This window comes from Azolla caroliniana, unplaced genomic scaffold, assembly GCF_043228905.1.
Source record: "Azolla caroliniana isolate FFs.n. ecotype wild unplaced genomic scaffold, voAzoCaro1.0.p SCAF_10, whole genome shotgun sequence".
Lineage (NCBI taxonomy): Eukaryota > Viridiplantae > Streptophyta > Polypodiopsida > Salviniales > Salviniaceae > Azolla > Azolla caroliniana.
In genome coordinates this window covers 2,553,593-2,623,872 of record NW_028230445.1, presented here as the reverse complement: position 1 = coordinate 2,623,872, position 70,280 = coordinate 2,553,593, and the positions used below count along the sequence as shown (strand labels likewise).

General features: G+C 39.2%; 6 protein-coding genes across 10 annotated transcripts; 4 read left to right on the top strand and 2 right to left on the bottom strand.

Annotated features, from left to right (window-relative positions):
• The first annotated feature begins 14,857 nt into the window (after nucleotides 1–14,857).
• On the top strand, nucleotides 14,858–23,298 carry LOC147858688 (uncharacterized). Its single transcript, XM_087325220.1, has 9 exons — nucleotides 14,858–17,341; nucleotides 17,599–17,721; nucleotides 18,318–18,366; nucleotides 18,452–18,666; nucleotides 18,793–18,861; nucleotides 19,709–19,815; nucleotides 19,981–20,074; nucleotides 20,163–20,232; nucleotides 21,220–23,298. The coding sequence occupies exons 1-9, from the start codon at nucleotides 16,127–16,129 to the stop codon at nucleotides 22,233–22,235; spliced, it is 2,958 nt and encodes a 985-aa protein (XP_087181346.1). The 5' UTR covers nucleotides 14,858–16,126; the 3' UTR covers nucleotides 22,236–23,298.
• A 12,596-nt stretch (nucleotides 23,299–35,894) lies between these two features.
• LOC147858687 (uncharacterized) lies at nucleotides 35,895–38,255 on the top strand. Its single transcript, XM_087325264.1, has 5 exons — nucleotides 35,895–35,974; nucleotides 36,601–36,722; nucleotides 37,308–37,425; nucleotides 37,503–37,704; nucleotides 37,907–38,255. The coding sequence occupies exons 2-5, from the start codon at nucleotides 36,603–36,605 to the stop codon at nucleotides 38,088–38,090; spliced, it is 624 nt and encodes a 207-aa protein (XP_087181390.1). The 5' UTR covers nucleotides 35,895–35,974; nucleotides 36,601–36,602; the 3' UTR covers nucleotides 38,091–38,255.
• A 789-nt stretch (nucleotides 38,256–39,044) lies between these two features.
• LOC147858686 (putative inactive purple acid phosphatase 29) lies at nucleotides 39,045–42,638 on the bottom strand. Of its 4 annotated transcripts, none has more exons than XM_087325311.1 (5): nucleotides 42,471–42,635; nucleotides 41,864–42,439; nucleotides 40,692–40,839; nucleotides 40,126–40,532; nucleotides 39,045–39,887 (listed from the first exon to the last, which is right to left on the bottom strand). In XM_087325311.1, exons 2-5 carry the CDS (start codon nucleotides 42,008–42,010, stop codon nucleotides 39,243–39,245), a joined length of 1,347 nt encoding a protein of 448 aa, XP_087181437.1. In that variant the 5' UTR covers nucleotides 42,011–42,439; nucleotides 42,471–42,635; the 3' UTR covers nucleotides 39,045–39,242. The 4 variants fall into 4 exon arrangements, with proteins under 4 accessions (XP_087181437.1, XP_087181436.1, XP_087181438.1 ...); XM_087325313.1 differs by having other exon boundaries at nucleotides 39,744–39,887; nucleotides 40,126–40,219; nucleotides 40,351–40,532; nucleotides 41,864–42,638; XM_087325310.1 differs by having other exon boundaries at nucleotides 41,864–42,635.
• A 2,715-nt stretch (nucleotides 42,639–45,353) lies between these two features.
• LOC147858685 (uncharacterized) lies at nucleotides 45,354–51,318 on the top strand. Its single transcript, XM_087325513.1, has 5 exons — nucleotides 45,354–45,555; nucleotides 45,744–45,917; nucleotides 46,785–46,871; nucleotides 46,962–47,095; nucleotides 50,826–51,318. The coding sequence occupies exons 1-5, from the start codon at nucleotides 45,514–45,516 to the stop codon at nucleotides 50,935–50,937; spliced, it is 549 nt and encodes a 182-aa protein (XP_087181639.1). The 5' UTR covers nucleotides 45,354–45,513; the 3' UTR covers nucleotides 50,938–51,318.
• Nucleotides 51,319–54,756: 3,438 nt separating this feature from the next.
• On the top strand, nucleotides 54,757–60,040 carry LOC147858684 (uncharacterized). 2 transcript variants are annotated; one of them, XM_087325512.1, is made up of 9 exons: nucleotides 54,757–54,922; nucleotides 56,609–56,788; nucleotides 57,923–57,998; nucleotides 58,423–58,549; nucleotides 58,632–58,749; nucleotides 58,813–58,904; nucleotides 58,996–59,065; nucleotides 59,172–59,254; nucleotides 59,421–60,040. In XM_087325512.1, exons 1-9 carry the CDS (start codon nucleotides 54,854–54,856, stop codon nucleotides 59,530–59,532), a joined length of 927 nt encoding a protein of 308 aa, XP_087181638.1. In that variant the 5' UTR covers nucleotides 54,757–54,853; the 3' UTR covers nucleotides 59,533–60,040. The 2 variants fall into 2 exon arrangements, with proteins under 2 accessions (XP_087181638.1, XP_087181636.1); XM_087325510.1 differs by having other exon boundaries at nucleotides 54,758–54,922; nucleotides 58,414–58,549.
• Nucleotides 60,041–61,866: 1,826 nt separating this feature from the next.
• Nucleotides 61,867–66,414, bottom strand: LOC147858683 (nucleolar-like protein). The gene is made up of 15 exons (XM_087325670.1): nucleotides 66,262–66,414; nucleotides 65,993–66,014; nucleotides 65,692–65,859; nucleotides 65,526–65,599; nucleotides 65,389–65,445; nucleotides 65,102–65,266; nucleotides 64,874–64,996; nucleotides 64,157–64,777; nucleotides 63,885–64,077; nucleotides 63,620–63,816; nucleotides 63,371–63,481; nucleotides 63,108–63,259; nucleotides 62,750–63,028; nucleotides 62,070–62,384; nucleotides 61,867–61,985 (listed from the first exon to the last, which is right to left on the bottom strand). Exons 1-14 carry the CDS (start codon nucleotides 66,412–66,414, stop codon nucleotides 62,120–62,122), a joined length of 2,580 nt encoding a protein of 859 aa, XP_087181796.1. The 3' UTR covers nucleotides 61,867–61,985; nucleotides 62,070–62,119.
• Between the last annotated feature and the right edge of the window lie 3,866 nt (nucleotides 66,415–70,280).

Genomic DNA, 70,280 nt, shown 5'->3' with positions numbered 1-70,280 from the left:
GCATATCACGTCCTCAATCAGGAACCGACATACGGCCGCGGTCGTTTTGTTCTGAAGGGCCCGGCCTTCTACCTGGTTCGTCAGATCTTCCCAAGCCAGGACCATATACCGCATCTGTCCTACTCCCATCGGCATCGTCACCAGGTCTACCATCCATTTGAAGTGGATGGTCGGAGGGTACCTAGGGTGAAGCTCGTCCCGGTGTCGGACCACGGAGTGCATCTGACAGCTCTCGCAAGTTGTCACGAACCGATGCACGTCCCGGTACAGTCCCGGCCACCAGTATTTCCCCTTTATCTTCTCGAACGTGGCCCACGTTCCACGGTGTCCAGCCCAAGGGTTGTCGTGGTAGGCCGTCAGCAGCTCCTCCTGTTCTTCCTTCATCGCCACCACCCGGAGCGGGACGTCGTTCCTCTTCTTCGGGTGCTTCCATAAGTATCTGTCCCGGAGAAAGAATCGGTAAGCTTTCTTCCGGATCCGGTTGGCCTCGTCCTTCGTCCATGACGCATCCGGCGTCATTGTCCTCAGAAACCTACCGATCTGGAGCCACTCGCCGTCGTACTTGCTCTCGTCGAACCCGTTAAGTGCCGGAGTGCTCGTCCCATCGGTCGTCATGTACACCGCTTCGAAGAAGTCCATGCCGACTTCTTCGTCCTCCGAAACCATGCCGCCCTCGTCATCAAACCTCGCCCTTGAAAGCATGTCGGCCATGGCGTTGTCCTTTCCAGAAATGTGCCGTATTTCCGGATCCAGGGACTTGATGTATGCTATCCACCTGAGCATCGCCAGGTCCGGTGTCGCGCATCCGGAAACCATGCCGAGAATTGGCAGGCAATCCGTCTCGACGATCACTTCCGTCCCGATCAGGTAGTCTTTGTCGGCCTTTACTGCTGAAACGATACCCCAGAGTTCGCGTTTAACCTGGGCGTACCCTCGCTGTCGCTCACTGAGGACCTTCGCGCCGAATCGGATCGGGAACCGAATGTCGTCCCCGTCTTCTTGGTTGACGACCCATCCGATCCCGGTCGGACTCGTATCCACCGTTATGTATACCGAGGTACCCTTCTCGTAGACAGCCTTCTGGAGCGTCGGTGCTGCCGCAAGAGCTTCCTTCAGCTTCCGGACCGACTGCGTGTGCTCGTCTCGCCACTCGAACTTTCGCCCTTTCTTCAGCAACCCGTATAGCGGCTCCGCAACGTGGGCGTAATGCGGGATCCATATGTGGTAGAATGCGCATGCCCCGAGGAACCTCCGAACTTCCGTAACCGAGCTACAGTCTGTCTTCATCACGGAGATGGCTTCTACCTTTGCCGGAGACGGCTTCTGGCCATACGGTCCACATAGGTGCCCGACCACCAGGATTTCTGATTGCCCGAAGGCCGATTTCTCCCCGAAGAAAGTGAGCCTCGCATCCTCTAGCCTTTGTAGCACCTTCTCGCAGTCGCCGATGTGAGTTGCCACGAATCGCCGGCATCCGTCCGGCCCGACTGTCTCGTCCTTCTCTTCCACCGAGCACCCTTTGATAGGGATGTCGTCTAGAAACGGCATGGTGATGTCCGGGATGCAATCCCTCAGTACCTTGTTCATTGCATTCACCATGTGGGCCACCGAGTTGGTCCCTCCTTGCGGCAGGGTACACATTCGCACTAGGCCGAGGGGGGTTCGCATCGTCGTAATGTCTCTGCTCTCCACGGCTAGCTAGAACTGGTCGTACCCCGAGTACAGATCACCGACCGAGTAAATCGACCTTCCGGCGAAGGCCTCCGCGAACTCGTCTATGGTCGGTCCGATTCCTGCGTTCCGAATGGTCACTCTGTTGACCGGCTGTAGGTCCTGAATGAAGCGCAATGTTCCGTTTTTCTTTGGTACGGTAAACCATCGATTCGAGTATGGCGCACTCGACGGTTCGAGAATACCCATATCGACTTTTTGCCTCAGCAGCCCCATCAACTCCGGGATGTGAGCTCTTGGTACCGGAATCGGCTTGAGATTCCACGGCACATGCGGTACTGTGAATATCACCATCGGCTCCACGATCGTCGAGTCTACGCACCCGATTTCTTCCGGCGAGAATGCGAAGGCTTTCCCGTGCCTTCCGAGCATTTTCCGAAACCGGTCTTCCTCCGCAGGCAGTAGGAACCCGCCCCCACCGATCCTGAGCTCCCGGAGCGTCCCGTCGGTGAAGGTGTGTCCTATGCAGGCCGGGTCTTGTAAACTGGGGTCCGACGCCACCCCTCTGATTCGAGACTCGCTGCCCTCCGGCAAGGGTGCCGCGACTGGCCTTACCTTCCGGTCCACAGTCTTGTACTTCGTGCTAACTCGGGCCGTCCGATCCGACCCGAGCCCTTGACTGAAGTTCGCGATGACTTCGTACATCTCTTCGGAACATACCGGTATCGTCCGGTCTTCGTTAAGGTCTTCTCCGGCTACCTTCCTCAGCATTCCCAAGGTGTCGTCGAAGGAGACCGCCTCCACGGCTCCGCTGATTTCCTCGTCCGGGCCGAGAACTCTGCACGCTCGAAGTTGCACTTCCGCCCTTGTCTTTTCTCGGCCGACGATGCCGACTATCATACACCCTCCATTGTTGGAGAAGCAAAATTTCCTACCTATCGTACAGTCGTGGGGTCTTTCCCGAGTGTCCGGACTGTCTCGGCCCCACGCCTTGGCAGCCCTCTCTAAAAATCCTCCCGGTTCTCGCCACCGAGGGATTCGCGGTTCCTCTCGTGGTTCGGTCTCACGGTCAGAAATTGGACCAAATGGCGCCCGTCCTGGCTTTTGACCCTTGCGTAGGCCGAACCGTTGTCTAGCACCTTGGTCTCCATTCGAGCCGCCGTGATGTATGGTTCCCGTAATATGACCGGGTGCGAGGACGTCTCCTGTACGAAGAAGTGTTGGTCAATCTCGACGTCGCCGATCTTGACTCGCACGTTCGGGCAGGTCCCATGCAGTTCCTCGGTGGCGCGCGTCGCCGCCCGTATCTTCCACCCGTGCTTGGTGTTGATCGGCCACTTCCCCTTCTTATAGAAGTCCATGGACATCAGGTTTATTTTCGAATCGTGGTCCACCAGTGCCACCACCGGTTCCTGAACCTCTCCGATCTTTACCGGGGTCTCCGTGGTCCCTCGGGCCCAGTGTGGCCTCGAATAGTGGCTCTCCACCCACTCATCTGCCAGCGCCGAGTCGTCGATGTGCGTCGTCCGCACCTCTACCGGTCTTTCCGGATCCGTCTCCGTCGACAGCCTCTTCCGTTTCACCAAGTCTACAATGGAGTCGTGGAACTCCTTCTTGGCGATCCCTAACACCTCTCGCAATGTCAGCTCCACTTTGCTGTCGAGGATCCGTTCTTCTAGGACCTTTCGTAGGTCCGTAGTCCTTTCTATCTCCGTCCCCAATCGGTATCCGCCCTTCCTGGGGTTATCTTGCGAGCTGGACCCGCCGGCATCGTTCCGTCGTTGCCCGAATCGGGTCTCGTATCGTTGTGAGGGCCCGGCTGCTTCGGCTTTCCCCACTCGCTTGTCTTCTACCAGAGCCTCGTAGTTCTGGCAGGCGGCTTCTACGAAGCCCATCTTCTCCTCGACCGGATCGCTCCACCCCGTTATTTCCCGGACCCGTCTCTCAGCGCGGTCCGATTCATCCTTCTTCAACCGTGCGCCGACAAGAGCTTCCAGCATTGCCGACCAGAATCCGTCTTTGCCCTCCTTTCGGGCCTCGCTGCCCCCGACCCGAATGCCGGCCGACGCCGAGTAGTGGATGGCCTCCACGTGTCGGGTCGCTGCCTCTTCCATCAGTCTCTTCATACCTCCTCGTTCGTCGTTTCGGTTTAGGGTCCTTCTGGTGTCGCCGACGTGCACCCGGCCTTCCCACAGGTACACCACCCGGTTCCTCAATGCTTCTACGAAATCGCCGCAGTCCTTCCGGATGTGGCCGACCTCGTCGCACCACATGCACCTGTTCCCTACTGTCGGCCGTCGGTCACGAGCCGGTTCGCCGCCTTCCCTTCGAGTCTGGGCGATTTGGAGATCCTTTATCGCCCGCGTCAACTCCTCCAGCGCTGCTCCTCCGGACGAGCCATTGACCATGCCAGTCGAAGCCGGACCGGTTTCGAGCCATTCCCGGGTCTCTTCCCTTCGCACTTGCGGTGCCGGTTCAAGCCTCCTTGTTGTGACAGAGCCCGCACCTGTCGCCCCGTTGTCAGCCCATTCTAGTTGTTTATCGAAACGGCCACAGACTCTCTTAACCGCAGCCCAGTCGGCTGTCAGCCCGTCCTCGGTCTCCAGCAGGGAGCCGACTTGGTCCCGGTCCCGCTCGTCCACCGACTTGACGAACAGTAGGACCCGGCTCGTATCCAGAACGGTTCGGTCAAGCGCCGAAAGGCGCGCAAAGCGTTCTTCGAACTCCCGGAGGAGTGCCGTTGCGTTTCTTCCCTTGCCGGGGAACTCCACCCATTCCATGAAGTCCCTTTTCGAAAGCCGGAGCGCGTCGTCCAGCCCGTATTTTTCTAGGAGTCGGCCTTCGAACTCCTCCCAGGTACGGCTCTCCGCCCGCACCTCGAGCACCTCCGCATGGATGCTCGGCATCGCCACTCGAGGAAACCCAGCAAGACGCCTCTCTTCCGGAATGTCCCACATCAGCATTTCTGCCCCGTAGGACGCCAAATACTTTGTGGCATCCTTTCCGCTGAATCGGCCGATCGTACCGACGACCGCCTCAATGGCTCTGTCGAGGGCGCCGGAGCCCTCGTGTGCGCTCAATATCCGATCCACGGCCGAAGCCATGGCCTCTACAAGATCCGACCCTTTCATCTTCTGCTCTTCTGCCGCCTCCTTCACGTCGGGTTCACCAAGATGTCGAGGTTTTCCTCGCGGATACGTGGAATGAGGCGGGACCTCGGGGGTCCTGTACCAAAGAGCAAGAAAGAAAGGAGAAGATGCCCACTACGTGCGAGAGTAGATTCACAGGGACACGGCCCTTCGACGCAAGGACGCGAGTGGGACAGCGACACAGGAAGACACAAACGTATGTATGTATTAACAAACAACAAACAACACAACACAGAGTCGGTTACAACCGAACAGGCCAGCGAACAGATGCCGATACCTGTTCGTAAACGCACAGAAAAGCAGGAGCAGGCTGGAGGTGCTGCCGGAAGCACTCGGGCATTCCTCAGAGCAGCGCGAGCCTCCCGAAACCTGCACAGAAGGAAGCTATGGAGTTTGCGAACCAGAGAGAGAGAAGCCTTCGCACGCAACCGACAGCACTTCGTCCTCGACTCTCCGCGATCCCCTCCTCTTTCGCGTCTCCCTCCTTTTATAGGCAGGGAAGGAGCCGTTTCCCCCCCCCCCCCTAACTTCCTACCCACCGAATCTACCTAGGATCTCCTATGTACAACTTAAGGCGCACGTGCATGAAGAGTCGGTTTCTACGCTCCGGTGCACGGATTCCGCTCGTGGACGGTTTTCTTCACGACAACGTGCCGACGGATCGGCAGACTGCCGACATCTTCACTAAGCCTCTTGGTCTAGACAAGTTGCGGCAATTCTCCGGTGTGCTCGGATTGCGTCACCTCGATGTGCCAAACTTGAGGGGGAGAACAGTCCTGAACGTCCAAGCAAGGCAGCAGGAAAGGAGCGGAGATCGCGACACCGAGTCGGTTGTCGAGTTCTACTTCGGATCGGCTGAAGAAGCCGAGGGCGAACCCGCGGAAAAGTCCGGAAGCGGACAAAAGGGGAGCAGCCGAAGGAGAGAGCCGAAGCCAACCACGCATGGGGAAGATGACGCCACCGAGGGCGAGAAGACCGAAGACGAGTTGGAGACAGCCAACTCGGACGAGAGCGAAAACCGATCGGAGGTAGCCGAGTCGGTTCGGATGTTTGATTCAGATACGCTGAATCAACCGAGGCCCAAGCGGAAGAAAAGGCAGCAGGAGAAGCGTCAACACCGCAACAGCAGAAGAGCTGATAAGGGCCACATGAGCAGACAAGCCGACCGAAAGGGTCGAAGCGCGCGGAGTCGAACAGGTCGAGGAGCGCAAGCGAGGTGTGAAGCCAAGAGGAATCGGAGCTGTGAGCCCGAAGATCCCGAAGAGCCTCAAGTTGAGCTTGAGGGGGAGTGTTGAGAGACAAGCTCAACATCGGCCGGATCGGCTGAAGAAGCCGAGGACCGGATCGGTTGGGACCGATCGGTTAGGCCGAGTGCGTAAACCGGGAGGCCGTTAGGAAAGATATTCCGTGAGGAATATATTTGGGAGTTAGTGTAGGAGCTCTTAAAGAGCATTGAAGTACGGTCAGTACTTCGGCCAGTCCTTCGAGGACTTGTATAAAAGTGTTCATGGAACACACACATGTATAGAGCGTTTGTATCGAGATTGAGTGTTGTTATTGAATATAGTTCTTGTGTTTCTCTCTCTCACTCTCTCTCTCTCTCTCGCGTATACTGCGTAAGCTCAAGCTCTCCATTAAACCTGAGTTTTCTTCCTTCTCTTCTGTCTTCGTACTTGCTTCCGCACGTTACTTTTTACAAACCTTATGTACCAAACCCAAAGGATACACCACTTAGCTAAGTTAGTTATTTTAGAATGCATTTTCATCATTATACTTATGCCATATCTATTTTCATACATGGGAGCTCAATTGAGCATGATGGCTATCATGCATCACCATATGCATGGCAACACTTATATAAAGAGGGGCAAGGAAAACAACAGGAAAATCAAGGGAAATTTAGAGAATAATAATTAAACAAATCAATTAGCTCATTTGGAGAAAAGGCTCGTGTTTCGAAGTAGGAGTCAAGAGTTCAAATCTACATTTCAACAAAAGAAAAGTCGCATCTTGTGATCAACATTGTAACTTTGGTAAAATTTTGGGTTTTCAATATAATACATATTCTTATCTTATTTGCTTACCTCTTCAATCATACATTGTCTCTATCTCTCATCCTTGCTCGTCTCTCTCTCGTACATTACTTTCAACTTTTATTCCTATTATCCTTAATCTTTGTGGTAAAATTTTATCTTCTTAATATAAATCATGTTAATATCATATACTATTACTTCTTAAGTCATACATTATCTTTGTCTCTAATCTATGCTCGTCTCTTTGTCACACAATACTTTTAACTCTTATTCTTCTTATCCTTAATCTTCCTAACATCAATGCACAAAGCCTTATAAAATATATAGCCAACTCCCTTTAACCTTGGTCTCTGCGACTTCGCCGCACGAACCAAAACTACTCCTACAACGCTAGAAGAAAGTCGGCTACAATCAATGTGGCATCTGGAGTAGAAATAGATGAAAATGAAGGCCTTTGTTGATCGACACTGACAGAGTAATGAAAAGTTGTTCGACATAGGAAAACCATTAGACTTAGTCTTTCAGACAAAAATGGGTGTCATGCCACATGAAGAGCCCGGAATCCTAAGTGAAATACATCCATTCGGTAATTGCCACCATCAAGCCTTAATCGTTGTCCTCCCATGTGTTAAATTGTTGCTCTCAATGAAATATTGAACAATATATATGCATGGTTGTGAGTTTGAACACATGTCTTGTAATAATGAAAATCCAAGAGTCATATGCATAGATAAGTTCAATATTCCAACTCCCCCCAAGCGCTTAAGGGTTGCTAGATGATTCCACACAACCAATGTGATTCCCATCTTATCCTTCTTCTTCCACAACAAATATCGAAGAGGTTGCAAAACAGAATCCAAAGCCTTCTTTGTCCATGGCAACAATGGCAAGTAATATAATATCATGGGTTTCGTAATACATTGTACAACCTTCAAGCGTACATGAAATGGCCAAGATTGTGACTTCCAGTACATGAACTTATTTCTCAACTTACTAGACATCCATTCAATCAATTGACAATTTGTAACATTTATTCCTAATGGATAGCCCAAGTGTCGAAAAATAGAGTCTTTCTTCACCACTGATCCTTGCCATCCTAAACATTCCAAATCCCTTTCAATACATGATATGAGACTAGACTTCCTCCAATTAATATGTAATCCAGAAGCCAATGCAAATTGGTTCCATACAAGCATTCCCTTCTCAAGATTCTCTCGTGAGGCTTGTAAAAACATGAAAGAATTATCAGCCAAAGCTTGTGCTATCGTTGCCCTCTAGATGGAAGTTATAGACCCACGATGTCACCATTTGTTCCAAGCCTTGATAACATCACTAAAAAGGGATGAGTAACAATAGCAAATAACAATGGGCTAAGTGGGCATCCTTGATGTATGGATCATATGAGGGTGATATCTTATGTAACTCCCCTATTAAGCATTACTCAAGACACTTCATCTTGTCCTAATAAAAATATGAGGTGAGACACACGAGGTCTAAAGCCCATTGTATGCATTAACCCAGGAACAAAGGACCAATTAACATTATCATAAGCTTTCTCCAAATCTAATTGCACTGTAATCATCTCTTGATGAGTGTTTCAAGCATAATCCATGGTCATTTGAACATTCAACACATTATACAATATATTCCTACCTGCAAAAATACCAGATTGGGCGAGATGTATCAACATTGGAAAATACTTTTGTAATCTATTTGCCAATACCTTTGTAAATATCTTATACACGCCCCCCTATTAAAGAAATAGGTCTCCATTGATGAAATGACTTGGGAGATGTCGCCTTTGGAACTAATTTAATTAGACCAACCCTCCAAGCTTGAGGCATACAACCAGAATCCCAAGAATGTTGAAACATCAAAGTTAAGGGCCCATTTAAAATGTTTGAATATCGCTTAAAAACTTTATTTGTCAAGCCATCCCAACCAAGGCTCTTACCACTAGGAAGATGCCTTAAAACCGTGTCCACCTCATCCTCAATGAAATCCGCATCCAATTCATGCCTAATGAGGTCATGCACAATACATCCAACCACATCATAAAAGTCATGACGTGCTCCACTCATCTCATTTGTCATGCACAATTGTGGACCAATCAACTCCTTAAAGTAATGAATACATATGTCAATTATTGTAGTAGGATCCAATATCAATTCATCCCCTTGCTTCACATGTACCACATTAGATCGAGCATAAGTAGGATGTAACGCTTGGAAAAACAAATGAGATTGACATTAATTATCTATGAGCCCATCCCTGAGTTGTTGCATCTTAGCATAACAATAACTTTGGCATTGCAACTAAGAAATAATAACATGCAATTGACTCTGGATATCCAAAAGTTCCTCGTCTAATGGTGCATATATCAATAATGCATTACACCTGGAGAGAACTTGTGAGAATTGTCGAAGAAGACCTCTTCTTCATTGAGCATTAGTTACTCCATACATACGATGAATGATCTTAATGTTTCGTAACGTGATATCCCATGCTTTAACTCCTTTAAGATTCACTTGTTGTGAAAAAATTACCAAAATTTGCTCCATGAGAGAATCAAGGTGAGGTTGAAGAAAAAGAGAAGATTTAAAGCGTAATGGAGGCTTTCCAAGTAAGGATTTATACATGTCAATTGCATGACTACAAACCTCCAAACAAATAGGAAAGTGATCTGAAGTTCCAACATCTTGTAGAACTGTCATACGAAGTGATGTCAGTAAAAAAGAATCATCATGCATCACATACATTCTATCTAATCGACTCCATGTTTGTCTATGTTGAGCAGATTGGAAGGTAAAACCTGGATCATTCCCATGCAACCATCCAACTTCAAAACCTCCATAGCCAATGAATCCCATGCAAGTTGCTCTGGATCATCCATGCTTGAATGTTCAGATGTAGATTGAGATGCATCAACACACATGTTAAAATCACCCAAAAGACTTAATCATGGACGGCCTACACATAGGGTTTGAAGGAGTGAGCCCCATAATGCAATACGTTGAGTGGCTTGGTTATGGGCATAAATCCCAACCACCCACACAACCTCGCCAAAAAACGTGATTTCTAGAACCAAAAACCGACCATAAGGATCATTATGCACCACTTGAGGATAATATTTATCCTGCACGATTAATACCACACCTGAATAATGATTATTAAGATGTGTTGCAAACTTATGAATATCCACACAAATGAACTGTGGATTCAACTAACTCATGACACTTATGCTCAACTACACATAATACATCCCATTCTTTACTTAACAAAGTTTCCCATAATATATACTTCATATGAGGAGAACATGGCCCTCTCACATTCCATGCTACCACTTTCATTCAATCAACAATGTTATGGGTGCACTTGCTCTTTTAGAGTAACCGATGTCATGAAACTAGTCAAAGCATGTTCCAATGCTGCATATGGATTTTCATGCACCACACCCTTAGTATTATCTATCGAAATATTTTGTTTAGGTCCTCCCGCTTGAAGAAAACCTTGAGAATTCGATGAATTTACAGCTCGTCCCAATGAATCAAATTGAATGTGAAGGGGTAATACCTTATCCCTTATCCCTAAATTGTCGTTGCTAAGGAACTTTTCGACGACCCTCCCTAGTTCCTGAATTACCTTTAGTGGGAAAACTATTACGTGCCCTTAACCTTATGCCAATCTTCATCAACAACAACATCAATACCAGTCATATCCAGTTGTTTTTTCCCCTTACCTTTAAGCATACCCATAGATTGAGTTCTCTTATTCTTATGGCCCAAACCTCGAAGTGAGGTCTCTTTATCACCAACTCTAAGAGATGTTCCTTTATCCATAATTGTAACCACAATATCTGGCACTCCAACATCTCTCTCAACTCCTTCTTTACCATTCCCTTCATTAGGAACCTCCAAAGTTGAAGGACAATGACGATGACATTCCGCCATAAAGTGACCCCATCCACCACATCCAAAACAATGACCTACAAATGTTTCCCACTTCAATTTAAAACAAAGTCTTTTCATACCAGGTGTGTTCATATGCACCCATCCTGGTCTCTTACGATTTGTATCCCATAACACACAAAATCTGCACTTATTTGTAGTATTTGCATGTGAAAATGCTCTACTTTATGTTATTGCTTGTGAGCCCTCTACACATTGCTTAGAGTCCTTTTGCCAAGTGTTGTTATAGTCTATGATCATCATATTGTGCTTTGTCATTGGGTTGATGCATAATTACTTCATCCTTAACCCTCGCTTATTGTTGTTGTCACACCTTGGATGCCATGCATTTGAGAATATGGTGTTCAACATATTAAGTTTTATTTATGAGAATATAGACGAACACATACATGTCCTAAGTTTGGCTCCGCTAGTACCCTCTTACTTATACAATGAAAATGAAAATCCATGTTGGATTGTCATTTAATTTAATGAAAGCATACTCACACTTCTTCTTTTTTCCTCAAAGATTTTCTTTAGTAGTATTAAGAAAAAACATCTGAATGCTACAACTTGAGCTTGTTTGCTCAAAAGCTTACAATTTTTCATGTACAATGATGTACAGTAATCCTAAGGCAAAAGATAGGACTTTGTAAAAGGTGTTGGAATTTGTTGCTGCACTGCCATGATTCACTGGTATTCAAGAAAGGGTCCATGGAAGTTGATAGTTCCATTGAGGCCCTTGAGTTGACTCTGTAAACAGGGGGAACTTTTTCCATAAGTGAAGAAGCTTCTTCTTTCTCTTGTTCACAATCTTTGGTGAACCTTGCATATTGTCATATTGGTCGCAGACTACTCACACTTGTCAACATTTAGGTGCATGTATTATTATGGACATTCTTTGCTATGAAAGAAAACATTACTCATTCTCAAGGCTCACTATACATGTCAGTCATGACATCGTGTACTTGTCACCACGAAGAATTATTATAGAAATGTTGTTGCCATAGGGAATATAACTTCATGTATCATTGCGCTATGAAAAGATAGTCCTTCTTGAAGTTAACAATAAGCACACAACATAATAATAGAAATCTCTTCAAAGATTAAGGTAGAGTCAATATGGGACGAAATTGATAGGTTTGTGAATGCAATGCTAGGTATTTATGTTTGTGAGGTTTCATTGACTACATTCATGGTAAAAGGTTTGCCTCATGACACCTAGACCCTTGATGTGTGTAAATTACATACAATACCCTTTGGACAATTGGTTAAAATTTAGAAAAGGTAGACTTAAAGTTGAAACTTGGGGTGATGAATACTTGTCAACCAGTTAATGGACACATTGGAGTTTTTTCAAAGTGCACAATGATAAGAATTAAAATATCGTAAGAATTAAAAGAACACAACATAAACATACATGTACACATGTGCATGTGTAGCTAGCCAATATTGGTAAGGCGAAACTACAAATCAATTTCGAGCATATATGATATTTTGCTTAGGCCAACAATTCACAATAATATCGCAAGCTTAATGTGATAGTCATACACCTCTTTACAATGATGTTATTAAGCTAATATAGCAAACAAAAAAGAATGTGTGTGGTACTTGACCAAAAATACGAATATTAAAATGTCAACGTCTTATTTGTGATCCATTGATCCTCCCTATGGCAACCACTCAATTGCGTTATCCTAGACATATTAAAGGAGTAGCATGTCATTCTAGCAACCTGGAAGATACACAATCACACAAAAATTGAAAGAGATATAATTAACAACATAAAAAGGTGTAAATTGCTTATTTAGAGCTTCTTAGCATGCCTCCTTAAATTAGTTTTCATACACAGAATGTGCCAACCTTGAAACATTCTTCTCAAACACTGCATTCATTCAACATGTGGCATTTCTTCATGTCCCCACCGAATACAATGCATCGTTTATTGGCATTGTTGGTAGATACTTCATAAGCATGTGCCAAGTAGCAAAACGGGAGCAAGTATATGTAGTTGGAACTTCGTCTTTTCCCTAAGTCATTAATGCGTGTCAATATGGTTTTTAGGTAAATACTTTAGTAGGTAGAAGGGATGTTTAACATATGATAAGTTCTTCCTTTTCTTGGAAAAGCAAGTTGGACTAAGGTTTCCATGTATTGACACTTTTTAATGATTTGGATCAATTTGCAAGTGTTCATATTACGAGTTCATCCCACAATTGCACACATCTTCTCATATCGATGTTCAACTCATAAAAGGATTATATAATATTCTATCGTGTTGAACTACTTTTCCCATGTACGAAATAGGTTTCCCTACACAATATTGGAGGTTTGTAAGAGCTTTTAGGAATACGATACGACACTAGAGATCAGTGAAGGTTTTTAGGAAGATGGAAGTGCGTTTGCATCGTCTATATTTCCCGATGATGTTCGATGTCATGAGTTTTCCCGGTTGACACACGAGGTGTATGTAGTGTGCAACAAGGGGGACCACAAATGTGTGTGTGTGTAGTAGTAAACTAACAATTTCGTCTAGAAAAAGGATAGATAGTTGGGAAATGTCATATGGCAGAGATTGTTATTGATCGGATAAGTTCATGCTTCCACTTGGGTTTTAAGCAATCCCATGCCCACAAAGTGCTGATGATTCGTTTATTGATAGTTGGGAAATGTCATTGGCAAGGAAAAGGCTAGATAGTCGGGAAATGCCATTTGGCAGAGGCACATATCGATAAGAGAAGTTGAGGTTTCCCGCGAGAGTGTGGGTGATTGATTCATTTATCAACAAACGAGAAATGTCATTGGCGAGAATTAGGCTAGACAATCGGGAAACTGCCATTTGGTAGAGACTCTTATCGATCAAATAAGAGAAAAAGGCTCGACAGCCAGCAAATGGCATTTGGCCGAGAAGGTTAACTTGATCGGATAAGTTGAGGCGTCTGGTCTGGTTCTAAGGAGTCTCTCGTGGCCCTGAGAGTGCCCATGATTTCCTTCATCGATGTATCCTGAGGATGAGACAACAAAATTATTTGCAAGAAAAATGAAGGGATTAATTTCTAGAATTATTTGCTCTCTTAGAATTAGTGGGCGGGAAAGTTGGAAATTCAAAAATTGCAGCAGCAGCAACAAAAGAAGAATGAAGAAGAATTCAGAGCCTCTTTTGCGAAGTGTTCATCAATAAAAGCTCATAAAGGAGGAGAGAGAGAGAGAGAGATTTTAATAATAGCGTTTATTAAACAAATAAAATTAAATCAATTATGAGACGAGAAAAATAAAAAACAAAGTGACGAAATAAAGCAAATCGAAGAAATGAAATGAGGAAAATGAAAAGAAACCCCCAAAAAAAAAAAACACAAAGAAAAAACGGAAAAAACAAAAAACAAAAAACAAAAAACAAATGGACGTAAAACAAAAATGCAATAAAAATAAAATAAAGAAATAAAAAATGAGAAAACAATTAAAAAAATAAAACACGGAAAAAGAAGAAGAAGAAGAAGAAGAAGAAGAAGAAGGGAGAAGACGACGATGACGTCACGCGGGGAGCAATCGGAGAAGGAATCCGAAGAGGGGTGACCGGAGACAGCCGGTGAGGGAGGGGCCGGTGATCGAGCAGCGGGCGGCGATCCGACGGCCCAGGGCGATCCGGCGGACGGCAGATCGGACGGCCCGGATGTGCTGGCGACGTCACAGGTCAAAAGGGGCCGCTTTAGGAACGCGGTAACCGGCTGCTTCTCATTACAGCCGGTCACCACCATCATCACCATCTCTCTCTCTCTCTCTCTCTCTCTCTCTTTCTGTCTGTCTGTGTCTTCTGCTCTCTCTTTCTTCCGCCATAGCCATGTTTATGCAGTAAAGCAGAAAAGAAGAGCACGCTTTTGCCTTTTGCTTAGCTTCTTTTCTCTTGCTCTGCTTCCCCACCTCTGTAACCCGCCCTCCCTTTAACATTTCATCTATCTCGCCATCGCCATCGCCATCGCCATCGCCATCGCCTTCTCAATCCTTCCGTCTCAGAAAATTCGTGATCTCCCGATTCATCACGAAATCAGTACTCCCTCTCCTTCTGTGTCTGCTTCCCTCTTCCAAAGCTTCATTTAAAGGAATCAGCGGCTCCCCGCATTCGTCATTTGTTGCCGTACTGCCATAATTTCAGCTAAGGCCGAATTCAATGGAGCTGCAGAATGCTTCCGATCTTCATTCGCTTGATAGAATATAAGCAAAATTCGTACAGAACTACTGGTCTAATTCTCCTGATTTTCATGACAAAAGCTTCTTTGTGCAGCATCTGCAGCGATATGATGCTTTTAGGATTTCAAGAACGCCATATCTGTACGACTCTTATTTCTCTCTCGCTCGCTCTGTCTGCGAATGATCGATCTAAGTACGCCAAATCTGCACTTCTGTCTGGTGTAAATTAATTGCGTGCGGAAGTCATAGCTGCACGGCTGTCGTTTTCGTGTATGTCTTTGCAATGAACGGATCGATCTTTCCAACCTGCAAAGGCCATAGCTGTATACAGTACACCTGTCGAAAACAAATTTCTCCTGTGTGGGAAAATATCGATCTAAAGGCACCATAGCCACTGTACAGATACGACTGTTGTAATTCTTTCAGTCTCCCTCCCTCTCTCTACGAGAGATCGCGTATTATATGCAGGAACGTACTTGGTACGGTAAATTCTTCTCAGTTTCCATAGATTCACACGGAGGTCCTGTTCCCTTCTTCCAACATTTCTTAGCATTCTTTTCAAACGAAGGAGACGATGTGGAGCTTCTGCAGCAGAGATGCATAGCCACAGTATATCTACATAGGCAAAACGCAGAAAAGAAGACCGCGAACAAGAAGAAAAGGAAGCGCAGGTTTTTTATTATGAAAACGCAGCCTAATTCTTCCCTCATTTTCATCTCCTCCTTCCATCAGTAGCTTTTGGTCAGAGAAGAAGAAACATTCGTCTGCGCTGGATCAGTCCTTGGATTCATCAAGTAGCCACAGGAATGAGACGCCTTCTCTGTCGTCTGTTTCTGCGGTTCATGAACTAATCCAAGCTAATAACAACATTGTTTTCCCGTCTTCGTCTTCGTCTAATTCATCAAGTCTCGGCTATAGCGGTAGTGCACAAACCAGCATTAATCCTTCGGTATCATCTATAATCAGTACACCTTCAGTTAGTATATCTGGTATTTCTCCAGGTTTTCCTCCTCATTCTCTCACCTCCTCTTCTTCACCCTCTCCTCGTTCTTTCTCCTTCAACAGCACAACAGGTATTCTCAATGTCCATGGAGGTTTAAACCTTAGCACAGGAAATGTGGCGAAGCTCACCTCCAACATAATGAATCAGGGTGCTGCAACAGGAAACTCTGCTGCAGCAAGTTTCCATGGAGGGATACAGGTTTCTCCCGCTAGTATAAATGCCAATATGCAACAGCAACCTGTTTCTCTTAACACATCTCAATCTCCCTCACCGCAACTGCAGAGAAGCTTAAGCGATTCTCTGGCCTTCTCAGGAGGAGGAATAGGATCAGGAATAGGAGCTACAACTTCCATGGCTGGTTCCCCACGATCCTTCTCTTCTGCAAACAGTATGCCTGGCTTATCTAGTGGCAACTCACGTTTCTCTGTAAACCCTCAGAATGGATCTTCATCGATAATGCTTGCTGAAAGACAAGAGCTTCAGCATCAACAACAGCAACAAACCCTAGGAAACACGGTACCATCAAACGGTCAGCAGCAATTTCCTCTGGAATCGCAGCAGTTCAGTCAGACACAGAAGGACTTCCAACATCATCATCATCTTCTTCTTAAACAACAGCAGCAACAGCAACAGCAACAACTAGTGCAGAGGATCGGTTCTATATCTCATTTGCAGAACCAGCAGCAAGCTTTTGCTCAGAGCTTAGCTCCTGTGAAGATGGAGCAAGGTCAGACTTTTGGTTCATTACAACAGACTGCGAAGATGGATCAGGAGCAAATGATTCAACAAGCACAGACTATGGCTTCTTCAGCTTCACTACAACAGAATGTGAAGATGGAACAAGAGAAAATGAATCAACAAGCACAGGCTATGGTTTCCTCTGTGAAGATGGAAGCCTCACTAGATCCATCATTATTGCAACAACAGCAGTCTATTACTAATGTGAAACGAGAACTAATTCACCCTCAATCTGGATCTGGATCAATGAACCCGACTTCAATTCCTCACCACCTTCCGTTTCCAAATATGGATTCAAAACCAGATCTAGATCACATGCAGAGTAATCCTAATGTTCAGCAGTCTTTTCTTACCTCTCATTTGCAGAGGCAAGAAGCTCTGCAGTTGCATAGACAACAAACACAGCAGTTTCAAGCTCAGATGAATATGGTTCAGCAACAAAGATATTTGCATCAGCAAAGATCACAACTTCAGCAGCAGCAACATCATCATCAACATATTCAGCCTCAAATTCCTCAGCAAAGTCCAAGACCCTCTAAGTCTCTTGTCTTTGAGCCGGGGATATGTGCTCGCAGACTCATGCAATACTTGTTCAACCAACGACAGCGTCCTCAGGTAAGAATGTTTTATTTTGATACTGATGGATGCTAGATAGGTCACTCTTGATAAAATGATTCGTCTCTGGTGCTCTCAAGAGATTTAATTAGGATCATATTTTGATAGTCGATGCTTGCGAATGATCAGTCTGATGTGGCTTTTGGTGCTTCCAAAAGCTTTAATTAAGATGACATTTTGATACCTGATGATATAAGGCTAAACTTACTGTCTGAAATGATTTATCTGAGGTTTGACATGTATTCATTTGTTTTCAGGACAATAATATATACTTCTGGAGGAAATTTGTGGGCGAGTTTTTTGCACCTCAGGCAAAGAAACGTTGGTGTGTTTCTCAATACGGGCATAGCGGGAGGCAACCAACCGGTGTCTTCCAACAGGTTCTAATGATGCCAAATTTGTCTGATTTAGAACCTCTCATGGTTTTTGATCTTCCATTACTTATATAAGTACACGTTTCCACATTCAATGGCTCTCTTGCTGTGCACTAGTTATACAACAAAGATTTCTGTATTGTCAGTTTGCTCAGAATGTCTTTATGGGTTTGAGGCGGAAGGGATATATGCATCTTGTCTTAAACATGCTTGGGATATAGTGGCGTGCTGGTAGTTTCCTTGTAATAACTTATAATGAATGGGGTAGTTCAGAAATGAAGAAGTTGCACAAAGAGGAATAGAAAAAAAAGAACCAAAATATGCATGATAATAATGCAGGGTCCTTTGCATTGGGTCAGTTTGGCTTCCTGAAGTCTATACGCTTGGTCCAATTTTAGGAGCCCATCTGCATTCTTACAGAAACTTGGGAAGCTTGTTATCTGAAATCTCAATCTCTCTCTCTCTCTCTCTCATCCAATAGATTGCAATTGGTCTCCCACTAACGTGAAAAGGATCTCTCTCTCTCTCTCTCTCTCTCTCTCTCTCTCTCTTTTCGCTCTCTCGTTGATACATAATAACTTATCAAAATTGGATGCTTTCAGGACGTTTGGCATTGTGAGATCTGTGGTGCAAGGCCAGGTAGAGGTTTCGGTAAGTTTCATAGGCATTGATTAATGAATACTTTTGTGTGTCCATTTGTGTTCTCATATCAGTATATGATATTTATATGGGACAGAAACTACCGTGGAAGTGCTTCCGCGGTTATGCAAGATAAAGTATGACAGTGGGATCGTGGATGAGCTTCTGTTCGTTGATATTTCAAATGAATATCAGCTGAGCTCAGGTGTTATGGTGCTGGAGTATGGCAAAGCTATCCAAGAAAGCATCTTTGAACATCTTCGAGTTGTTAGGGAAGGTCAGCTCCGAATTATCTTCTCTCCAGAACTCAAGGTTTGTATTATGTACACACCCACATACACGTGTGTGCGTATCCACAATGTTCAGCTATTACTACTTTTTTTGAGCTCTCATTTTGTTGAGACATTTTTCCTTGACTTTCTCATTTTTCAATTGCAGGTTCTTTTATGGGAGTTTTGTGCACGGGGTCATGAGGAGCTTTTACCTCGGAGACTGCTTGTTCCACAGGTTCCTCCTTTTCTCGCCTCATGACATTTTTGAATCTTACATTTAGTCATGTTGCTTTCTGTTTTATTCTTGTCTGTTGAACAACGATGTCTTCAGCATTTCAATTGTTAGTGTATTGGCCACCACGTTGAATATTTTATTGTTGTCTAATGGCTGTTGCGTCAGCTGTTGGAAATTTGGATTCTGCATCTCCATTAAACAGGGTTGTGTGTATATGTATACAAATACGATATATCGTCAGCATTTCTATTGTTAGTGTATTGGTTAACACGTTGATTTTTTATTGTTGTCCAATGGCTGTTGTGTCAGATGTTAGAAAATTGGATTTTGCATCTCCATTAAACAGGATCGTGTGTATATGTATATATGTATATACAACGTATACATAATACATATATATATGGGCGGTCGTATGTATATATACGTACATATGATGTGTGCGTTCATGTTGTTAGTTGTGAGATCAGGTCACATCGCAGGTTCGTTTGCTTCCGAGTACAGGGGATTTTTACCAAGATGGGTGTATTTTCCTTTGTATGTATTTGCCCTTGTGCGTGCGTGCCTGTGTTTTTATGTTGATTAACGTCTCTGAAGAGGCCAAAATGCTGTATGACACCATATGATAGATTGTATCTGAAACTATTGTCTCATTTTTGAGAAAAAAAACCAAAATAAATATAAGTACATTGCTAATACTCCTTAAGGAGTGTCTCTCTCTTGAAAAAACAAATCATGTAGTTACTAAAACATTTTCATCTTTGAAAAAATAAACCACAATAAATATACGTACGCCACTAAAAATACCGGAGGTTTTTGTATGTTTCTAATGAGTAATTTGGTATTACAGGTCACACAGCTAGCTGCGATTACTCAAAAGTACCAAAATGCAGTCAATCAAAATCAAAACGGAGCATCTGGACTTTCCATGCAGGATCTTCAAACAACTTGCCAATTGTAAGTTATTAGGACCATAGACATTCTATTTACAATGTCAGAGATGTATTTGCACACATAAATCCTGTTATGAATGGACTATAATTTGGTTCAATATGGATGATTTATAGAGGAACAAAGGAGAAAGAATGACAATCCTTTTATTTTCTCTTTCTTCCTTTCCAGGTTTGTTGGAACAACTAGAAATCTTACAAGAACCTTAGAGGCACCCACAGTAAATGATCTTGGCTACACAAAACGTTATGTACGCTGTCTCCAGGTATTATGTCCACTCCAGTGATACGAGCAGTGAGCTCACTATTTAGCTTCCCTTGATTCTACTTGATGGGACCCATGTATGCAAACAGATCTCCGAAGTTGTAAATAGCATGAAAGACTTGATCGATTTCAGCAGGGAAAATAGAACTGGACCAATAGGTATGCTCACTTTATCCACGTAATTGATTTTTGCATCAGTCTTTATGATGGTTATATAGATCTAGGCTGTGTGGAATATGTTAATATATTCTGGAGTGATTTGGGCCAGAACTAGACAAAACAGAGTCACTCTTGAGGATTTCTGATTGCTTGTGTGCAATGTGATCATGATGGTGATTAGATCTAGAAATGTGAAGAAAACTCTGTGAATATGTTAATATATTCTGCCATGCTCATATGTAGGCTTAGGATACTATTGTGATTGCTTGCAAATGCAATGGCTAACGTGCTTTAAGGATGATGTTGATGCTACGGTTAGCATTTCATGTTCAAATTAAGATAAACTATATATGAATCTTGCAGTAGCAGAAGTTCCATATTGATGATGAATCATGAATAGTTTGGGCTGCATTTAAGTTACTCTCCGTTTTCAACACTTGGAGCTCAGTCTATAATTAGAATTAGACAAAATGAACTCATTCATATCGTGGTCAGTGGATATTTGATTGTTTGCAAATTCAGTGACCTAACCAGCTTGAAAACGATTGTGGTCCTACTATGATTTACTATGATTTGTGCCTTATTTTCGATTTGTGAGAATCTGGATTTTGCTGAAGGTCCCCATTTGTCATGATTCACGACAGATGGAGAGTTTGACCTGCTTTCATTCCCCCTTTTCTGTTTTCCAATCTGCCCGGAAGTGGAGTTCAGAATAAAGCCATAATTAGACGATCTAACCTCATTCATGTTGTAGATTTCTGAAAGCTTGCCAATTTAATGGTTAACCAGCTTGAATGACGATATTAATACCATGGTCTGCATTTTACTTTTTAAAATGAGATAATCCAACTAGGTATAGAAGTTACAGAAGTTCCTTATTTGCTATGCATCATGAAACTAAAGAAGATTTTGAGCTGCTTTTAAATCCACCAATTATGTTTTACCATAATACTTGGAGCTCATACTAAAGTTTTCTAATGCTTGCAGAAAGTCTACAAAAATTCCCTAGACGAACTTTAAATGTTGGTGGCCATGGCAGTCAAGTGGGCCTCCATAGTACCCCAACTGAGCTGACCACAAATGATGTGGGGGTCAACATCACTAGCCCTACCAATAGCCGGAACAACATTGTCTTGACATCTCCACATGCCTCGACCCCTCCCACCTTGAGTGGATCAATAAATGCTATGCCTCAACTGCCAACCTCACTGGATGCCCTACCAATACTTCATCAAAAGTCATTGCCCTCTCTACAAGTTACACTTCCAAATAGTTTGATCAGTGATGAGGTGAACACTTCCAACTCTCTTGTTCCCAACTCTCTTCTCTCTTTGCAGCAGCCCTCCTTCAGTTCTTTGCGACATCGACGCTCATCGATGATTGTTGGAGGCCAATCCTCACCTACTAGTAAATTCTCTCCAATGGCTCAGCAGAACACTTTGAGTTCTCCTGTGACTTTGCCACATCAATCCTCAGGTCAGTTCCCACTACAGATTAACAATACGAATGAGGGTTCCGATGTTGGACATGTCCGGATACAGGAAATGGCACTTCCACCTCAGTTGAAGAGTGGTGGGTCTACTCATCAAGTTCTTGGTGGAACATCAGTTGTCAAAACGAATTCAGTATTGAATGGAACAATGGCTCTTGGGCCAGGACACGCTACAGCTAAAGCAGATGGGATAGTAAATTCAACTTTAAATGATGTTTTGGCAAGTGATAATGATAGTGGTGGAAATATAGGAGGAGCCAGTAGCAGCTTCAGTGATGGTTTTGTGAGTCAGAGCTTTATGACAAATACTGAGAATGGGATGATGATGAATCTGGGTGCAAACCTGTCAATGAACCAAGATAGTTTGATTGATGATGGAATGTTGCAAAGCCGCACATCGATGGGTGATGAGCATGGCTTATCGATTCATGACTCGAGTTTTCTGCAAGATTTTGGGGCTAGTGATATATTGAGTTCAGGCTTGCCTTTTTGGCTACCACCATCTCCTTAGTTAAGATATTTCAGAAGGAGTAAAGAGAATGTTGGGGATGAAAGTCCTCCTACTAAGGACAGTAATGACAGAAGTCCGGCCACACAGGATGATTCTACACTGAGTGCTTGATAGAGAGGGGTCCCCATTTGGGCAAAATTATAGCGTCATCAAGTTGGGGGAACCCATGGTTGGGAAAACGTTCCATTAATTTGGGGATGAAAGGAGTTAAATGTTCTTCCTTACATGCAACAGGTGTGTATTCATATGTATATATGGATTCAGACACATCATTGAGCTGTGGTGAATGAAGTTCCTAGTACACTCCCACATCAGAACTTTCAGAAATGGAGCTACTTATCACTCTCTATCTTCTCCATTCATAGTGTCCAACCTGGATTCTTGATTATTTCCCAAGAATCTCCTATAACGGACAAGTTTGTTACACCAAGCTTACCCTCAAGATGCTTATTTGTTGTAAAAGAGAAATTCGAAGAGAAATGCTTATTTGTTGTTATAACAAGCATTCTAATATTCAAAGAGAAATTTCTCCTTTCACGAGGCAAAATTGAATTATGAAGGCCTTGACTGGGAACAAACATGGGAAATCCTTAGCATGGAGGATCTCAAAAGTTTCTAAATCTCTAGCTTGTTGACAAGTTTCTATCTAGTATAATGGTATGTGAGCTAATTTTGGAATCTTGCTGCAATCTTATGGAATGATGATGTCATTTCTAGGCACTAGAAAGTTGCATCATTGGTGTTCTAAAATGCTCAATGGTTGGACAGCAAGCTCTGCAAACTTCTTGTCACCATGTTTAATGTTAAGGTATCATAGTGATGCTTGCAAGCAAGGTCACCCTCAATAGGTTCTGTTCTTGTAATCCAATCATGTAATCTAAACTTGTATTCAAGTCTTTCTTGCATGGAGATTCCTTGTTCTTTATCGAGGCCTACATTGAGATACTTGTAATCTAGCACTTTTATCATTATTGTTAGCATTGCCTCTTAAATGCTATGCCATTGTTGGCTGCAAAGCAGAGGTTGCAAGATTTTGTTTATATATTTGATTTTGATGCAGAAATTCATGAATCTATAAGCCATCACTGGCTGGATTGTATAAAGTCTCTTAAATTATATATATATAAAGGTGATTCTCCCATTTTCTCCTTTAGTTTGTAGCTTGAAGAAGTGGGACAGTAGCGTTGTTGGTTAGGATGTAATACTGCAGCAAAGTGACAAAGAGAAACGTGTCAATGAGATGTGTTCAAATGTATGGGCTAGATAGATGTTAATAAAGTGTTCCACAACAAATAGTATTGAATGATATGGCCTCGTATATCCAGTTGCCTAATGTCATTTTTGTCAATATTTGTATGTTTGGGTTCAGTCGCAATGAGATTGGATTCAAACATGTATAGTGAGAATTGTTAGGCTTATAGGTAATGAGTTGGTTGCTCATACTTTGCTCCAAATAAGCATGTCTGAGTTCCATTGAGTATTGTGAATGTGAATATTTGGGTTTCAAAATTACCCTTCACATTGTGTTTATGAAAAGTGGACTTGTAGGTTTCTGAAATATGACCTGTGATCTCTAGTGGGGTGGGCCAAGGTAGTTTGGTAGGGTGAAAAGTATACCAAACAATAAGGCATGTGATAAATTTCTTAATATCTTTTTCTTCTTTCCTTCCAACACACCAAACACTTATTGTTGTGCATCATATGCCCCAAATTTCAAATTGTTTTTCTTTCTATTCTTCTAAAGGTGATGAAAACATACATTATGACAAAAAAAGTACCCTCATTCGCCAAAACATTGATTAGTGGAGCATTGAGCATGCCTTTGATATTGGGAACAAAATTAGGATAAAAAATTTTGATGCAAAAATACAGAAATGATGTGATTTTCTAGTAATTTTCCAATTAATTTCATATATGAGTTCTAGCTCAAAGACATAATTTAGTTGGTTCAAACTTAATTCCAAAAGAAACCTTTTTATTCAAAGCATTTGTTTGTTAGTTTCAATTGCGACAATATACTCTACTTCAATGGTACACAAAAGGACACACTTTTGCAACTTGGACTACCATGAATCATGATATGACTCCCTTTGCAAAAGTAAAAAGGAACGTTGAAGTAGATTTTCTACCATCAAGATCCAACGCTAGGTTTGTGTTTGTAAAAACTTCAAGAATTGGTTTAGAACCTTCAAAAAACAAGCACAATCTAGAAGTACCTCTCAAATATCGCTGAAAATCCTTTTCACAATATCCCAATAAAGCTTACAAACATTAGAAAGATATCTTCGCGCAACACTAACAACATGAACATGTATGGGCATGTACTAACCATTACATACATAGGAAAGCAACCACCAAGAAATAATTGGACAAAGTCTCTTGCATAATTTAAAGTAATAGCAAGATATTACTTATCAAATTTTCACATTGCATGTTAAAGCTCCACATTTCGTGTTACAAATGATTAGCATGTCTTAAGTCTTTCAATCAAAAGATAGAGATAAGTCCAATTTCAACTTGTGGATCACATTCACATTTGGCCAACAATTATCATAATGTCAACATATGATTAAAGAATATTAAACTTACATCTAGGAAAATGTATAACATATATACAATGATATGATGCAATAATCATTTGATAGTTTTGAGCACCATAAATGAGTAAAACATTTTAGACCATTGTCGTTGTGATTCTAGCAAAAGAGACTCTTGTAGCTTAAAAATAAAGTACCCTTTCTCTTTCTCCTCAAAACCCTCTAGGTGTTGCATGCAAACCTCTTCCTTTAACACTACATGCGAAAATGGTATTTACATCAAACAACTACATGTGAAAAGTGTTCCATGTAAATCTCTTCCTTTAACACTACATGCGAAAGTTTAAGTTTCAACCTAGTTGTAAAACCTCAATTTCACAAACCCGTGATAAATTTTCGTCAAAGTCATTAGTGTCTTTCTTTTGAATGAAACCTTTTTTCAATCAATCAAGCTTTATGTTTTGTTTGTCATCATCACTTCTCAACTTGAATACCCACTTATTCTTCCCTTATAAAGTTCAACTAACTTAAAGCAATAATTCTTTCTCAAGGAACTCGTTTCATCATGCATAACTTTTATCCAATCATCTTTATAGTTTTGGATTTGCATATCATAAAACCTCTCTAGCTCCCTCTCTTCAACAAGTAATATGTAATCAGAAATAGGTCACTTCACAAATGGTTGTTGTCCTCTAATAACCCTCCTAGGTTGTTGATCAATGGTCTCTTTATCCCTTGCTCAAGACACTGATTAGCATCTTGATTAGCATAAACGTTATCATCTAAATTAAAATTGGCACACTAACATCCTCAAGTTCTTCCTCTTGTTGAGAAGTATCTCTGTATATAACATCATCAACCATAATAATTATTTCAAAATCAATTAAATCACGATATATTAAGGGGTTTGGCATTTTTATGTTATCAATATCTTCAATGATTTGATCATCAATAAATACTACATCACAACTCCTAATAAGATTCTTTGTTATTTGGTCATAACATCTAAAACCAAACTCATCTTAGACAAACACATTGTTTAGACTTAGCATGTAACTTAGACCTTTCGTCTTTAGGTATGTGCGCAAGACACATGTAAATGATCATAAGAAACGTCACTTTGCAAGGCAAAAGTAGGGGATAGGTTATTAACATGTGTAATGTTATTCAAAGCCTCAACCCAAAAGGACATGAGAGACTCCAATTGCATTTGAGATCTAGAATTTTGGAGGTGTCTTCAGCATAAACATGAAATTATTTAAACACATCAAATGCCTAATCGTTTATTTAGCTACAAACATAGGCAAATGTAGTTTTTTCACAATAAGTAAATATTTCATTTGACCTTTCCATTTGTGATACTTTGTCATTCAAATGTACCATTGTTGAAATAGAAGTTTGCCTTCATTTAGTAGTCGAAATATTCCTTCTGTACCTAATCAAGCAACATAGTGCTCCTAACGTTTCCAATTAGTAGTGCCAAGTGCTTCCCCCTCCTCGCCATTTTTCAATCTTCCTTTGTAACGTGGATAAAAAACAAAAGGACCTATTTGATGGTTGGATAGATTTGCTAATGAATTTCACACATTCGTGTGAGTCACAAAATAGAACACATAGAGGGGAGATCGAGGAGTTGGTATAGGATTCCTTTTTAACATAGAAAACCCACTAAGAGGGATACAAACCACGACATGACACCAAGTCTAGAAAACTATCCACTTTTATCAGATAATATGTAGAACAATAACGTCTTACTCGAAGTAAACTAGTGTTGCATGAAACTAGAGCAAAACTAACTCTAATCATTAAACTCGGAAAAGCAAGAATACCATTGAAAAACTCACTACACACACATGGACTAGAGGCAAAAGTGGGGATATGTGCACACAAGGCGTAGGCGTTTGGATGTTGCATGAGGAAAGGGTTGATGGACGAAGTGAAGGCAGATGAATTGTGTCTCTCAGGGTTGAGCTCCATAGGCCCTCTCATTCTTCCAATTGTTTCACCTCTCCTAACTTTTTCAAAAAGGTGAGTACATACATGTGTGTGTGTGTGTGTGTACGATGTGTCTATTTGCACCAAAATAATAAAGAGGCCTGGCGAGGGAATCCCAACCACAGACGGTGCATGCCGCTTAGCTAAGGGCGTGTGCGATCTGCACTGTCTAATTGTTCAAATATCAGTTGCCCAACTCACAAGCAGTCCCATGGCCTCACAACATGGATCAGTTCCACTCCACTCCAAATGAACTCCAAGGCGCCATCGAATCAAAATTCGTTCTAAGATTGATGGCTCATGAGACGGCAATATACAACTCTACAAAGGAAGAATAGATGGAGAAGTTGAAGATAAAGATTCAAGCTGGATACGAATCTTATGTAAGTATAACACTTCAAGATTGATTAGTATATAAGGAAGTCAACAAGTCGTATGCATCCAAATGGGAGGACGAGGTGGTGGATCCCTTCATGGATTGTTCCCCTAGGTATTTTGCATTCACAAGAGGTACATATGATTTGATGGTTCTAGAATTATCGGGACAAGTTAAGGTCACAATTGAAACATTGGGTGATATCGCAAGGGGCGCACCTCTCAATATTAATGCATGGAAGCACATGAAGAATCGGCTCATGTTGGGAAATGAGAGAGCAATAGGTGTACAATCTACCTTAAGGCATCACCTAATTTTTCTTGTAACTTAAATAGAGAAATGGAGGGAGGTAGTATTGGCTTCACATTGTGGGGCATCCTATCACTCTTTGTTGTCGACTCCTCAAGAGTTAAAGAAACATTGGCTGAGTAATCTTCGTGATCATGGCATTGCCAGTGCATGCGTAAAAGCACTAGTTGGTGTCAAATGAAACACCAAATGACATGGGGGGGAACAAGTGTCATCAATTATAACAAAACTTGGCCCTTAGAAGTGATTGAGGTAGAATCCCTTAAGTTAGACAGCATGCTCATGGATGTTCAAACCAAGTATCATACACGCTTTCGGAAAGGGATCCAAAAAGGTGCGTGTGTGACTAGGTATGATTATCATCGCATAGGTGTGCCTCAACGTGTTCTGAATCCTTGCAGTCGATGACAAAAGGGTTGATCGTGATGTGGGTGTCGCTTCCATGTCAACATTAGAAGGAATGACAAGGTTGACCATGGGACCATGACCATTTCAATATATGGACCTCACAATGGTCATGTTTCAAGAAGTTGACCGAATGTGTACCATTTGCCAGCACACCCACATGTCATAGGTTGTTGCAATGATATGGATGAGCACACGTAAAGCAACACATCACAAGTCTAAGGCTAGTCCATTAGAATTTTTTAGTTAGAGATTCTTTATGATACCAAAGGAGGTCAATAACATAGCAAATACGTTAAAGATTGGGAGTGCATTGTCAAAGGTTCATTGGTCTTTGATGATGCAAGATGCCTATGCACTTTGAGATATTGGGAAAGTGACTCACGTCCAACCCTACTTGCCTGGTGTAAATGGATCTCCATCCAGGAAACTATTTAATATCTTGATACTTCAAGATCAACGGACGTTTGAAATCTATGAGTGGTTGTCACAAAATGACCCTTGGGGAATCAACTCCATGTATAAAACAAACCAATTCGGGTTGCCATTGTATGCAATTGTTGCCCCAAACGCAATGGAAATTGGGATCCCATTATGGTACATGATTTGTAGTTCTGATAAGGGGTCAAACCATGAGCATCATATTTGAGAATCATATTTGCAAGGAATGTCCAAGGTGAGGCCAAATGCAATACTGTGATTGATAAATGTTGGACATCATATAATACCATATCTAATGTGGTTGCTCAATTCCATCAATCTTGGATTGTTGCAAATTGGCAACAATTGAAAACACATTGTAGCCTTTTGTTGTGCCCGTTCCATGCAAAAAAATCATGGGTGGACAACTTGTTGCCCAAACTTAAGTGTTGCCGAGAGGAACCATCCCTATTAACAAATATGCCAATTCATGCATTGCATTACAGAATCGTAGTTCAATGGTATGTGTGAGGAGTTAATGGTAGAATATGTGGACAAACCCGGTGTTTGGAAATATATAGAAAGAGGATGGTGTGGCTTGACTTGTGTGTGGAGGAAACTATGGCCCAAATTTGGTAGCTTATTGAACTATGAACATATTGAGACTACGAATATTGTGGAGAGGCATGGGTAGTTTATCAAGTATACCGTCTTGGGAGGAAGAATAAACCATTCTATTATCGATCTTGTCTATGTCTTAATCAGGGATAGTAAAACCGGGACTTGCATAAGAGAGACCATCATAGAATGGTACATACAATGGCAAGAATTATGTGAGAGGTAGATTTGTAGCCCATGCAAATTGTAGGGATCAAAGGTCAAGAGTTAAAGAGGCTGAGAGGATACTCGAAAGGTATGTGACGAATACCAACAGAATGCATATTGTGGACGAGGCTTGATATTGGTTTAGAACATTGAGCATGATAACACCCACTCTATGGTATAATGTCTCGCTCCAATGCTCATATTGTGATTACCAAGACCTTGCAAGTAAATGTAAGCATTTACTCGGAATTCAGGTGATCTTTGAGAGACATATGCCCTCCTTATGTGGTTCATTACCATTTATTGATCATGCACCCCAAATGCAAATGGATGATATCACAAAAACAGAAGTGGAGACAGAGGGAGAACCAGTCGTGGAGACAAACCCTAGAAGATCTAACAGGGAATCATGGAAGTCTAAAATACAAACTACCGAGGAAGCTATTCAATGTCTCAAGAAAGGGTTAAGATTCTTTGACCGGGATGCTATTGAGGATTGTATACAGACATTCAAAGATCTATCGCAAAAGGTGTATGGTTTAGGTGCACTAAAATCAACCGACGATGAAGGTGCATGATTCATAATTCAAAGGCAACAAATTAGTGCAAAATGTGGAGTGCCAATCAACAACTCACAAGAACTTATTGGTAACCACCTAAACACTTCCAAATCCCACACAAGAAAATTACAGAGAGGTGCAAGTCGGGCTAGGAGGCGGTGTCGTGAAGATTTTCGGCAATGGTGTGAAAATTGCAAGGAACATACAAAATCGAGTGTGGTTCTTCACACACGATATGAAACAATAATAGTAAAGATACTATTTTAATTTAGTTTAATATCTTGGTAGGGAAAGATGGATGTCTTCAAGAGCTTCCGAATGTACTTTACTACATTTGAAACGGACAACTAAATGTGAAGTTTGAGAAGAAGAAAAGAAAAACAAAACTACATTTCAAATGTAGTAAAGTACATTCGGAAGCTCTTGAAGACATCCATCTTTTCGTACCAAGATATTAAAATAATCTAAAATAGTATCTTTACTATTATTGTTTCATATCGTATGTGAAGAACCACACTCGATTTTGTATGTTCCTCGCAATTTTCACACCATTACTGAAAATCTTCACGACATCCACCCCTACCAAACCACACGTCCTTCGGTACGTGCCAAGAAGAGAGAGTGTGAGATTTCGGCTATGGTGATTTGTACGATTCCTCCATTTTGAGCATGTCCATTTCTTTCACTCGAATCATTGTCGCCACCCAATCCACCATATCATTCGCTTTTTCTTTGATTTACCATGACCAGTTGTCATGGCCCCTTGTTCTCCTTGCGAACATAATTGTTTAGGCTTTATGCATGTTCCACCTTTGTCCCGATCGTCTCCTTGCTCAATGCAGTTTGACCCATCGCACATTTTTGTTTTGTGTATTTCTCCCCAAGCCTTTATCTGAATAATGACATTGACTACCCCATGTAGTATCTTCAAGTGCATGCCCACTTTAACATCCTTACACGACCATGCTCTATGTTTCTCACGTTGTCCAGTTTCATGATACAATCTCATGTTAGAGTTGAAAATATTCACACTAGCGTCTTTGTTAGATGTTTTGATCACATTCTTCGGATCTTGATGGCTCGCTTGGCCATCATCATCCCTTGTCATACTTTGCTCAAACTCTTTGTTGTACGCATCAACTTTTGTCTCTATGCTTTGCTTGACCTCTTCCTCCCACACATTAGCTTCAACCCTTGTTTCTTCATCGTCATTGTCCTTCTCTTGGGTCTTACATTAGTTAATGCCCAAGTCTCCAGAACGAGTGTGGAGAGATTCATATGTATTTGTCGGCCACTCCCCAACATCGTTATTTGCAGCAACTTGGACCTTCGCTTCCCCGCCACCATCTTCTATCTCTTGGGTCTCACGTTGGCTTTGAACCACAACTGCCCAAGTCTCTAGAATATGTGCGAAGGAATCCGTTTGTCTTTGGTCAATTGCCTTCGACACCTTTGTCTTGATGTCATCTTTCACATCAGATTTGAACTCCCCCTTGTTGCCACCTTCTATCTCTTGGGTCTTCTGTTGGTTCTCAGACGCAACTGCCCAAGTCTCTGGAACCAGTGTGGGGAAAGTCTTGCCACTTCCACCATTCATCATTGACTCGTCCATATCTATCTTCGCCTCGATGTTGTGCACACCATCTTGGTCCTTTCCCTTACTACCACCTTCCATCTCTTGAGTCTCACGTTGGCTCTCTGCAACTGCCCAAGTCTCCAGAACTCGTGTGAAGGAATCCTCGATGCGGCCATCTGCCATTAATTCTTCCATAGCCACCTCTGACTCGATGTCATTTTTCGTGGCTATCTCTTCAATCTCATGGGCCTTGTACCCATTGACCCTCTTGATCGAGCAAGCTTCGATTATGCTTCTCTCTTCATCACATGTATTTGTTTGGACCTTCGGCTCCTCGCCGACACCTTCTGTCTCTTGGGTCTCACGTTGGTTCTTGGACGCAACTGCCCAAGTCTTTGGAACAAGTGCGGAGAAAATCTGGCCATGGTCGTTGTCGACGCTTGTTGTCTTATTCATAGTCACCTCCTTGATGTCGTCTTTAGCGGCCAGATCCTCAATTACGCTAGCCTCGCACTCTTTATCTCCATTGACACAAGCTTCGATTAGGCTTGCTCCTTCATCATCCAATGTTTCCAACACGATGCGTGTTCCGAAACATTCATCCTCCCTTGAAGTGGCCTTCTCTGTCCTCGAGTCATCATCAATCTTCTTTTCATGTAGGTTGCTTTGTTTAGGCAACTCAACTTCTTTAAGTGGTCTTGTTTTTTCTACTCTTGTCCTTGCCAAGTCAATATCATCAAGCCATTGACGACGCCTATCGATCTTGTTGCACTCTCGCTTCACCATAACCCAATCTGCCACAAGCCCGTTCACTTGGGTATCATCTTCGAGGAGAGTCCCCAATTCTTGTCTATCCTTCATATCCGCAACTTTCAAGAAGTACAAAGTCTTGTCCTCCTCAACCAGCACTTGGTCTGTGGCGAGGAGACGACTAAACATATGGTCGAACTCATCGTATACCCTCGAGGCACTCATCTTCTTATTTTTCTTTTCTATCCACTTCACCAAGACATGTCGAGTCATCCTCGACAAATCTTCCATCGCAAACTCCGCTAATATTGCTCGTTCAAACTCTAACCACGTTGTCTTCCTTTCTTGAAGCTCGATTACGCGTCTTTGGATGTTGTTGGCGACCACTCTCTTGAAACTTGTAATTTGACGCACTTCAAACACGTCCCTCTGATTCACCTCCCTTCTGTATGCATCAAGGAACTTCGTAATGTTCCTTCCATCAAATTGACCCTCGAGCTTCACGACACGATCAACAGCCTTCTTCACGTTCGCATCGTTGTCCCGAGATCTCATCATTTGTTCGACGATTAGCATCATCCTTTCAAACTCTCCTGCTTGATTGCTTGAGGATGCCATCTCCAAGTATCAGTCGATCCTCGACTTGATCCTTCCTACTGCCTCTTTCACGTCGGGTTCACCACTTAATTATGTCTTGAAAAATCCGTCACTACTTGCAGATCGTGAGGCGGAACCGTTGGGGTTCTGGACCAGAAGGATTCGAAGTTTGCACTAGCTTTACCGAGAAAGTATTTAAGAGAGATTGAGATAAGATAGAACGCTTGACTTTAGATTAAGAGAGATTGAAATGGAGAGAGAGAGAAAGATTAAGATTGAACCCTTGACTTTAGATTTAAGGAACAAGATATATCATCAATTGGATAACAAATTTTCTTCTTATTAAATTCTTGATTAATACATAGCTCCGTTTTTCTTCCTCCTCCCCTCTTTTATAGATGCCCCCATGCATATGATGCATGTGAGGGTACAAGACATGCATACAATGCATGGAATGCATGTTTGCCATTTGGCGCTCATGCATTACATGTGATGCATGATAACCATGTCACTCATTCAAGCTCTAATATGAGAATTTACATGTGAAAAAAAATGATAGAATTTTCTTTTTTAAAGAAATGACTTGGCTTAGTGGTAAGTTTACTACCTCTTAACTTGGAGGTGCAAGGTTCAAGCATTGCTTGCATCCGTTTGTATACAAATTTTATTAGGTTTTTTAGTCTAGATGATTTTGTTCTTTTCACACCGAAATCATCGCGATCAACTTATCCAATCAATCCATCCATCCAGTCCACATCCGACCCAGTGATCCGGTGCTATCCGTCAATCCGGTCTTGGTCCTCCAGAACCATTATGAGCAATTAAGCCACAATTTAGCCCAAGAACGTTCTATGCTCCACACATAGACAGAAAGTAATAAGTTCTAGCTCTGGTTATATACTGTGGGATCCTGATTTGTCCTATCTATGTGGGATTTCTCATAGTTTTGTTTTTCTCTTCTTCTTCTCAAACTTCACATTCACATAACTTGACATTTAGTTGTCTGTTTCAAATGTAGTAAAGTACATTCGGAAGCTCTTGAAGACATCCATCTTTTCGTACCAAGATATTAAAACTAATCTAAAATAGTATCTTTACTATTATTGTTTCATATCGTGTGTGAAGAACCACACTCAATTTTGTATGTTCCTCGCAATTTTCACACCATTGCCGAAAATCTTCATAACATCTACCCCCACCAAACCACACGTCCTCCGGTACGTGCCAAGAAGAGAGAGTGGGAGATTTTAGCTACGGTGATCAATTAGATTCCTCCATGTCCTCATTCACATAACTCAAGTCTGTTGGTTCAGTCCTACTATCTTCATCGTCGTGATGATCGAGGTCAGGATCCTCGTCTTGTCTTTTCTTGAAAATCTTTACTCTTTTTTCCGCAATGGATATGGCCAACCTTGATCCGTCTACCTCCACAAGGTGGTATGTGGCATTGTCATTGGCACTCGTCACCACATATGGTCCAAACCATCTTCTTGTAAACTTTCTTGTTGTCATGTGTTGATTGTCAAGGCTGTTGTCGTAGACCAATACCCAATCTCCTTCTTCGATCTTCTTGGGACGCAGTCGATGTGTCTTGTCGAACCGAATCTTGTTCCTCAAATCTAAAGTCAAGGGTTCAATCTTAATCTCTCTCTCCATTTCAATCTCTCTCAATCTAAAGTCAAGCATTCTATCTTATCTCAATCTCTCTCTCTCTTTCAATCTATCCTAAATACTTTCTCAGTAAAGCTAGTGCAAACTTCGAATCCTTCTGGTCCAGAACCCCGACGGTTCCGCCTCATGATCTGCACGTAGTAACGGATTTTTCATGACAACGATTGCCAATATGTGAGACAGAGAAGGTTTGATGTTTGTATTGTGATGGCTTGACCTTGACTTCAAGGGACTCAAATGTTAATTGCTGCAAAAATTGTGGCTACATTTTGCCATCCTCCGTACATGAGCCATGATCACTGCTTATGTATGGATCCATGTTGGAATAGAAAATAATAAGATAATAAATCAAATAAACAATAATAAATATGGTGTCTCATCTAAAGAGACACATGAAGAGGCATTGTACCTCATTGGAAAGACACAGACATTGTTTGCAACTACTTGTTGCATCATTGTACACTTTGTTTCATTTGAATGGAATCAATACAACTAAATCTACACAAATATGCTATATAGTCTATTCCCATACTCCTACAATTCAGATTTCATTTTTTTTTACACTTGGATTTTTATGAAGTTTTTTATGTCTGAATTTGAATTTGAATTTGAGTAGGGTGTCGGCCCTGAGTGAGAGGGGTGCCTGATTTGAGTTAGGTGTCTGCCTCTAAGTTGGTCGGGCGCCTGCCCTGAGACAGTCACAGAGTAGGGGGAGTGACTCAAAGTAGTGACAAAGGCGATCAGAGCAGGGTGCCTGGTGACAGAGCATTTATTTGGATAAAGATCGGACGGTGCAAATCATATGCGCCCTAATAAGCGAAGCGTCCTGCTGGACCATCCGTGATCGCGATTCCCTCACCATGAAGTCCTCTTTATGGTTTGGTGGGAGATAGATACGAGCATGTATGTATGTATGTATGTATGTATGTATGTATGTATGTATACGTATATTATTATGTGACCCTGATTACGCCACGACAGAAGCAAAATGAGCACTCCCAAGTGTGGGTGTCCACACACGATGGGCCCACACCTAGTGACAGGCAAAGGCAAAGGCAAAGAGAGACATGAATTTCAATCAATGCCATCATGGTGAGTGATGGTGTGGGGTATTTTGTTGCATATGTAATGTAATGTATTTGGTGGAAGGTAGATACATACATATAGATATTATTAGATAGGTAAAGGAAGACCCCAGCAGGCATTCTGCAGCAAATATGGAATTAGTTAATTAAATGGATATGGAAGGCAATTTTGCTGCACAACACACACACACACACACAGAAAAAGGAAATGGTGATGGCAATGAAGAAGTAAAATTGAATGAATTAGTTAGAGAGAGAGAGAGGGCCATGAACAGAGCACATCTACTCTCTGGAGTAGTAGTAATTAATGGATGGATGGATGGATGGATGGGTCCACACAGAGATTTGCATGGATGGATGGATGGATGGGTCCACACAGAGATTTGTATGGATGGATGGATGGGTCCACACAGAGATTTGCATGGATGGATCATGGATGGATGGGTTCATTGCCTACCACTGAAAGACCATTTGTTATGTACATTATACATACAATTATATATATATTCCAATTATGTGCTCTTGTTTGCCTTCTTTCATTCTCTATGCGATCTGTTGCAGGTGCCTTCCTTCGCTCTTCTTCTTCATCTCCTTCTCCTTCTCCTTCATCTTTCTTCTTCTTCTTCACCACAGGTAATGCATTTCTCTGTTCTTTCTCTCCTATTTTACTTAACCCCCCCCCCATCTCTCTCTCTCTCTCTCTCTCTCTCTCTCTCTCTCTCTCTCTGCAGTTTTTTGTTTGGGCCTTGAGATTTTTCTTTCCCCTTTTTATCTTCTGGTCTGTGTTTTAGTTCTTTCCTTGAGGGTTCTTTCTCTTCTAGTCCTCTTTTCCTTGGCTTTGCCTTCTTGTTTTCTTTTTCTTTTTTTCTTTGTGAGAAACTACTCTCCTCATTCCTGTTCAATGGGGCATATACAGCATAAATCCAGTAAAATCGAAATGTCCTTTCCTGTTCAACTGCTTGCTTTGTCATGTGGGTTCTTAATATCCCGGCTCCATTGCTTTGCTTGACTATGAGCTTCTTTCTTCCTTTTTCCTAATTTTTTTTTGTTTTTTGGGTGCTGTTGATTTTCTAGTGTATTTTCTGCTGTTTCATTGCCTTGTGGGGTCTTCTGTGCTTCTGCTTATAAGCCTCCTACCTTCTCTGATTTTTTGTTTCTGTTTTAGTGTTTCGATTTGTTTGTTTCTCTCAGGGTATCAATTTTGTGCATTCTTTTGTTTGGGTTCTTTGTTTTCTAAACCTTCTTGTATGCTCTTTTAGCTATGGCCACAGATAAGGAAAGCTCGACGATCGCAAATGTTATTAAAGACATCGAGATAGAGAAGGTGCAGGGACCTTCTGATGCCAAATTTGTGAAAGTGGGAGCCTTCTGGGAAAACCAGGTCAAAACATCATAAACTGCTTGAATGTATTCATTCATGTACTCTTGAAAATCAGTCTGGGTAATGTTTTAAATTTCACATGATTCTATGCTTAATCTCTCCAAACAATTTTCTACATTTCATACAATGCTGTACAATCTGTTTGGTAATTGTCTGCAAATGCATTTTATAAATTTATCTGTTGGACCAATGGGATGGATATCTTTTAATCTTCAGATAGCTTATAAGAATCTATTTATTTTGTAACGTTCTATACATATAACTCTAGAGTAGAATGTACAAGTATGTTTTATATCATGTATTTCTTTCATTGTTAAGAGGCAGTACTTTCCCTTATATAAATAAACATTGAAATTAGGAGACTCTTTTGTCGTATAAATATATCGATCTAGATAATCAATGTAAGCTTTAAGTGAAAGCGGTTTTTGCCTTATTGAAGCTTGTCTCAGAATTGCTGGATTATCTGAGAAGTTCCAAAACGCGAGAAGCTTTAATAAACCCAAGAAGTTCTAAAACCCGAGAAATTCTACAGAAATGTACAGAGAAGAGTTCTAAAAAAATATCATGTCGTATGCATCATTTCAGACGGCAGTTGTTCATATTCTCCGGAGATTTGGCTGCAGACTGTGCAGACACAATGCTGTGGAGCTGCAGAAGATAGCACCTATTTTAGAAGCAAACAATATTCGAATTGTGGCTATCGGTATGTATGCATCAGAATTATCCTCTTAGCCAAAGGGAAATATGCTTATGTAAATAACCTTGTTTTTTTTGTTGCAGGGATTGAAAAGCTAGGGCTTGAAGACTTTCAGAAAGGAGGCTTTTGGGACAGAGAGCTCTACATTGATAATGGGAAGAAAATACTTAAAGCATTGGACATTAAGTCGGTTGGGATCCTTAATGCCCTAAAGATGCTTTACGATATCAGGGATTCCCTCAAGCAAGCGAATAAGCATGCTGGAAATTTGAAGGGAGATGGAAGGTAAGTACTTCTTATAATATCATAACACATACATTATATGTAAATTAAAGTGTATAACATGAGGGTCAGAAGAAGAAGAAGAAGGATTGCAAAGAAAATGTCCCGGTTATTTTTTAGTGAAAAAAAGCTCGACTAATCTAGAAAGGCATAATGAAGGCACTTCAGTTTGATTAATAAGGGTTACAATGTTATGGTAATTCAGACAACTTGGAGCAACTTTCGTCATTTCCCGACAAGGGACAACTCTTATGGATTTTAGGCAAAAAGATTTTGCCGATCATCCCTCGGCTCAGTCAATCCTCGACGCGTGTGGTATTGATCCAAGCTCATATGATGGTGAAGAACTTTCCAAGGAACCGGAGAAGGTCATTTGTGATGATAAGTGAGTTTGCATGGTTAGTTTTAAGTATCTTTTTGGATATATGTACAAAGAACAATTGACATTTGTGTGTCTAAATTCTGTTTTCACAACATCAGCTGATTTGATTGAGTTGCCGTAAATTTATTATTCTTTGAGCATATAGAGAGTTTTGTATGGATTTTTATATTGATATTTTTTTTTTTATCGAACTTTGTCAAGTGACAGCATCACCGTGCTATAGACGTGTGTATAAATGATGTTTCTTTGGATTGCTTGGTCATCATATTATAGAGCTGTTAGTTTTTAAAACGGATCGAGGTTTGAAGAATCTCTCATTTTCTTTTATGAAATGAGAGAAATTGTTGGAAGGATTTAATGCATCCTTGGCGTTTATGCATGTATGTTTTGCTGGAAGATATATCATAATAATAAACTTCCAAAACATATTGAAATGGCCTGTTTAAACCAGATGCCCCACAGTGTTTTGTGTCTGTTATCTTTTTCTGTGACAAAAGGTAAGGTTACATTTATGAAAAGAAGTTTCGGAATGACATAAGGAAAAACACCTTTTCAAAAGTAATAATGCGATTCTTTGTATATTCGATCGGTTTTAGTGATATGCTTGTGTGAAGTGGATGATTGCTAAAAGGAAGTGGATGTCAATCTGATAATGGAACCTCCCTCCCATAGAAGAGGAAGAAATATTTCCCAATGTTACAGGCTTGTTTTTCAAAGTAGATGATCCAAATCGACCATAGATCACCTTCTACAGGGTAATATGCTCTGTTACTGATAAAAATACCATAAACAAAAACAAAAAATAATATGGCATGTTAGAATTTAAGGTGAAAATCCTTTGTTCTATAAAGAGTCCTAAGATTCTTTGAAATATCTTAAAATTTATGAGAATCCATGGCTAGAGTTTGGACATTCCAAATGTACAAAAGATATTTATAATCTTATATCTTAAGCCAGTAACCACATTTGAAGTAGATTTCTCTTTAAAGTCAAGTTTTCGTATTTCTTGAGTTTGAACTAGCCTCTACATCTCCAAATAAGCAATGAAGTGAGAAAGGTAATTTGAAAATCTTTACATTGTCATCCTATAAAACAATTTCACATTGCACCTTGTGTCTACATACATCTCTTTTGGTTTCCAAATATTTGTCTTACCATTTCATGAAGTAGACATAGGTGTGTATCTTTGTCTCAATGTACAATTGCCAAAGGGCCACCATGACATCCAATATGAAAATACGAGACAAAAGATTAAGTAAATGAAGATGGACATGAGAACCTTAATGTTCCACCCCATGTATGTTGTTGAAGAGGATGCGGAAGACCATAAAACTTCATGGTCAATTGTCGGAAAAGAGAGAGAGTCCAATCGTTTCCATGTAATGATTTTGTCGACCCCTAACCATAGATTATGAGATTTGAAAAGCTCGCTTGATTGGTTTCCGACTACTATAGATTGGTTTGACCTGAGTGCCAAATCCACAACCCTAGCTCGCCTATCCCAACCAGCTTTACCATAAGCATGATAACCAACTCCTCCTCCATAACAAACTTTGATATTACCGGGAAGATCACCACAAAAGTCATTCACATGATCGTGGCCATTGAAAATAACAAATGGTCCGCGTGATTGGAGCATAGTAGAAAGAAACCCCGAGTTTACTTGGGCACATCCAATGTTCTCTTGCTTAACACCTTTTATAGAGCATCTACTAGCAATTCGAGTTTCAATCAATGGAATATGAAAATAAACTAATGATGGCACAACAACGTTTCTTCCACTTGCATCTTCATCAACTTCCACCTAGAAAACACATCAATGCAACTCTTAATATTATTTGGGAGGATAATTGTGATCAAAGGGAAATAAAAGGTACAAGTGAAGCTAAATATAATTAAGAACACAAGATAGTAACTCAAATTTTTACTAGTGAAATTTTTGGCACACTTATGTTCCTTCACTAGTAAGTTCAATGTATCAGGAGAAGTTTAGTACATGATTAACCTTAAGTTAAAAAACATGTCTCATTCCAACAACCTACCTTTAATTGGTTTGTCAACTCGAGAAACCACTTCTTTTGGCTTTCTTGTATCCACCCGTAGCCATTTATATTCCTTATCTTGGAGTAGTCCCCGCTATCAAGCATATACAAGTTCAACACACTTTTGTTTTCAAAAGGTGAGCCTAAGACACCTTTCACCTCCAAGTGGTAATTACCAAACCCATCAATATCCTTCATTATCGAACCATTTACTTTTGGATATACCTGAGAGAGTGTGTGATCCAACTTTGTAATGTATTCCATGACTTCACGTCTCGACAATGTTGATTCTTGGTCATGGTTGCCTAGGATTGCCACCCATGGAACCTTTGCATCTATCGCAGGTGCAAATGCCATGTTCATAGAAGATATAGGATCATTGGAGTCCCTCCCAAAGATGTTATCTCCTATATCAATATCAAATAAGTGTAGAAGCTCATCATTATAATGTGTGATATTACAATGTTCCAAAGAGAATTACGTTCTCTATTCTAATTTATAATACGACAAAAATTGATATCTAATGTTAGAACGATAAAAAGGTGCGAATGACGGAAAAAACATGCCTGAAAAAACAATCAAATTGGGCTTTTCAATGGTAATTAAGTGTCGTACGAATGTTGTCATATTGAGGTCACTACAACTTGTGAATTGAGTTGGCAACACATCCTTGCATTTGGTCCCTCCTCCATTTGCATAGTGCATGTCAGCAATCTACCACCCAATTCCAATCAAAAGCATATTGATCAAGATGCACATTCTTCATTTAGACTTTTAAGTTGTACAAAATTTATAAATCAACTCTATCTTGTCTATGTCGAAGAGAATTTGCACATCAAACCTCAATGGCGTGAGTTGAACAAATGTTAGAATACAACCCTTTCAACCAATTGACAAATTTAGATTTGAGCTTGAAATCTTTTGCTTCAATAGTACATACTTATATATTGATAAATATCACTCTTTACTCTTGTAAACATAACTATGAACTCAACTAATTCAAAATTTGAGAGTACTTAAGTTTGTCAACAATCAAAATTTAGCTAGCCAGCTTGTTTACATCGAACAAAATTTCATTCACATGACATAGTCACATTGATCAAGACACTTGTCTTTGACAAAATATCTTTGAGGATGTGCAAAGATTGAAGCCATATTGAGATATAGCACACCATAACTAACATGTGATTCAAGCCATATTGAGATATAACACACCTTAACTAACACGAATAATACCAAACCTTAGTAGGTTCTAATGATTTGAAAAAATGATTGTTTTTAATCCCCTAATGGAATACTCACAGGATCTAGGTTGAACATATTCTAATGAATCTTGAAATGACAACTCTTGCTCACCTCAACTTTCGTCAAAAGTGTGATTAATGCATGGATCAATCATCATAAAATATGTGATTAACACACAACTCAATTGTTGCCTTGAGTGTGATTAACACACCCCTCTATTGTTACAAACGCGATGTTATTTAACACACCTTAATTAGATTGTCCCTTAGGGTGATTAACACGTGAGGATGAATATAATCACACCCCTCAATCATCCTCGACAGTGTGACAAAGACACACAAGCTTAATCATCATTAAGGGTGTCACAAAGACACGCCTTAATTGTGGTTAAGAAAATTAGCATGTTAAACCCAAAATGATTGGTGCTAATCAGTTAATGTAGCATAGATTCTAATAATAAAGGTTCAATTTGCACTTGATTTAAAGCAATTACCTGAAGGATTTTGAACCGCCCATCAGAATTGAAGCGTAGAATCGGTGAGCTAAAGCAGATCGAATGGTCACTGAGAGAGATTAAGAGCAGTAGGCAAACCAATAATAGTGAAGATTTCTTTGTGGCGGTAGCAATACTTGGTCCCATATTAAGTACTAAGGAATACCAAAAGAAATAAAGCAGAACACAAATTGATGATAGTCTGTTGTAATAATTAAGATATAAAAGTTTTGGAAAAACAATAAAATTAAGAGATGATTAAATTGCAATTCAGGAAAATGGAGATGTGTCGCCAATTAGCGTCTAAGTAAGGAAATATACTGGTGTTTGGCATCTAATTAAGGAATTGCGCAGGTATTTAGCATATGATTAAGGAACTGTGTGGGTATTTAGCATCTAATTAAGGAAGAATGGGGGTATTTAGCATCTAATTAAGGAAATATGCGGGTATTTAGCATCTAAGCAGGGAACTGTGTAGCTGTTTGAACAAATATAGGGCTCATCAGCATCTGTTTAAGGAAATAGATAGCTAATTAGCATCCAGTTATTGAAATATATAGATGACTAATGTCAAGTCTGGACGAAGTATACAGCTGAATAAGGAAACGTAGAGCGCTAAGCGAGGAAACATATAGCTAATTAGAGCAGAATTAAGGGAAATGCAGATTTAATCAGCGTCTAATCAAGAAAGCATACAGCTAATTCGCACCAGAGTAAGGAACATGAATAAATTGATCGAGACAGACACAGAGAAAGGGGAAGAAACATGGGAAGGGATTCCTGACAGAGTCCAAAATTTGTGTTGGGTTTCGTTTTCTGTTTCTGTCTTTCCCAAGAATGGAAAGAAAGAAAAAAAATTCGAGAGATTGGAACTGTTGATGAATGGAAAACGAGAAATCTGTCTTTTTTCTCGATTATTATTCGGACCAATGGACAGAACATTCTCTGTGTGTCTCTCTGTTTCACACACAATTCGTCTCCGGCCTGTGTCTTTTCTAGGTTATGTCCATAGTATATGAATCATACGTACCATACGTGACTTCGCATTCGAGTATGGTAAACACCCTCAACGTATGGTAAATATCATACTTTTTGTATTCGTTATTTATTATAAGGTAAAGTTTTTTTAAGGTAAAAAGTGTAAAAAGAAAACATACGAATGTTTTGATACCATACTCATTCGTTTTCATTCGTATGAAAAAAACGAATGTTTGCCTATGCATTCGAGTATATTACGTACCGACTCTGTGCCATGTCCTTGTTTCTATCATATCTCTGCAGCCATGGCACCATCTCTCCCCTTACATATATACATACATACATACATACATATATACATACATCTTTACACTGTGTTTTCCACTCCATTACACACACCACTAACTTAAAGACCATGGAAACCTTAGATAGAGACCATGGTTTCTGGGTGGTCTCCTAGCCTTAACAGAAAAACCATCAATCCGTAACCAAAACAAAACAAAACAAAACCTACTCGTGCTGTCGATCATCTTTACATGCTTATATTTGTATGAATCGTCGTATTCTTATGTTGTCTCTACACATCCCATTGTCACACATTTAACCATGCGACATATGTAATGCGACTTGTCGGCGCATAATATGTGTATCTAATTGTGTGTGTGTGTGTGTGTGTTTGTCGCTTGCGTAGATCTGCATTCCCCGAATATATATCTTACATCGTCATTGGTACAGCCCTAAGCAGTACAATATGTACACATTAGCGTTGTACTCTTTATGCCAACCTCACACTTTGTCTCGGTCTATGATGTTAACACGAACCTGCCCAATATCATCAAATGATGGAAAAGCATAGTTGAATGATGTGACCAATGAGGGTAGTTAGGACTCATATTTATAGCCAGACCTAAGGCCCCTATGCAAGTTCACACTTGCCCCTTATGGGTTCTCTCTATTCCTAAGATTAAAAGTAATCCTCCCTTTTTACACTCTAGATTAACCCTCACACTTTATCCTCATGTGCAGAATACTACGATACAACTTACAATGGACCATGCTTCCTTCCAAGGACTCTCACAAAGCCAAACTTGCTCAAAACTATTTGCCAATGGAAAGTAGAGACGATTGCTACCTTCCAAAGACCCTCACGAAACCAAACGTTTTGCTGACCCACAAGCAACGCACGCGCTCACCTTAAGTACACACAAATCGCAACCCCCCCCCCCCCCCCCTATGAATCAACACGTTTCAAAGCACGAAGGTGTTCTAGACTCAAACATTTTCTGTGGAAGGAAATATACGGATGGATAGATATATGACTAAATTGGAGATGGTTTATTCCTTGGTTAGATCATTGAAATACGGCTCTTGCTATTCGACATGTTGGTTGATGTGGGTATGTTGGTTGTTGTTTTCATGTACGAGTTCATTATATAGCCTTTGAGCATATTTCCTTCAATACCAAGGTGAATCTTCAAAATAAATAAAAAAATACGGAGAATCCACCTATTTTTCCAAGCACGGCCAATAGGGTGAAATATGTAGAATCCATCAAAATTTCCAAGCACAAATGATAGGGTGAAATATGGAGAATCCACCAAAAAAATCTAAGCAACTGATAGTGTGAATATGCAAAGAATCCATCTATTTTTTCCAAGCACATCCATTAGGGTTTATTCCTCACTAAGATAATCAAGATGCACATAACCATCTATCTTTCTAAGCGCAACCTGGGTTTCTCTATCTCATACAAGCCACAAGCTCATCCACAACGTATCTGGGATCATTAATCAGCTCAATAGAATGGTATGTGCCGATGATGGCTCAAGACACATACACACACCCAATTAACAATTGGTAACGGTTCGGTTTGAACCGAGCTGAACCGAACCACGAAACCGCGGCTTAACAACTTAATGATTTAAATGTTTCAGTTCAGGTTCATGTTTTTTTTTAACGGTTCAGTTCAGTTTCAACAGTTCGCAACCGCGGTTTAAACGGTTATTTATTAATTTGTAATTATTAAAAAAAATTAAAATTTGTTTTTAAACAAACTTTACATTTTTAGACCTCATTCTCACATTTTAGGAACATCTTTAAAATTTTAAAATTTTAAAAATAAAATATTTGACCTAAGCTGAAAACTGAAAGTGAACCACGAAATCGCGGTTTTAACGGCTTGATTTAACGGTTTCGTGGTTCATGTTTCAAAACATTTGAATGATTCGGTTCCAAACTGGTTCGGTTTTGACCCTCTCAAACCGAACCGAGCCGTTGCCGATTGTTACGCCCAATGTAGTCAGTAGTATAAGTAGGAAGGAAGGACTGATTTAAATCCTCGACAACCTAAATTAAGCTCAATATCCTTCCATTTCAGGAAAGAGGGGCATTTGCGTAAATTTGCAAAAACACAGAGAGACGAGGGTATCATATCTGTAAATAGGTTTTCGAATGATGAAAAGAAAGAAAGAAAGAGTGGGGTTTTTGGTCTTCTGTGTGTGTGTGTGTTTTTTTGTTCTTCGTTTCGTAGAAGAACCAACGGCGAAGCCGCAGTAGCAGCTGAACAGACAGCGAAGAAACGTAAGGTAGTGGCGAAGCCATGGCCATGGCAGCTTGAGAGCTCAGCAGCCACACCTTTTTCCTTCCTCTACCTATCCATCTCCTTCTCCATTATGCAGAGGTTTAGGTCGCATTTCGCGTCTCTGCTCTCCAAGGTATTTTCTTCTTCTTCTTCTTCTTCTCCTGTTTTCGTTTTCTTCTGTGGCTCCAATTTATTCTCGTTTCGTTCCTTTCTTCCTTTTTTGCTTCGCTTCGGTTTAGGTTGGAATTCTGCTTTACTTTTGGAAGTAATGTATATTAATACTATATATATATATATATATATATATATATATGCTCGTAGGCATCGAAATGCGAAGAAAACAGCCTTCGCCGAAGCTTCTCCATGAAGAAAATGCAAAGCTTTCTTCCTCCTTCATGTAGTATGCAGACTGTGGCCGAAACTTCGCCTACGTTGGAAAGGCCTTCCTATTTGAAGACCAAGAAACTTACAAAAACAGCTGCTCATATAATGCAGGTAGGTTTTTAAACTAGATGTCTCTCGTCATGATGTGGAGATGATTATTAAAGGGAACAAATATCTGATGGAAATACATTAACTGTTTGCAAAACTGTTGTAAATGTGTACGGGGAAGTTCTCCGAATATATCTTTGTTCATGACGACGTGGAAAGGCTTACAATAAAATAAAAAAGGAGCAAATATCTGATAGAAATACAACAAATGTATTTGAAACTGCTATATATGCGTAAAGGGAAATCCTCCGAAGCAGTCTTTGTTCGTCATGATGTGGAAAGGCTTACGATAAAACAGGAACAAATATTTAATGGAAATATATAAAATTTCTTCTAAAAATCCTTATGAATATATAATTGGTAATTCTATGAAACTATCTTCCTAAGTTTTCTGGTTGGAAGTATCTATAAGCAGAAGAGAATCTGTGGATGTATATATAAACTCCCATCATTAGCAAAAAAGCCGGTTGAGTTATATCTAAGTGATCAAAATCTGATAGAACTATATTTAATCATGCTAGAATTCTGTTAATTTGTAGATATCGGTTTCCTATCTTTCCCATAGTTTCCCATCATTGACTGATAAACGGGTTATTTTTCTGAACTTGCAGGCCAGGAAGTTTTATAAAGTACAGAGAAAATTGTGTAAATTTGTTGTTTTCATGCTTTTACATAGTATCATTCATTAAAACACGAGTGAAAATTTTGATCTTTCTGATTGGAAACATACTTATAATGGAAACAATCTCTCCTATAGAAATGTGACATCTTCCCATAAGTTCCTGTCGTTTCACTCATCCAATTAGTGAGGAAACGTTTTCCAAACACTGATTGACATGCTTTGCTAATGATTATATGTTTTTCTCATAGATTCTAGACAAGGAATCTGTAACAGAAGCAAAGGCCCAAAGACCTATTCCAGAACTTAGGCCTGGTGATGTAGTGCAACTTAGAGTGGTAAGGTTTTTGCTTTGTTTTTGCTGTCACTATGATGATGTTTTTCTTCCATGAATATTTCATGTACTTTGATGATCCCTTTCCCTATAGGAGGTTCCGGATAACAAGCGCAGAGTTTCTTCATTCCGAGGAATCGTCATGGCTATAAGAAGGAGTGGTCTGCAATCTACTTTTCGAATTCGAAGGTTTTTGGCAGGAGTTGGTGTGGAACTGCTATTTCCATTGTAAGAATCATACCTTTTTCATAACAATGTGCTAATTAATATATTGTAGTTTTCTACAACGTAGGGCAGAAGTTTATATAGTGGGCTGAGTCAATAGTAGACAAAAATAGTGTGATTACCTTATTTAGCATGTTTAGACCAGGTACAGAAATATCAGAAAATTTTATCCTTGTGCTAATAATAGATTTTTGTTCATATGAATCTCACAATATAATGCGGTGTCCCACAAAATCAGGCTTCCATTCTCTTGAATTCTGTATTCCATAAGGAATTCCCATTCATTTGAGAATCTTAGTCACATACAAGAATCAACATAAAATCAAGGTATGGATATCGAGATACAATGAATGTAGAATTTTTAATGTAAATTATCAAGCTGTATATCTGTAGCTTTGCACAACATGCAAGAGTTGCAACAAAATCACAGTTTTATGAAGATAGCCATGGAAACAAAATCTTCTTCATGTTGTCCAAGTTCTTTCTAGTAGATCTCAGTGTTTGCAGCTGTTCTAGGCATTTACACCGTTTTCAGTCTGGATCTTCAGTTCTTTATGTATCAACTGGACATTTCTAACAAACTGACCTTCGTGATTCTTCTGTTTCTTGTGTTCTTCTTTATCTACCTAGCTTTTTTCAAGTGTAAGAAGAGCAAGAGAGTATGTTGTGTTTATATGAATAAAAACATACAAAGATACCCATAAGGGCCTAATCTCATGGATCTGTATTGAAACTACCTAACAAAATGAGCCGTCCAAAAAAAAAAGTTAACCCCTTGTCTTGTTACAGGTGTTCTGAGTGTGTTCGACACAAAGTCATTACATTATGTTTTACTTTATATTGGGATGAATTTATTTGCTTTTTTGTATGTGTGCAGCTGCATAGAAAGTGCTTAACACTATAGAACCATATTAAAGCTGTAACTAAGCATGTGTAGTAATACTAGCCGCTTCTACAGCTCGTCATTATAACTGACCCTATTTCAGAAATAGCAAAAATAATTAAAGGGAACACACAGTTGTCAATAGTTGTCCGAGGATCAGACTAGTTGAATAAGTTCTTAACACTATGGACCAAATTAAATCTGCAACAAAGCGGAGGTAAGTAACGGTAGAAGGTTCTACGACTATTCATCTAACAAGTCTATTTGAGAGATAGGGAAACTGACCGAAGGTGATGTACGATTTATAGTTGTCATAGGATCAAACTAGTTGAAGAAGGCTTTGTCGTAAAACACTAGGGAGAAGAAAGGATCCAGGAAAATTCGGAAGCAGATTGAAATTTTCTCGAGAGATATTAACTGTATCTTTGAGGAATAATGCTGATAAGACATCAAAGGCATCTCAACGGAGCTGAAAGCCTTATTGAAAATTTCGTGATGAAATGATCCTCCATGAAAAGTTGTGCATCATCTTTGGGTCCTCTTACAAGTTTCCGAATCCTCTTTCCCAATACTATTTTAGATCTCTCGGTCATCACTAGGTTTTCCAAGTGATATGAGTCACATTGTCTATTTTGCAACCCGGTGTTATAGTCTCCCAAGAGGGATACTTCACCTAGACATGACTACTGCATAATGCTCTCAAGTGGTTTCAATGGAACCATATTAGTACCCCAAAGCACTTAGGGGGAGCATCTCTGTTAAAATTTGGAGAATCAAATGATTGCTCGAAGATTTATCCTCTTAAAGGTATGTGTATGGAAACTCAACCTCTTGTTTTTTCTGGAGAACGTTAGTCTATGCTAGGGGAAAACAATTATTGTGGCTTCTTGGTGGTATGATGTTAATCATAACCATAGATTGACAATGCATGATATTCTCCATGCACGATATTCACAATATTCGAGAATACGAAATGGCCCCAAGAATATTATAAAAACATTCGTTTTGCATTATATAAATATACAAAAAAATGATTAATTAATTTTTTTAATTAAAAAACTTAAATAAAAAAGAACAATCATTCATTAGTAGATTATAAAAATATGATTAGTATTAACTCTCCTTTATAGTGTCAAATAAAAAAGGGGGGAGTTTATGAACCTTTATTTAATTTTATTAATTTTATTAATTTATTAATTTATTAAAAAAACCATTCGTTTTGCAGTATATAAAAATATAAAAAATAAATTAACTAAAAAAAGAACAATCATTCATTAGTAGATTATAAAATATAATTAGTATTAACTCTCCTTTATAGTGTCAAGTAAAAAAAGGGGAGTTTATGAACCTTTATTTAATTTAATTAATTTATTAAAAATACTAATATTTCTATATTTATTATAGAGATATGATTAGTGTGAAGTCCCATTTTTAATGTCAAATAAAAATATCCATAAATTTTGGGAGAACAAAAAGTGAGGAATTAATGAACCTTTATTTTATTTTATTTATTTATTAAAAATAAAATGAATACTTTTACATTTACTCTAAAAATTTATTAGTGTCAAGTCCCTCTTTTATTGTCCCCTTTTTATTGTTAAGTCCCCTTTTCTATGTCCTAGGAAACTAAAAAGGAAGGAGTTCATGTACTCTTTTTTTTTTAAACAAATACTTGACCATGCATTTGTATACATATTCATTCGCATTCGAATGCGAATATGTCAATCTTTGATCGTGACTGATTCACACTTAATGTGTCCTTGACGATGGAATTTACAATTGGTCATGTGGCAATTGCTTGAGTGTAGAAAAGGTACAAACTCTCTATTGACATAGGTGCTTGCATCCTCACAGCTATAACATTTGGATGGAAAGGAAAATGTCAAAGTCTGAGCACAATCATATGCCAAGGCTTGACTTGGTATCTATGGAAAATGCTGTTTTAGAATCATGCTGGCAGAAAGAGCCTTTAGCACAGAGTCCACCAGGTTTCGTATACCTCCTAGATATGACGAAATGTGGCGATTAGTAGTTGCTAGGCCTATGCTTGTGGTTCCTATTTCAAAATTGACCATAGATAAACCATGAAGAGATTGATTATTTGATGGTATATCAAGTAGAGAAAAACTTTACATGTTTTACTCTGCCATAAGATTCTTACCCTTGTAGTAAGGATAACTGGGGTTTTTTGTATCATCGCAATGTTTTAATGTAAACATACATTTGTTAAAAAAAGAAGAGGTTTTATTATTGTCTTTGGAGGTCAAATATGATCAATGAGACCAAAAATATAATCTATGACACAAATCGTTTAAAGTAAATGAACCTCCATCATACACTGGTGTAATGGTTCTACGGTCTACTGATGAATATACTAAATACATCCAATTGCCCTAATCCTTGGGATAATGATAACTAGTCGTTCACGAAAATTAATCTACCTAGTCTCTTGAAGAAAATTGTGTTTTTCAGAAACACTGTTGCTTTTCACTTCAGCAATGATTGATCATACTTCTTTGATTTTACATTTTGACTATCCACTACTTGGATTTCCATTGGAAAATTTTGATGAGCTTCACCAAAAAATTCAGGCTATTTAGAGGATTCGGCCTTCAGCCAATCCAACCATGGTCTTTCCATGTTCTTGAGGCATGGAATCAGAAAGATGTAAGCGGAATAGAAACCTAGTACTGCTTATTATCATCAGAATATAGATATTACTCTTTGTCCTCATGGATCACCTCACTCTTATTCTTTTGATTTGTTGTTGGTTCTTATCAATCAAGAGCGAATTAATGGTCTTGCAGAATGAGGGAAAATAAGCTAAGATATTTTTTTTGCATATTTCAGATACTCGCCAAACATCAAAGAGATGAAGGTGCTCGAGCATAGAAGAGTCCGAAGAAACAAACTTTATTACATGCGCGAAAAGCTGCAAGACAAGAGAAACAAGATAACTTGAAAAGTCTATAGTACATCAATCTCAACTTCTCAACAAAGGTCAAGTTGAGGTTAACTAAGCTATAAGTATTCAGTGCACCCCAAATAAATATGCAGTTCCTTTTCTAGATATTTTTCCTTCGACTCATTTGGTTTTAGAAAGAAATGAAAATGGAAAGCCTAAAGCTTTGGAAGACGTGAAAAGTTGCATATGTGCCAGAAACATGCAATGGTGCTGTTTTTTTACTTAATGCTACCTGGTGATTCTTTCTTTGGTTTCTTTTGTGAATTGGCCAGTTTCTTGAAAAAATAAAAAATTATGTGAAAGTTCCACACCCTCAGAAGAAAAACAACCTTTATAATGGGTTTCTTTATGCTATGAGCACATATTTTTCAACCGTTAGACTCTACATATACACTCATGAGGAGGTACAATCTAGAAAATTGGAGTGGTAAAGCTGAAGGCCAATCTCAATATTTTGTTTTGAGATGGAAATATTCTACTTCACCAGATCTCTTTAGCTTGTAAGCTAGTTGAAATATTTTGTCATTTCAGTTACTGTAACATAAAACCAAACATGGCAGCAGTTGTTGAATTTGATGGAATTCTCAATGTGACAACCAGATGCATCTGATGCAGTATATAGAGATTAAAGACACCTAGCATTAGTAAGAAATTCAATTAAGTAGTTTTTCACTGAAAAGAGTTCTTTGGTCAGTAATGCTATAGTATACTAGGCAAGCTTATTTGAGGTCATTTTATCTTAATCTAAATCCTAGAAAGACATTAACTATAGAAAGAAAGGCATTGAGCTAGCCTAGGACTAACAGAAAGTGTCAAGTAAATAATTTGGAGGAAGCTGTCTTCTAAGCTTAAGTGCCAATTGAACTTTGATCTTTCAATTAAAGGGAAGATGAAAAGTTTCCTATTATTTGATATATGAAAAGGAATCAATAATAGAACAATTGTAGGCTAGTTCATTGCAAGGGTAAATGTATTCCAAAGATTATGGCTGTAGGAAAATCATTAGGAATAAATTGATAAGGCACAATGTGGAATCATTGCCGGTGTGCTTTGATTCACAAGTTACAATAATGGGATTCTCAATAAAGACACATGCATTTGACAACTAAGTGTGTGGATTCAATCTTGTTAAGAAAACTTCATGGGCAATGAATGTTGTCTTAAGAAAAATGGATTAAACATCAGTCAGCAACAATTCAATTTGGTTTGGGAATTGGGAGTCTCAAACCACATTGCTTACAAATTTGAAACCCTAACCCGCCCAAACTGTGAACAGTTTAAGAGATTCAGAAACATAAACCATTTAGAATTGGACTAGATAAGTGTTACAAATTGTTTAGAAAATGAGAAAAACAGGTGTTAAGAGTTATCCTATAAAAATGGTCCCAACAACACAGAATTGCAGTTTGAGCCATTTAGGTTGTGGTTTTACTCTTGATAAATTACAAATTGTTGAGTGATGATATTTCAAACTGATCTTTCTTAACCACCCAAATGAAGTAAAACCCAGACCAACTCGCTTCCAATTTGGAGCAAAAACAAAACTATTTAAGGCATTAAGTTGCAGCTCAATGATTGATTTTTTGGTCAACACAAATTGATGTTGAATCTTGATTACTAAATTTAATCATTTTCATTTGACATTTTTTCATGTTCCATAATACAAAGAGTGAAATGACAGCATTGCCCCTTCAATAATGATGTTAATCAATGTTGCACAAACTTTTTGATCCCTGCTGGAAAATTTTATACTTCTCATTATTCTAACCGGATTTTCAAATTTTAACCAACCATTTCCATATGATTGTTCATATCATCCAGATTCCAAATGAATAAAAGAATTACAATTTTATTTGTTAGATACCAACTTGTAGAACATGAACACTTGTAGGAAAAGTTTAGAATTAGTATAATATTGAGAACATGAACATTTACAACTAATTTAAAAATTAGGGAAAATTTACTAAGATTGATCACAACCATATTGAAACATCATTCCAAATCAGAGAATATTTATAGCTAATTCTCTTGGCAGAGAGAATAACGAGTCATTACATGGGAAGATTCCAAAATATTGCTTTGGAATCTATCTCTACCTTCCTAGTTCTTTCAAAGTATGAGTTTCTTAATTCCAGAATTTTTTTTGGCCCACCATAAGATAAATAGCCACCCATCTAGAAAACCACATTTGTAAAGAAAATACAAAAATTATAACCAACAATCTTCTCGACTATCAATTTGCAACTTATCTATTGTAGATCAAAATATTGGCGTTGAAGTCACACTCTTCTAATTTAGGTCCTTCAATAGATATTTGTATCAATGCATCTATTGACATTGTATTTTATCCAGATTCTAAACTTTTTCTTTAATAGATTTAGCCAGTTGAAAGCCTCTCTCACGTGTTGTAGAAAAACATTGAATTAACCTTATCAATGAAAACTTTCGAAGCTCATGTAGATTATCGATGCAAATGATGGGATAGATTGTGAGAATTCTCTTCTCTATTCATGGAAAAGAAATCTAATTACAATAATAATCATCACTAGGCATGAACATATACTCATAATGGACAATACTTTAACATATTATAAAACATAAAAGAGATAACTCGCTTTAAGTTTTTGTTTATTTCTTGAAATGTTCAATTGTTTACTTCACCCGCATCTAAAAGGGAGAAAAGTGGGCTAAACTAACCAAATATATATACATTTGTTTCACATGGGGTTGACAAGCGAGTACATTTGGGAAAATAATAAAAATATAGTGAGAATTGAGGAAATAAAAGAAAACACAAGTTTTTTTGTTGATCACAATGAAGGAAAAAGACAAGAAAACTCTCCCATTTTCAGAGATGTTACATATGATGACCTTGAGAGAATGCTCTTGGTTAACTATGACATAAAGCAATAAATATATGTTATTTGGGCAATCATATTGGTCGCTTCACCTCCAATTCTCATTTACACATGCTATATTTGGTCGTCATGTGTTTCTGTGGAAAAGGAGCATAACGTGAGAAATATATGGAATGGTAACTACAACAAGAGAAATATGGGGGGAATATAAAGCAAACTTGCAAGAGTAGCATGCTTTCAATCCTCTAGCAATGTTGGGTCAACGACGCTTCAACCATATCATAATGGTTGATATGGAATGACTCCTATAAGGGGACAATATAAAGAATAGAACTCACAAGAGTAAGTAGAGCATGCTTTCAATCCTCCAACAATGTTGGGTCAACTACAATTAGGACATAATCAGAGCAATCGAATGGAATGACTCGTGGTAAGACAACACTAATGCTTTGCAACACTAAGATGCTCTTTTGTACGAGAGTCTTTAGAGAGCCATCAATCATGGGACGATTGAATTTTAATGATGCAATATATCCAACACTCTCTTGGTAGGTCTTTCTAACCCGTGTCAGCAGAAGCTCACTAAGGACCACCGAATGTGTTTCGTTACCTCAAATGCATGTGCAGAGGCTATTGTTCGGTTGGCGAGAGTTCGTGTTTTTCTCCCTCAAACATTTCTAACCAATATGCATTGGTAAGTAATTGTATTTAATAAATACATAAATATGTACATAAATACATAAATACATAAATACATAAATACATAAAATACATAAATACATAAATATGTACATAAATACATAAATATGTACATAAATACATAAATATGTACATAAATACATAAATATGTACATAAATACATAAATATGTACATAAATACATAAATACATAAATACATAAATACATAGCAATTAGCAGATAAATAATTTCTCTGTGTTGTCTTTCTGTCTCTGTGTATTCATGAAAACCTACTCTTGAAGAAGAAGAAGAAGAAGAAGACCGAGGAACCGCAGAGGAAGGAAGGAAGGACGCGGAGAATTCTTGTTCGAGAGGCCATGGCTGGTGCTCCTCACTACACACAGTGGCCTCCATCCATTCCACCGCCTCTTTCTGACAACGATGAGGTATTCCTTCTCCCTTTCTCTCTTCCCTCCTTCGTTTTCACAGCCTGTTTTCAGAAAGGACCTTAATATGTCTCGCGTTCTTTCTTTCTTGCCCCGTTCCTTTCCCATTTCTCTGTTTTCTCTCGAGTTCCGATTCTTCTTTCCTACTTTGACTAAGACGAGAAGAAGATCGGTCATCCCTTCCCTTGTTCTCTCTGAAGATTTTTCTTCCCTGGAAAATTACATCTCTCTTTCTTCATGTTTATTGCGCAATCAGAACTTACATCTATCTGTAAGGTTCTGCGCATGATAATAAAGATTATGACTTTTTTAGTCATGGATTCTGTGATGAAGCATCATAAAGTGGATCTGGATCTAGCCGTTTACGCACAGATACATCTGAATCTTTATTCTACAAGAAAAGAGGTTTTCAAGATGAGGCTGGAAAGTAAAATTGCAACAAGGGAGAAACTCAATTTTAAGTGAGCAAATAAAAGGTTTTCAAATCATCTCTTGAGATGACGAGGTTGGAAATTAAAATAGAATAAGGGGAAGACTCTGACATGCCATTGCCCCTGATTTTTGGCTATTTTCCCACTGTATGCCCTTTTCAACCCCCGAAAGAGAGAAAGGAAATAATGACTCAACATAACTGCTTAAATGGCGCTTACGCTTGCTCATTGAGAGGTTAACAAAGGGCATTTTGTGGCGGAATAAAGAAAAACTTGGGTATTTCACAGTTTTTCCCTTCTTATAATAGTACAACTAAAGCCCCGTGATCACATGCTTTTAACCATCAAAAGAACGTTTTGGTGACATTGATAATTTCTATTTGCTGGTATTTAACCTCGATATCCATTACAAGGGTTTGTCCGTAGCATCTGTAAAATATTATTTTTAGATTTAGCCAATGGCATCCAAGAACTCCTGTCATTTCTTTGGAGAAGTAACAGCAGTATCCTAGTGTATAGTATCACAAAATGTATGAATTTGTTTCCATTGACTGTTTAATTAGATCTCATCTTTATTGTGTTACAAACATTGTTGGCAATGGCTATGTATGGACATGCCATTTCGAGTTTTATTTCAGCACTGTTCGCGGGGTAGATAAATTAATTCCTGTAGATATTTATTTGCTGCTTTAAAATCCATTTCATTGATTGATGACTTTATTATTAGATCTCGTTTTGACATGGAAATTGAATGATGGCAGTAATTTTTGCACTATGTCTTTTGAACCCTGAGATTTAAATTCTTCTTTTAATTGAGTATTCTACAGATTGTTTTTAATTTCAGGGTGAGAAAGGTGGAGATCTTTCGAACTTTTAAACATTAAAAAAGAGTAGTACTCATAGTGAACACTTTAAATCCTGAATAAAAGATTGAAAGATGTAAAAGAGCATATGGGAGGAGAACTATTTCATATAATAGAACATACAGGATAGGAAGATGTAGAATGGCACATAGTGAAGAATGCCCAGGCGACTTAGTTGAACACTCAGGCGATTATGGTTATATATTTAAAGTGGTTAGTAACGTAGAATTACACTTGAACAGTCTAGGTATACACCTTTATTAAGTAAATAAATTTATGATCATTACCTCTAGTTAACCCTGGATGTATGCAAATGTTCTTTGATGATCATATATACCGTCTTTGTTGACTTTTGGCAAGATGATATATCTTCTTTGTACATTCTTTTGTAGGTGAGAACGATATTTATTCTTGGATTTCCTGCGGATGTTAAGGAAAGGGAGCTTCAGAATCTTCTCAGATGGTGGCCTGGGTATGAAGCGTCACAAATGAATTTTAAGGGTGAGCAAGCTATGGGATTTGCTCTCTTTAGTTCAGCTGCAATGGCAATGTCTGCCCGAGATGCACTTCAGGTATTTGTAATTTCTCTACAAGCTCGTTTCTGTTAAAAGCTTGTTGTAATGTAGTCCTTAGAAAGCACCTGAAAGTTAGAGAATTGTACGTTCAGAGCTTCCCAACTGGTTTAAGTGGTTTAGATATGATGCAAATTTAATACAGCCCTTTAAAGCTTAAACCAGTGAATCTTAACTGGCCCCAATGATCTTCAACTGCAGCAATTTTCACCTCGTTACCCATAATTGGCCCTCACGAAAAGAATGATTATCAAAAGAGTGCTCTAGAAGATCTTCAAAGTGTAGAAGATTTGACACAATACACCGATTGGTCCCAAAGCCCCATAGATGTTAGAATGGAGTGGTTCACACAGTCAACAAAAGTACTGGGAAACATGAACCTACAGGTCAGAAAACCCTGTAATTTCTGAAACCCTAATTGCTTATCAGTAACCCAGGGGTCAGAAAATATTGATTTTTCATATTCATGAAGGACAGTTGAACAGAAGCTCTAATTTGTGATCAGCCAGCAGAATCCCTAATTTCTGAATATTGACAAAACTGATTTGAGTCACTAATTTGTGTGATTATGAATTACAGTAGAGGTTGGGCCCTCTTCATGACGCTTTCTTCTTCGAAAAATTCTGTTTGTGAGCCAGTAAATCTCTTCATCTGAACATGATTTGCAGCATTTCTTGCATGAACTACAGCATGAGACGTCACAGTATTGCTACCTTTTAACACCTTATCATTACTAATGTGAAGATTCTTGATATAAATATCCACATATAATTTATTACTATTGGGGTTCTCACAAGTCAAAATTGTGACCATGACATCACTCCCAACATTTAACATGAATGTTAGACAAGAGCTATTGGTCCAATCGCCATGGTTACGTGCTAAATTATGAACAGCTCCATTACCTTAATCATAGGGATAATCCCATAGCTAGTTTCTTGCAAGAAATAACAAATGCATGGCATATCTAGCATGGAGGTTTCATGTCTTTTAAACGTGTGCTTGTGTATTTGTGTATATATTATATTATATATTTTTATATAGTAATAAACTTCAGAGTAACATGCTGATTTACTTTCTCGTTTGTGGTATCTGTTATGATAATAATTACATTTGCGCTCTTTATTTCTGCAGAATCTAGTCTTTGATCCAGTAACAAATTCTGTTCTACGAGCAGAGATGGCAAAAAAAAATTTATATGTAAAACGTGGTAAGAGTTACTATTTTTGGTAGCACAGTATTATATAGCGAATATTTAATTAATCGTGATGTTTTAGACTACTTCCATTCATAAGTAAAATATGCTAATTTGTTCTTCGTTTGATGCATGCATGATACTGGTTCTCTAGTTCCACTAGGAAGATGTAATGTTGAATGCTATAAACTATTCTTATTTTAATACATCACACTAAGGTGATGTCTTGTGAAAAAAAATCTTAAATTGTTTTTTTTACCAGGGTCAAAGCTAATTGATACGAATTTAAATTTTTTATAAATATGCCTGTTGCTGTTATATTACATCCATTGTCTGCAGATTGTTGAATGGCCTGAATATCCAGAGAGAACCAGTTTGTAAGATTTTGTTGATTCATGAATGAACTATATTTATTTTCTCTCCTTTTTAGGAGTTACAGGGGGTGGTGTTGAATCACCTGGATTTGATCAGAGTAAAAGATTAAGAACTGTTGGAGATTATTCTCAATCTTATGTAGCTACAGCTCCATATGGTGGGCCACCTCCAAATAGTTGGGTTCCGCAAAGGTAACCTGGACTATGTGTGAATATCTAGCTGAATGCTTATTAGTCAGTGCACTCATTAGGAATATCTGGCTTTGGTTGGCAGTTTCATTCCCACAAGTGTACAATATGATCCTTATGGTGGTTATGCAATGCCCCCACATCAGCCTCACGCTCAGACGATGTTGTCAACCGTATCTCCAACTGGATATGCAGCTGTTCAGGTAGTTTGAGTTCATGCATGATTGTAAGAAGTGAGAACACTCCTTACTGTTCTTATGTTACAGAATACCAAGGATAACCCACCCTGTAATACTTTGTTTGTTGGCAACTTGGGAGAGGCTACAAATGAAAGTGAGCTAAGAGGCATATTCAGTGGGTAAATGACGTTGTCCAAACATTCTTGAGCTGAAATTGTCCATATGATTTACTCTTGGCATTTTCACAAATATTTTTTTCTACCATTTCAGCCAGCCAGGATTCAAACAGATGAAGGTTCTCAGACAGGCCAGAAATACTGTATGCTTCATTGAATTTATTGTAAGTATTTAACTTAAACTGAATTTCGATAGTATTGAGTAGGGCTTGTAGTTTTCAGTCCCACCTCTGCAAATGTTACAGATTGTGTATGATTGGGTCTCTGCAGGATGTGAACAGTGCTATTACAGTTCACAATAATTTACAAGGGGCAATACTGGCAAGTTCGGACCGTGGTGGCATGCGGTTACAATATCCTTTTTTAAAGATATTATTTATATCTGGTTATATTGAAATCATGGTCATGCATTGCTCTGTTTCTAATGGATTGAACATTCAAATAAAGAGCCTCGCTTTTTTATCCTGTCCAAGTTTACAGGAATTTTTCAATATTGTTGTTTTCGCTTGACTTTCTTACGTATTCGAAGAATCCATTTGGTAAGAAGAAGGATTTTACGAACACCTCAGATGGTGCACCAGGTGTTCCAGATGTAGATGGGGGTTCTGCCATGCCAAGTAATGGCAGCTAACGAAGAGGAATAGAGAGCAAAATGGTGCAACGAGATCTGCTTTAGAAAGGGACGTAATTATCTTTGTTTTCTATATGTACTAGTTATAATTCATGCCATTGAAGATAGGTGGTGCATTTATAGACCATGTTAAAGGCATCAGAGAAAGCATGGTTGGGAAGTGGGATGCTGCATTCACATCGAGAATGCATCAAAACTTTTTGAGGATCAAAAGCAGATAGCTTTTAGTACTGTTTGCACCGAATGACAATCATTGCACCCAGGAGATCATGTGGAGAGCTGCATTGGCATCAAGCAAAATTCATCATTAAAAGAGGAAATTTTCATGATCAATCATGGGGCATTGTTATCATTCACACTCTACATAGAAACTACATTATAATCAAAGCAAACGCTTCCCCGTGACATGCTCAAGTAAATCGAATTTTCATGTGTCTATTGCATCTCCTGTGCAAGCTGGCATTGTTGTAAACATTGAATTAGCATACTAATTATTTTCTGCAAGCAACCGTGTGGTTTTGGAACAAAAATGTGTTGCATTTTTATGAGTTTGTTGCATATGGGATTTTCGACATTCCAGGTTAAAGGTTTCAAGCATCATTGGATGGAAGTTATGCTTGCTTCTTTTGGATGACTGAATGGATGAAATACTAATTTACGTTTGGGTTCAGATTGACAGGCTTAAACCTTTATCCTCCAGGTTTCTCAGATTTACTGTTGTTGAAATGCACGCCTTTTGTGGTGATATTTACTCTATGCGGATGCCCTTCCTTCACCGGCTTTCAACAATCATAGTACTCCAATTGGAAGATACCTTTCTATAATTTGTCTTAGATTTAGTTAAAAGAGTCCGGATCATGATACCAATAAGTGAGGGATCGCCAACTTACTATGTTCTTAGTATCGGATTCCAGGATTAAATACCTTTAAACGACAACTGCATTTAAATCCCTTAGCATAGGTTATATTTAGCTAATGTCATAGATGTCATAGAGGCTGTTACTAATTCCTGAATTGGCCAGAGAACACTTGACTATGTATGCTATGATGATGGTACCTTCCAAGGCTGATCTTGATTGTGTACTAGTGTGTTCTGTCATTGATGGTTCTTCTGGTTTTTTCATTTTGCTCAATTGCTTATGTTTGTTGAAAGGTTTGCATAATGATAAATTGCATAAAAATTTAAGCATCTTTGATAAACAATGAAGGGTATAAATGCCTATATAGCAATGTCCCAAGAAATGAGTTCAGTATCTGAGATAGGCATCTGAATCAGAGATCATGACATATACCATCTCTAAATAAATTAACCTGAGTTGATCATCTTGAATCATGACATCTGCCATTCACTCGTCTAGGATCAGGTAGATATTTTTTATAATTAGACTTTTTGCAACATTTATTAAACCTCGTATTGCATAGTATCTACCATTGTTGAAATTGACTAGTGTATGTAAGTCTCAAACATGATTGAAGACATCAAACCAACCTGGTGCCATTCCAGATTAATGTCCATCTCCTCTAGAACAAGATCTGATGTGACATGGACATCTATCAAATCAAACTTGTATTGCAGACATGAACCCTAAATATAACATCTTTGGCCCGGATGATGATCCATTAGCTCAGTGACAAATGCTGCTGTGTAGGCGATGCCAAAACCAAAACCTGGAACAAACCACTAGCAAGCAAAACCTCCTATGTTCATGTTGCCAGTATACATATATGATGATCCTGTATATTGTGCTCAATTTATTGCTATTAAAGTTACCACTATTCACAAACTAGCAAAAGTCATTTCACTCAAATCACATGAGTTTAATAAAGCAGATCACTATGAAAAGCTATAATGACATTTGATGCAACTCGAATGACTTTAATTGAACTCGAATTTCACACAACTTAAGTTTCTTATATAACCTATTTGGCCTATTTTCTCAAGTTGCTCAATTGCTAGTATTATTTCTAGACCTTGCTTCAATTGCTAGGTTAAAAGCTTTAAGATTATACCTGAACTAAAGAAACAGCACTTCGTAGAGGATTAAAACACTTGAAACAAGAATAATGTTTTAAACAAGGTTTCTCATTGCCATAAGTCAATTTTGTTCATTTACACTTGAAACATGTTTAAACACAAAAGCAGCTATGAACGTTAAGACATTAAAATAAATATACCAAATGTTAAGACGTTAATATTAACATACATCCAATAATGAAAACTACCGTCAATGCTGTGACTTGTAATATTGGTGTTCATGAAGTCCAAAGCCACTGTAATTATGAAAAATGTAAAAATACAAAGCAGCTATTGAGTGCGCCAATGTAGAAAACACTTTGATCTTTCTGTCATTCGTGTTTTTCATGTCAAATCAAAATTAATATTACATCCAAAATTGTATCAAACTCCGGAGGAAAGTAAATACAATTGCCCTCAACTATCGCCACTTAATCCTCTGTAACGTAACAAAAAAGAAAATTAGCCCTACATACATTTAATCATTTATAAGTTGCAACAATATTATTTGCTTATCATTTACCGATACTATACTGCAGCATGACTAGCTCGTAGCTCTGAAATCAGAACAGCCTATTTTCTCTTTTTTCGTCCCTTTCCAAGCTGTCCAGATTTGAAAGCAGACTCTTGCTCTTGCAAGAATGCCATTGCTTTCCGATACTTCTCGTCTCGCTGTTGCTCATGAATAGCCTTTTCCTTTGCTTTTTCCGCCAATAAGAAATAGTTATCTTTCCTCAATTCTCTAGCTGCACCTTTAGCTTCTTGTTTCAAGAGCCGTTGCAGCTTCTTTCCCTCTGCTCGTTCCCGATCAGGATCATAGTTCTTTCCACGAACAAAGCTTTAAAAGAAGAAACAATATGACAATCAAATACCCAGAAACAAGAAATTTCTTTTAAGTAAAACAAATGAGATGTTCCAGGTAGCCTTCTTCCTTTCCCTTGATGCTGGTGCATCTCTATATAAAATACTCATATAACTCCGTCTGTTGCACCAGGGCTACTAGCTCTAGCATAGCCCCTAATAATGTAACTAGACAACACGTAAAGTGTTAATGATTAAGAAATAGAGTTCATACACAGCCTGTAATTAGACAATTATAAAGGTCACCACGGTTTTGCTGACCATATATTCTTAGCTTGTTCCTAAAATAACAGACTCCCCACATGGTTGTGCAGAATGAAAGAAAGTGTTAAAAAATCTTACTTCTCTTCAAATTTGGGATTGAACTGCTTGATTGGAGTAGGTTTTTTTATTCTCATGCGTAATGGTTGCCGAACCTTTTCATGTTTCTGAATATTTTCTTGCATTTGTCCAAGTAGTTTATTCAACAGCTCTACAATGGCAACAGGAAGGTGTTTGTGCTCAGATAGAGCTTGCAGCAGCACTATGAAAGGGTTGAAAATTTCTGGATAGCATGAAATATCTTCATATATGTGACAGAATCCTGCTAACGTGCCCAAAAGGCAATTCAAAACAGATATCCTGTCACAGAAACAAAAATGATGAGTTATAAAATAACATTTACGAAACCATCTCCAAGAAGATACTAATAGACAATGACCTGAATTTGTCTGTACCAAAATAAGCATCATCCTTACTAGCTGTCATTACCCAGCCAAAATCTAAGTCTTCCACATTAATTGAAATGGAAAATTTACTTAGTAACATTAGCCATGGTTGAGATGCTACAAGCTCCAGCATAAATGATCCACACTATAACAATGCAAATAGAAATGTTAGCAGTTTAGTTTAATGAAAAGATAACACTCACATGCTGACAATTACAAAGTTAGCATTGATTTCCTTCGTTATCTTTTCACTTACTCCATGAGAGATTGATTCTTCCAAGCCATTTTTCTTAGGTAAAGCTGATACTGAAGCAGCATACAAGAAAGACAATGCCTCTGGACAGAATCTGCTTGCTGGTCTCACTATCTGCACATACACAGTACGAAGCTAAGAATTTTTGAAAGCTTGTTACTGCACAATAACCAATATCAACATGAAACTAGAGCATTGCGTGATCACCTTGTAAATAACAGTACAAAGAAGAAGGAATTTTGGTTAACTCACAGATAATATAAGCCCACAAATAAATGTGCCAACAGCTAAGTCTTTTGCAGAATTAACAGGGCAACGCATCAAATGTTCAGTCATCAATAAGACTGAGGGTGTCATTACAACATGTCGAAAATCTGATGGTGGAAAAATCATTGACCAAATCCTCAACAAGGCTAAACTCCTAAGCGATGGCCAAGGTCCATCAGAACCTGACAGAAACTTTCATTCAAGATAAAGTAACAAAATTATGGGATACTAATAATGCGTGTATACTCACTTGGGGTTTTCAACTTTGCTACAAGTTGGCTATGCATCCTGACTATTCTTTCACGCGCACATACTGCAGCAAAGTAGGGCGTTTCTGATGTCATTTCTATTAGGGGCTTCACCAATGCATTTAATTTGTCTAAGGCAGGAACTTTGTCATTGGCAACATGAGAGAAGTATTGTAATAAAATTCCATAGAAGATCTGCATAAGAAATAACTTCCATTGTAATAAATTACATTAGTATAAAATCATGGCAAAGCAAGTTTGCAAGAGTGTGAACCTGCATCTTCCTTCGATTTTCAGAAGCTAAACGTATTGAATTGCATGTTCGTATCCGTTGAATGATCACAAGAAGATCAGCTACTGATCGATTATCAACCAAGTTTTTGAGCTCTTCAAAATTCTTAGGAGCATCAATCACAAAGGGGATCTCAGACCTGCCCTTGCCATCTTCTTCATGCTTAACTCTTTTTGATGAAGACTTGAGGTTTTGTTGTTTCACTAGTTTCTGATTCTCTGCTTTCTGAAAGGAAACTAGTTCATTATCCTCATCACTTTTTTCCCAAACATCATCAGACTCATCATTGGCACCCTCAGATCCACTGGAGTCGCCACCTTCAGAATCACTGCCATTTTCATCATCATTGTCTTCTTCTTCACTTTCAGAATCATCTTCGTTTTCAGAATCTTCTTCTTCATTGCCATCCCTAGCAAGTATTTCGTCCACCCAGCCTACCTTTGGTTCATCATCATCCATTGCAAAGTTTTCACCAAGATCATCCCCTGAGACTTCTGATCGTCTACGCTTCTTTTCTCTCAAAGAATTTTGTCTGGCTGGCGAATTTTCAATATCACTGTCATCAGAGTCAGTTTCCCCAAGCATCCGTTTCCTACGTTTTTCCTGGAGTTGGCACAGTCAATTAGTTATTTGGAAAGCACTTACTCTAGTAAATGTTTACCAACTCAACATAGACACAAGCTGCAAAAGCTCAAGTACTTCAAGTTCTTCAAGAAGAGCTTTTTCTTCCGCTGCTAACTCCTCAACTCCCTTCACCCTGTCAGAGGCATGGGCTCTCATCTCCATTCCCATTTCTTTAACAAGCTTGTCAAAGTCATCAGGCTTTTACGGACACCATAAAATATGTATTAGATAATCAGCAACCAAGATATTCATATTCTTACTTTTTAATACTAGTAATAATCATTATGAATTATGAAAACTTACCTTTCCATCACCTGCAAGATCAGTATCAAGATCCTTCCTAAAGGCTTTTCCTTTCTTTGGTCGCACAAGAGAAATCAAAGCCTGAGATCGTGACAATTCAGCAAATTCCTTATCCAAATGATCATTTAATTCTGCATCTTCTTCCTTTTCTTTTGCCTTTTGCCCCTGTTATGAGGTATCCGTAGGTTTAAAAACAATAGAATAATACCAAATAAACATCTTTCTGAATGAAAGAGGAACAGATTACATAGTGAATCACTTCGACAAAATTTACTAAGAAACAAAACCTTGTAAAATTTGCTTTTCGCGATAATTTCCTCCATAATCTCCTTCTTGGATTTCACCTATAGAAAACCACAAATAATCAATCAAGCTGAATATATTCCTTGAATAAATGAACATTGAAGTACTCATATGTATTCACCCTTTCACTCTGGTCAGCATGTCCATCATTAAAATCCCCACCAAAATGGAACTTTCTCACTAACTCCTCATCCACTGTATTTTCATAAAAAAGAACACATGAGAAACAGCTTTTACATATTATTAGAAACAGTGTTTTTATGTTTTTATATTTTTATATTTCTTACGTTCCTTCCCTTCCTCGTCATCCTCCCCAGAGAGATTGTCTTCAAAATCATCAACATATGATAATGCAGTTCCTTGGTGTGTTAAAATTGCTTCCTCTTCTTCATCGGGCAAAGCAAACTTGCTTTTCTTCTGCCATTGAGCCTGTGATAAAAGAAATACGGATGATACTTTTAAAGTTCAAGATGTATCAGAGAATATGTCACAAGACGTTTTTAGCTGATTAACTCACTGGCCCAAACCCAGTGGATACTTGTATTCATATCTGAATTAAATGACTTCACCATACATGAGGGGACTCACCCAAAATGAATATGTTATCAAGCTTGAATAGATAACGGATATGATTTGAGTCAATGTCTCCATGTTTACGGCCTTCAACATTATGAGCTTACACAAAACTCAACGGTGTAAAGACCCAAGAATTCTCCATTTATACATTGTACATTTACAAAAGCCCTTTCACACTATAGCTATCTTGAGAGCTTCTAACACATATTTGGGTCACTTGGCCAATGTCAACTGGCTCAAGTGCCCTTTAAATAGATTATTAGGGGGATCCAAAGACTTACATGTATCTCCTCTCTCTCCTTTTGAGTTTTCTTTGCATCTAAGCCAAATTCTCTGCTTGACTCCGTTAAATCATTCCATGACATTAGAATATTTGATAGCACAAGCTTTAATTTCTGGAAGTGAGACGCCAACAACTTTGAAAGACCTTCCATGGTCTAGCTTGAATAAGAAAGCCATTATATATATTCAAATGGCTGTGACAAATGAAATCCTTGTGAACCTCAAGGACTACAACATTGCCGATGAAGTTTGAGAAATGCTAAGAACAACATATGAAAACCATAGACCCATAAATAAAGTGCATAAGAAACCTAGTATCTATGCAATCGGGAGAGTCAAAGATTGCCAATGAGCACATATCCACTTTTAATGGCATATTGAATCAATTGCAAGATTTAGGCATGCAAGCCTTCCAATAAAAAACAAAATTTAATATTCGTTCTGATCGTTCTAATGAATCTTCCAGACAATTTGGAGAAATTGGTAGTCTCATTGTCTAATGGCTCCAACCAGATGTTTGATGGGGCTAACGCCTCTAAATTAATTGAAGAGGTAAGGAAGCTCAATTATGAGAGAAGTGGCTTTGCTTATGGTATTCATAGCAGAAGGAACACAAAATCTAATGCAAATTTATAGAGAAACAAACGTAAAACTAACTCTGGTGTTACATGCCACCATCTGGTAGGAAAGGCCACACAAAACCTGATTGCTGGTACTTCAAGAGAGAACTTGATGTGAGAAAAGCTGTTAATAGCAGCAGCGGAACAGTCGTTAGAACAAAATAGACACAGCCAAGCTGTGAGAAAGCTGTTAGCAGTAGAAAAATGATTGCAAAGAGTAGCGAGTCTAGAGGCAGCCAAAGAGTAGACAGTCTAGAGGCAGCCAAAGAGTAGAGCTTGTTTGTAAGTAGCAACAAAAGTAAAAGTCTTTACAAAAGAGGCTGGTATAGCCTATTTATACAAAATTGGGGACAGTGGGTGAAATGGTTGTTTGGCAGTTAGGTGACTCTTGTAATACCAAACAGGTACAATAAAATAGGAATAAGAGGGAATAAAATAGGTGACTCTTGTTGAAAAAGATGAAAGAGAGTGCAGGTCTGGAGCTGCCACCCTCCAACACTTGAACATTAGAAGAATGCAGATGACAAGAAAAAGAATGCAAAAGAGAAAAACCAATAGATACAAAAGGCTCTAATCTAATGTTATTTCAAACTCAATGGTAACTCCCTAAACGCGATAATGTTGATGCATTGCTTCATGTTAATGATGTACTGAATCAGACTTAGATGACAATCTATTTTCGCAATTACCAACTAGTATTCTATGATGCTGATATGTTCCAAGTACTGAAAAGAGTTTATTGTTTCTTGGTGAAATTGATGTACATGGATAAAGAACCATTTTTTTAGAGTGGATAATGGAAATCGACAAGAGATTTTAAACTTCTTGTCAAGCAGATGACGGAAAGCATTCTGTATTGGCTGATAGGAAAGTCCTTACCAAGCAAATTTATTATTGTCATTTAGTCATATGGGCCAAAGAGGATTGGATACCTTTTCTTTATGAAAGTTTGATGCCAAAAGCTCTAAACTAAATTTTAGTAACAACTGCCATGATAATGAACAGTTTTAAGATGCTAAAGAGGCTAGCAGCAGCTTAACAATAAGCTAAAGCAAGAATTATATTTCTTCATGAGGCTCAAAACCTTTAAATAAATGAGAGTGGGTTTTGTAACCCCTGCATTTAGGAATGGAGAAAAAACATTCCTAGGTACATATTGAGTTAATGTAGTGGAGGAGTGAAGAGAAAAGAACAATGCATTAAATGTTGTAATGACGTAGTGGTAGGTTCTAAAATTCAACTGTAACAAAGAGTCCATCTTGGATTGGGAACTGCAGATAAAGACCTTGCTACAGTACCATTGTCTACCAAATGTAGTTAATGGTAGTGAGAATAAACCACCGATAACTTCATCTTCTTCAACAACATCATCTAAAGCTGAGATTGAAGCTCAGCTAGATAAGGATTCTCGTGCTCATGCTTTCCTCGTGTTTAATATTAAATTGAGGATTGCCCGTCAATTTCAAGATACAAATGAAGAGACAGCCAATGAACTATGCGAAGACATCAAAAACAGGTATCATAGAGCTAATCATGCTCAAATGATAGTTTTTTAGAGTCAACTAGAAAATCTCAAGATTCATGACACTCCAAACATCATGGATAAAATCACGCAATTTGTTAGTCTCCAAAAAGAACTAGTTTCCTTGGGAAGCAAGTCCAATGATGAAGTTGCCTGAATCATTCTCAACCTTTTGTGACACACTTTCTCTTCTTCCCAGCACATCTGATATGAATACATTTATTGGCATGCTTCAAGTCAGGGCCACAAGGAAGAAAAGTGCTCAAACTTCTAATGAAACCCTTCTACATGCCAAAAGTAAAGGAAAATTGAAGCACCATGGCAACTCCTACAACAAATCCAATCCAAGACCAACAAACAACACAGCCTACAAAGAGGTCACATTCAGCCCAACTGTCAGAAAAAGAAAAGGGACAATGCCAGGAAAGCAAACTCAGCGTCTAACAAAAGTCAACCTACACCAAAATCAAACTCAGCCCACTCCACCAAAGAAACAGTTTTCCTCAGCATTGAAGAACATTCTTCACATTTGGTTGGACCAACTACCTCAACCATTGATGAGTTGGTTAGAAGACAGTGGTGCCACTGCACACATGACTTATGACAAATCTGTTTTGCATGATGTCAAACCCAGCTCCTCTCAAATCTCCATAGGAGATGCCTCAAGCATTGAGGCTTCCTATGTGGGTAATGTGTTTCTTATCACTTCTTTGAATGAGGGACCTGTCGTTCTCCAAGATGTACTACATGTGCCTCACATCTCCGCCAACTTACTTTCGGTCTACCAAATCACTAAGCAAGGTTATGTTGTCCACATTGATAGCTAAGTTTTGGAAGTCATTGACACCAACAGCCTACAAAATTGTAGCTAGTAAGCAAGGTTATGTTGTCTACTTTGATAGCTCAGTTTTGGAAGTCATTGACACCAACAGCCTACAAATTGTAACTAGTGGCACACAAGAAGGGGGTTTATGCCACCTGAAAAATCCAAATCTCATCTTCTTCATGTTCTTCAATGCTGTCACGCCTTGGTGGCACAAGAAGATCCCACATTGGGCATGCAAGGTTTGGTCCTCTCAACTACGACTCTCTTCAAAAGCTCTCCTCTTCACAGCTAGTTGAGGGTCTTCCTCTTTTCAAAACTCCCAATACCCCATGTGTTTTTTGTCTTTAATTGCTAGCAACATCAATAGCCTTTCCCTCATCAAGCCACTCACCATGAAACATCTATCTTGGAGCTAGTGCACATGGTTCTTTGTGGTTCAATGAAAACCACTATTCTTGGTGGTGCATGCTACTTCATGTTAATCATTGATGCAATGACCCCTGCAGAAGCATTTACAGTTGTAAAACCCTCAGTTTCTCATTTAAAGTCTTTGGTTGTGATGCTTATGTTCACTAAATTTGAGTCCAAAACCAAGACATTCAGGTTTGGTTACAACACACAATCTAAAGCTTACAAGTTATGGGATCGAACATCAAAGTCCCTAGTCATCTCTAGGGATGTTCATATTTTGGAGTCCAAGATGGATGACTCTAGCATTTCACCTAAGTTCACGGTTGAAAACTCAGCTGCTCCGGAATCTCCTATTCCAGACGAAGGTGTCTCACCTTCAAGCCCCCCATCTCCACCCACTCCTACTCTAACTCTAACTCAGTCAACAATTCAAACCTCTCCCTCAACTCCAATTGTTTCCACTCTCTCTACACACCAGCTTCAACCACTTCCGAAGAGGCTTCAAGCCACTATTCCTGATTCCCATCTTTCCGATGCTGAACTTCATGAGTATACAGCTAGTTCTCCTACAAACATGAAAAGAACACGCAGGTCACAACGGCCTCTTCAATCATGCAACTTTGCCTTACTGTGCACTGT

Excerpts from the sequence above, each read along its gene's own strand:
- LOC147858686 (XM_087325310.1), bottom strand. The coding sequence starts at position 42,010 with ATGGGACCAAGTATTGCTACCGCCACAAAGAAATCTTCACTATTATTG. Across the intron at positions 40,840-41,863 it reads GGCGGTTCAAAATCCTTCAG|ATTGCTGACATGCACTATGC; the intron begins GTAATTGCTTTA and ends ATTGGGTGGTAG. Across the intron at positions 40,533-40,691 it reads CAATTTGATTGTTTTTTCAG|GAGATAACATCTTTGGGAGG; the intron begins GCATGTTTTTTC and ends ATATTGATATAG.
- LOC147858683 (XM_087325670.1), bottom strand. The coding sequence starts at position 66,414 with ATGGAAGGTCTTTCAAAGTTGTTGGCGTCTCACTTCCAGAAATTAAAG. Across the intron at positions 65,267-65,388 it reads CGAAAAGCAAATTTTACAAG|GGGCAAAAGGCAAAAGAAAA; the intron begins GTTTTGTTTCTT and ends ACCTCATAACAG. Across the intron at positions 64,778-64,873 it reads CTCTTCTTGAAGAACTTGAA|GAAAAACGTAGGAAACGGAT; the intron begins GTACTTGAGCTT and ends TGCCAACTCCAG.
- LOC147858688 (XM_087325220.1), top strand. The coding sequence starts at position 16,127 with ATGAATCAGGGTGCTGCAACAGGAAACTCTGCTGCAGCAAGTTTCCAT. Across the intron at positions 18,367-18,451 it reads AAGGCCAGGTAGAGGTTTCG|AAACTACCGTGGAAGTGCTT; the intron begins GTAAGTTTCATA and ends TATATGGGACAG. Across the intron at positions 18,667-18,792 it reads TCTTCTCTCCAGAACTCAAG|GTTCTTTTATGGGAGTTTTG; the intron begins GTTTGTATTATG and ends TTTCAATTGCAG.
- LOC147858685 (XM_087325513.1), top strand. The coding sequence starts at position 45,514 with ATGCAGAGGTTTAGGTCGCATTTCGCGTCTCTGCTCTCCAAG. Across the intron at positions 45,918-46,784 it reads CAGCTGCTCATATAATGCAG|ATTCTAGACAAGGAATCTGT; the intron begins GTAGGTTTTTAA and ends TTTTTCTCATAG. Across the intron at positions 47,096-50,825 it reads GTGGAACTGCTATTTCCATT|ATACTCGCCAAACATCAAAG; the intron begins GTAAGAATCATA and ends TGCATATTTCAG.
- LOC147858684 (XM_087325510.1), top strand. The coding sequence starts at position 54,854 with ATGGCTGGTGCTCCTCACTACACACAGTGGCCTCCATCCATTCCACCG. Across the intron at positions 58,905-58,995 it reads CTAAGAGGCATATTCAGTGG|CCAGCCAGGATTCAAACAGA; the intron begins GTAAATGACGTT and ends CTACCATTTCAG. Across the intron at positions 59,066-59,171 it reads TATGCTTCATTGAATTTATT|GATGTGAACAGTGCTATTAC; the intron begins GTAAGTATTTAA and ends GGGTCTCTGCAG.
- LOC147858687 (XM_087325264.1), top strand. The coding sequence starts at position 36,603 with ATGGCCACAGATAAGGAAAGCTCGACGATCGCAAATGTTATTAAAGAC. Across the intron at positions 36,723-37,307 it reads GAGCCTTCTGGGAAAACCAG|ACGGCAGTTGTTCATATTCT; the intron begins GTCAAAACATCA and ends GCATCATTTCAG. Across the intron at positions 37,426-37,502 it reads TATTCGAATTGTGGCTATCG|GGATTGAAAAGCTAGGGCTT; the intron begins GTATGTATGCAT and ends TTTTTGTTGCAG.